Below are 64,601 nucleotides of genomic sequence, written 5' to 3' on the forward strand. Positions count from 1 at the left end.
AAGTATGTATTACATGCATTACTACTATGTTGTGTTTTTTTTCGCCATTATCTAATGTACTTTGTGTTTATATTTATATTGGGAGAGGACGTCTCTAATGTTGTTATAACTTGTGTCCAATCCCTTTTGCTACTTTTGCAAGTAAAATATGTTTAAACTAAAAGGTTATGCATATTGTTGTCAGTTATAAATAGATATACAATTAAGTTGAAATGATAGGACTTTTTTTTACTGGGAACTCACTTTAGTCCCATGACTGTATATATATATATATATATATAGGTAAATTTGTCCTAGATATTAACCTGTAAGTTTCTTCATTTATTTTTATATGCGTTTATGTCATCGTTAAACTTGACATTTGCATTTTTAACACACAAAATACCATTGAAATGCTGAAAGACACATTTATTATGTTTCAGTTACTATTATCCGATAAAGAAAATTACGATTATCAAAGAAGAAAAATACCATAGAGTTACGATTATCATACCGAATTTTTCAACGGCAATTTTCAAAGCGCTCAGACGATTCCAGTGCACCGTTACGATTCAAATATGATGTAATGGTATAGATAAACCTTGCAGCTGAGTAACTATTGACAAAAGCATGCTACATTTAAGAAAAATGAGTGTAAAGATTTTACCTATATCTACCGTCGCCATATTGGGATAATCGTAATTGCAGTTACTATTATCTCTTTAATACCAGTGAACTGTGCATATGATAAAAAAAAAATTGTTTATTTCGAAAGAAAAATGAAATCGACATTAAATCATTTACACCAAGCAGAGCATTGTTATTTTGTTCAATGTAACCAACGGAACAAAATTTTCAATCGACTGTTAGCATTGGAACACTTGACAGTATTACGTTATTCCACATATGAAATAGAAAATCCTTTTTTATATCGATAAGATATGAAAAATGAAATAATTTCCTTATTATTGATATTTCAAACTTCTCATGCTGTATATAAGAAACTAAAAGGAGATTTTCATCAATAAAAGTGAAAAATAATAAGTTTTAAAGGTTATGTTGCAAATTGTCATCAAACAAATTTAACAAGACAAATACAAACTTATTTCACTTTTTATTGGTATTTGGATCTGAAAATACAAAATGGTCACTATTATACATTAAATGTTTACAAAACTTTTTTGACATTCTAAGGCTTTTGTAAACTTTATTTAAAATTGAGAATGGAAATGGGGAATGTGTCAAAGCGACAACAACCCGACCATAGAGCAGACAACAGCCGAAGGCCACCAATGGGTCTTCAATGTAGCGAGAAACTCCCGTACCCGTAGGCGTCCTTCAGCTGGCCCCTTAAAAAATATGTATAATAGTACAGTGATAATGGACGTCATACTAAACTCCGAATTATACACAAGAAACTAAAATTAAAAATCATACAAGACTAACAAAGGCCAGAGGCTCCTGACTTGGGATAGGCGCAAAACTGCGGCGGGGTTAAACATGTTTATGAGATGTCAACCCTCCCCTATACCCCTAGCTAATGTAGAAAAGTAAACGCATAACAATACGCACATTAAAATTCAGTTCAAGAGAAATCCGAGTCCGATGCCAGAAGATGTAACAAAAGAAAAAAAAATAAAATGACAATAATACATAAATAACAACAGTCTACTAGCAGATTACTGACATGCCAGCTCCAGACCTCAATTAAACTGATTGAAAGATTATGTTCATCATATGAATATCAGGCATAATCCCTCCCGTTAGGGGTTTAGTGTCATACTTTCATAAAATATATGAGGAGAACATAACCCGTGTCATGCAAACAACTGTTTTTTTTAAATAAATGTGCTTAGTTCCGATGCAAAGACCCTATAAGTGAATCAATATTAAAACCAAAATATGCAATATTTAATGACCTGACAACAGTATCGTAACTATGTCCCTTCTTAATAAGTCTGTTTAAAGGTTTTGTAATCTTTTGAGGTGAATACTGACATTTTGTGCTTTGTAAATAATATTACCATGAAAGATTGGATGTGAAATACCTGAACGTATAAGATGTCTGCATGTTGAGTTATATTTACGAATTATTTCCTTATACCGGTGATAATATTTAGTAAATGTTTTGACTAGTTTGTGATATCGAAAACCCTGGTGTAATAATTTTTCAGTAATACATAAATTTCCCTCACTAAAATCTAAAACATTGATACATACAAGAGCAAATCGTACAAGTTGAGATATATAAACACCATAAGATGGTGACAAGGGAACGTCGCCATCTAAAAATGGATAATTAACGATAGGAAATGAAAAATCATCTCCTTTATCATAAATTTTTGTACTAAGCTTCCCGTTAAGGATAAAGATATCAAGATCGAGGAAAGGGCAGTGGTCATTGCTAGTATAAGCTTTATTTAAAGTAAGTGCAAAAGGATAAATTTCTTTAGTATACATACTGAAGTCGTCATTTTTGAGAGCCAATATATCATCCAAATATCTAAAAGTATTGATAAATTTTTGTATCAAGTGTTGTTTCGATGGGTCTTTGCTTATTTTAGTCATAAATTGTAACTCATAACAATACAAAAACAGGTCCGCAATAAGTGGTGCACAGTTAGTCCCCATTGTAATTCCAATAACTTGACGATATACGTAATCTCCAAAGCTAACAAAGATGTTATAAGTTTATTTAGTTTATTTAGTAATTAAATTTATGTATTAAAATATTTATCGAGTTGGATGATGGTCTATGAAAAAAGATATACTAATCAAAATTAATGATGCGTTGAAATCAGTTAGTTGGTACACCTACGTATATAGGCCGTCGACTTTATTCCATTAAATTCATTAAAATAACGATCCATATTAAAATATCACATTTATATCGACATTTTCAAAGTTGTTGTAAATTGATTGTTACATGATACTACAAGTTACAACACATTTGCGTTTCATGATATGTAAAATAACCTTCTTCCATATCATTTACTTTGACAAAAACAACACATTGCCACAGATGAAAAATTGTCATGAAAATGCTAGTCAGACATTTGGTTTTTCTCAAAGTTGCTTCAATATGTTTTGGAAACCTAAATGAAACGTATATTGCTCCATTGAAAGGCGACCTACAAAGAGCACCGTTAGTAGCTTTGGTAAACACCAGTGATATTAAACAAAATATATTGAAATCGTTCGAAACACAACTAAATGAAAAAGTGGATAATTTAGTCAAGCAGAAATTAAAGAATATTCATCATCGCATTCAGGAATTGGAAGAAAAATGGAAATCACTTGAGAAAGACAGTTTGACCGGAACAAAAAAAAACCCGGTAAATATGTTAAAACTCTCGAACTAACTTCTGTTTATGATAATATTTACAATAAAACACACATTATGATTGCTAACAATTTTCATGTTATTTTTATAGACAGAATTTAGTTATAAATCATTAAATATCTCTAGTTAATGAAATGTGCATGAGATAATTATTGGGGACTGATATAAGATGTATTTTTACGTTTTAACGTTTAATGCTATATGTGTACAGTTTTAATAAAATTCTACCTATTTTTCTTTAGTATTAATTAGAGGTGTAATAGTGCGGTGACAGAAGTGTAAATAATTAAACAGTCGTTTAGATTTCAAGTTTAATATCCCCAAATAACACACGGCTAAAAATGGTCTTAACATATCTTCCTTATTTTCTGCCCTGTCGTAAGAATTTCGTATGGTCAATTTTTTTTAAAAAATCGTGTGTATTACTAGTAGTGCATTGGAAAGTTTTCTAAAAATGAAAATTTTGATAAATTTACTTAATTTAATAATATGTCATTTTCCTTAGCTATCATCACATGTCAAAATAATCTTCAGTAAACTTTTTTCTTTTAATCTATAAAATTTACTAAATTTGGTAATTTATTATTGCAATTTCAGACAAAAACTTCAGTTTCTAAATCATATAGTAGTAGTAAAAACTATCCGATGATATTTTAAGCATATAGTACTTTATAAAACTAGTTACTGGTCAAAATTTTAGAACCTCAGTAATGAAAAGCCACGTGCCTTTCTATTTAAAGAACTAATTAAAATGAAACAAAACACCCGACTGACAACCCCGGGTAGTATATTACCCTGAGCGCGCTCCCACCACAAGCTTATCTAAAGTACAAATGTATTGCATAAGGGAGGGTCCACATTACTAGGGAGTGAAATTAAACCCTGGAAGCCCTACGGCTCATTCAGATAATACTCGTCATCCATCGCATCCCCTGAATGCTTGAATGAGGTTTGCATTCTTTATCATATAGCCGTCAGGCTCAGATCGCATCCCCTGGATGCTTGGATAAGGTTTACATTCTTTATCATATAGCCTTCAGGCTCAGATAGCATCCCCTTGATGCTTGGATGAGGTTTGCATTCTTTATCATATAGCCTTCATGCTATCTCGTGTTTAATTGGGAATATTTAAAGCCCAACAAATCATGCCATAAAGGTTATGGATAAAACATAATACCTTCAAAAATATTTATTAATTTAAAAGTAATTTATAACAACATCCAACGATGAAAACAGTAATCACATTAAAATTCAAATGTAAATGTTCAAACGTAAACTGGTATACTGCTACACCAAAACTGTCTCTATAATCCAACCATCAGAATTACATGGAATCCTAGAATCATCGTTGAATCCTTCAATCAATGTTACTCCGTTCACTGCAAATATATCTTATAATATTAATCCATGTTTGAGAAAACATCCGTAGAAAACGAACCCTGGGTATTTCTATTATAAAACTTGTAAAATGTTTTCGCATTAGACCAATTTGCGGTTGTTATATCCATCAATGAAACACCAGATGAAAATGCACACGAAGTAGATGTCCCTCTGTAAGATTGAGCTGAAAAAAGGAGATCAGAAATTGAAAAAAAGAGTGTCAAAATTGAAACTTTTCAAAATTTTCACAGATTTGTAAAGATGACCTTTGACCTCAAGTTTTAAAAGATGTGACCATGTTAGGTCCTCACGACAGACATATAATTATAGAACAAGGCTTTCTCTTTCGAATGATATATTATATAGGTGTGTGTTCGATGGGGCGATTAAATTAAAACAAATCTGCCTTCAGTCACCGCACTATAAAACATTACAAATCTGTCAAATTTCGGTTATTATGTTATTATTGTAATACCATTGTACCTTGCGGAGGGCTTTCATTCGAACATTAAACTAATGCTGGTTTTAGTTTTCTTAGTATATCTATTTTATAATATAGGATGTAACTTAAAAAAACGTATAAGAGCAATTAAAAAAAATCAAAATATATATTTTTTTCTTACCAACTTTTATAAAAGCGTAGTATATGCCTGTATCAGGTCATGGATATGACAGTTGTTATCCATTCGTCGATGTGTTTGGGATTTTCATTTTGCCTTTTGATAAGGGACTTTCTGTTTTGAATTTTCCTCGGAGTTCGGTATTTTTTGGTTATTTCACTTTTTCCTCAGACTTTAAAGAGATGTTCACAGTAAATTTAAGCTGTAATCACAAAAAAGTAGGGGCAAATATTGGTACGGAATCAGGGCTATGAACTAATTGAAACTATTGCCTTAGTTCTTTGGATTGAATGTAAAAAAAACTACAAAAGACACCTGAACCTAGTTGACACAACCGCTTTCGCTAATTTTTGATGGCCATGTGTTTTCAGTTATCTTGGCTAAAGAAGTTGTCAATATGTCTTTTCATAACTTGTGACTATGTTTTGGCATGCTAGTATTCCAAATGTATATATACGATATTGAATATAGGTAAACTACTGTTGCTTATATTTGTGTAAAATATAAAACGTTATTCGTGTTTTGTTTATGTTACAGTGATTACAGATTGCAGCGATCTTCCAAAAGATTTCCGAAGTGGTATCTATAGAATAAAACCAGACAAAGTAAAATCATTTGATGTTTATTGTGAAATGACAATAGACTATGGCCGTTGGACTGTATGTATGATTAGTACAATTGCTACTTCTCCAAGGGTATTAAATAACCTTAAACATGTTAAATACCAATAAGGGTCTCGCACAGTCGAAATGTAAAAAAAAACCCAACTTATACAAATTTAAAAACGGTCATCTTGTTTTTATTATGTGTCCTTAAAAAATGAACTAAGAAAAAAACTCACGGGAACTTTCTTGTATGTTCTTTGTTTGATCAAGTATACAAATGCCTCTTTTTATTGCCTTAAGACCTTCTTTCATGGAAAAGACGTCGCCTAGGTTGAAAAGGACATGACCTGCGCCTGCTTGAATAAACAGAGGTAGCGTCCAAAGTCAAAGGATTGTCTGGTCTTCTTTTCCTATGTATCAATTAGGTACCCAAAACTTGAGAAATATAATTCGAGAACAAATGGTTGCCATTCAAAGTGGTACATAACAAAGTGCTACCTAGATGTCCGAAAATTAAATAAAAAATAAATTTCAGAAGAACGTTGACAAATTGATGATTTTTGTGGGTTTTTATTTGCATCTACTGATCTTCATAAAAACTTCAAGATTAACTTTGTCTAAATGAATATGAACCATATCAACAAACGACAACTAGTGAACATCAGATTAATGACTTAGGACAGTTGCAAAACAAATGCAGCGGGTTTAAACGTTTTAATGTATATCTCTTTCATATTCATTTGTTATAATTTACTGTTTGCAATAGCATTAAGTGTTCTATATAATAAGGATGTTCTTATCCCGTGCATAAAAACAATGCCGTATTTGTCAAAACCTTTTCAACTTTTGATCTTCAGTGCTGTACAACTTTGTACCTTTTTCACGTTCGATCTTTTATATCTAGGCGTTATGCATTCAGGTTTAGTTTTCTGTAATTAGTTAATACTTCAGTTTCTTTGTGTATATCTCTTTCATATTCATTTGATAAAATTTACTGTTTGCAATAGCATGAATTGTTCTATATAATAAGAATGTTCTTATCCCGGGAATAAAAACAATGCCGTATTTGGCGAAACCTTTTCAACTTTTGATCTTCAGTGCTGTACAACTTTGTACTTTTTTCACTTTCGATCTTTTATATCTGGGCGTCACTGGTGAGTCTTGTGTGGACAAGGCGCGTTTTTGGCGTATTGAATTTTAAACCTGATGCTTTTTGTTATCTATTAATCATGTTTTTCTTTGTCTAATATGTTCTCCTATTTATTTGTATTGTAGTCCTGTAATATTATGTTGTCATTTCAATGTTATATTTAACTTTGCCATTAAAGTGCGAGGTTTGGCATGCCATAAAACCAGGTTCAACCCACCACTTTTATTCCCTTTAAAAGTGTCCTGTACCAAGTCAGGAAGATGGTCATTGTTATATTATTGTTCGTTTCTCTGTGTGTTGCATTTTAACGTTGAGTCGTTTGTGTTTTCTCTTATTTTTGAGATATTGAGATAAGACGTGGCACGGTACTTGTCTATCCCAAATTCATGTATTTGGTTTTCATGTTATATTTGTTATTCTCGTGGTGTTTTGTCTGATGCTTGGTCCGTTTCTGTGTGTGTTGCGTTTCGGTGTTGTGTCGTTGTTCTCCTCTTATATTTGATGCGTTTCGCTCGGTTTTGGTTTGTTACCCCGATTTTGTTTTTTGTCCATGGATTTATGAGTTTTGAACAGCGGTATACTACTGTTGCCTTTATTTAACAGGTACCCACCTTTACCCGTATCTGAAACAATAGTGTAACACCACAACATAGAATGACACACTATAAAGTATCAATTGAAATGGCTTAACTAAATCCAAAGACATATTAACACAAGTGAATATACACTGAACGAATGAATTTGATATATGGCACAATGTAAATACCAAATCAATGAATAATTAAAGGCAACCTGTATACGTTATGAGATGTTAAACAATTTTGAGGGGGAAAAAACCAAAAAGCGTGAACAAGAAGCCACCAAATAGCATTATGTAAACAGGTATACTTGTATCTTATAACCATGGATCATACATTAATTAGCGATTGTTTATATCTTTGAAAATTCGACAGGTTATACATAGGAGAAAGAATGGTATCTTGATTTCTATCTGGGATGGGCAAAATACAAAACAGGATTTGGTCAACTTGATCGAGAATTTTGGTTGGGTACGTAACGTCTTTTATAACATTTTTATCAATGCTTAGCGAGTATGCTATATCATGACGAATCCGTAGAGGTTATATTAGGCTGGCAAAAGATACCTTTGTTTTACTAGATGTCATTCAGTTTTAAAACGAAATATAGTATCGAACACACCTTGAAAAATAAGATTTGGTATGGATGCCAATGAGACAACTCTCCACAAGAGACCAAAATGACACAGAAATTAACAACTATAGGTTACTTATATTGTATTACTCTCCGGAATCTGAGACAAAATAATTGTCTTTCAACAGTTATTGAAAAACCATTTAAACGAGAAAACTAACGGTCCAATTTATATCAAAAATAGATCTTTTTAGCATATATTGTATTCTTATTTGCCATGACAGTTCCTTTCCAAAACTCGAATGTGCTTGTTGTAACTTTAAATGGCTCGAAGAACATGACCATGATTTAGTTCTTGGGAGCCATATTTTTATTCCCCTAAATTACTTTATTTTCTGTTAGCTCTAATGTAAGATCAGATGTATATACCAAAAGGGATAATGAAAATTTAATTTCAGGTAACGACAAAATTCACACTCTCACATCACAAGGGAAATATGAATTGAGAATAGACCTCTATGACTTTGACAACAATCAAGCTTATGCTAAATACCAACATTTATACATAGGCAATGACACGTCGAAGTACAAGATCAATGTTTACGGTTACAGTGGTACTGCTGGTAGGTACTTAATTTTTTATATAAAAAAAAGATTGCTGCAAAAAAGCAAAATTTTACCACTTTGCTCATGACATATGGATTGTAACGATTGCTAAATATTGGTATTAAAAACAATTATGAAAACATGGTTTAGTCAACTTTGCATTGAAGCATTAATTGATAGGATTTGTTTATCATGTAGTGACAAATATTCAATACATATTAAGGACGAAAATCAAAGTCTATAATAAATCTATCTATATCTAAAAGAGCAACAGAGTTTTGGGCTCAATCTCATTGAAATGAATATTTGTACCTACCAATCAAAATCCCTGTTTGCTAAATTCGTTGGCTTACTCACCATTTATATCTTAAGTTCATTCGCGGATTGAATACTTGCGTGATCCTGTCTGAAAAATCAGTCACCAAACCTAAATAAAACCGTTAATATAAGTTGTATAAAGTTTTATCTGCTATTAAAAAATGTGTATGCCCTTCCAACTGCTCCTCGTCTTGAACATGCAAGACATTTTTGCCACTGGACATTACGCAATCCAAAGACAATCAATCCTGTTTAGTGCTACATTTGTATCTCCCTATTTGAACATTTTATTGTTATCGTTCAATATTTTGAAAAAAAAATCAATAATAAAAAAACTACAAAAGTAATACATTTTTTTGACATTAAACAGTAGATTTGTATATACAAATTTAAAATTCTACAGATGAAGGGGGACGAAAGATACCAGAGGGACAGTCAAACGCATAGATTAAAAATAAACTGACAACGCCATGGCTAAAAATAAAAAGACAACAGACAAATAAAAGTACAGACGATACAACATAGAAAACTAAAGACTAAGTAACACGAACCCCACAAAAAACTGGAAGAGATCTCAGTTGCTGCGGAAGGGTTAGCAGATCCTGCTCCACGTGTGGCACCCGTCGTGTTGTTTATGTTATTACAAATCCGGCGAAAAATCAAATTGGTAGATGGGAAGGGTATTGTAGTTACGACATTAGGAACATATCCGATATCATAAAAGAAAATCTTTATTAAATCATTACTCAACGTAAAATGGGGAACATCCAAATCAATTCTAGGCGTCGAATACCAGTTTATCTAAAGCCTGCGAATCATCATAGAAGTTGCCTTTAGTGAATATTGATAGCCTTTCCATGTATTCCAAATTATACCGTTCCAAGTTCCAATTGGAGTCTTAATACAATAATCTCCATGGAGATTAGAACGCATACAACTCTTGTACCACCATGCACTAGGATGATATGTAGCACAGTTATGTTTAGAGTCATCGTTGTCCCGGTCTAGAGTTGTAAATCTTGCATCGTTACTGTAGTCGAGACTGTCGCCTGCTCGAAAAGAAAAGTATGAAAAATCAGTATGTCTGAAAAATTAGAGAAAGTGTTTTGTACGCATGAAATTATTTAATATGTTGTTTTCATTTTTTTGTAGAAACCGTAAAAATCCTCATTTGTTGACGTTTCCAGCCTCCCTACGAATGTTTGAATTGTTTTACATTGTCATTTCGGGGCCTTTTACAGCGGACTATGCGGTATGGGCTTTGCTTATTGTTAAAGGCCGTACGGTTGTTGCTAATTTCTGTGTCGTTTTGGTCTCTTGTGGAGAGTTGTCTCATTGTCAATCATACTATATCTTCTTTTTTATACTCATGAGATTCTCCGAATCCCAATGGCATTAATTTTAAAGTGCGTATCATTCAGCTTAGATATTGATTGTATTTCTTTGTTTTATTAAATCGATGCTATACAGTAAACAGTGATCAAAGAAATCTGACAAAACATAAAATGACAATTCCAGAAACCATCTTAAACATTGTGTTTATCGACATTGGCGAATAAGTAGACTGAAAACTTAACTTGGGCAACCTTTTGAAAGTGAAGAGAAATAACAACAACACATCTATAGTTTAACATAGTCCAATAGTCTAGAAGTTAGTCAGTCGCATCTTTCATTTTCATTTTTTATTCCAAAAATTTTGTCAAAGAGTGGGACACTTATTTGAACATTCTCTCTGAAAGCGGATTTTATAGTTATTTCGAACATTTTTTTATTTCAACGGGTGGTGTTTCTGAAGATTATTTTGTGCGGCCCAAAAATTATATATATGACAATTGCTTATTCATAAATGTAATCTGTTGTATTTCCGCACAATGTGTGTATATAGTGTCGTTATAATTGAACATTTTAATATGGGTTTCAAACGACTTATTTGCAGTATTTGAAACATATTACGGGATATTTTTACTACGTCGACGGATTCTTTGTTTTGAAAAGCAAGTTTTTTTTTAAATTGATACTGTTACTCATATCAGATCATGGAACTGTTTTTTTTTCAAACTAATAATGAGTCCACCAAGGACTTTTCTTTCAATGAAAATCATGGAAATTTTCCTTTAAACAAGTTTTAATGTATTTGATAACGATGTTAATCAGTTTTTATCATATTTTAAGGTTAGGCATATTAATATCAATGGCTAATAATGGCTTTTATCATCCATCGGCCTTTCAGACTACATAACATTTTTGAAATAGTATACATTATTGTTTAGGGGTCAAATGAGGCTGACAAAAATACTCCATCACCATGATCACGGTCAACAAAATCATAATGACACAACATAGAAAACTAAAGACTAAGCAACACGAACCCCACCAAAATATAGTTATGAATGATCATACGGCTGTGTTTGATCTACATACCTATATAAATAGCATCATTGATGTTTAGCATGTTAGGAAAGAATCAATATCGACGTCCGCGTTTTGTTTTTTTCGCTTTTGTTTTTCTAGATCAACATTAAACCCATCAACCTGTTCCCCGCATTTATTTAAACCTGGACCGATCGGGTTTTAAAATCTAATCATTAAAATTAGTTCGTTAATTGTACTTTTGCAAGGATATATAAAATGATGATTCCCAATGTGATTCAATATCAGTATTTTTATGAAATGCCATTGCGTTTTGGGAAAGTCGAATCGAAAATGCTAATACCATGAATACGAGGGTTGTCCGTAAAGTTTAAAAATCGTTTTTTTTAGTTTCCGGATCGTAGTAATGAAACCAGCTTTCGTTGGTTGTAATTATTCTGTCTAAAAATCGTAGGCCACCACGAGAAACTTTTTTAATAAATTGATTTGACAATTCCATTCTTTTTGTTAAATGTTCTGTTGCAAGAAGTCGCGGTACCCATCTAGCAAATACTCGAATCATATTTAAATCATTTGCTAACATGTGGTGCGCAGTAGTCTTAGAAATGTCAGCCGACTTCGCGAACTGTTAGTCGCCGGTCACTGTTATTAACGTTCAGAACTTCATCTTATATCGCATCTGATTTCCTGAAAGATGGCCTACCTTCCCGCTCATCGTCTTCCAAATTGCTTCTTCCGTCCCTAAACCTTTTGTGCCACTTGAATACCAATGAGCGACTAATTTCGCTATGTTGTTTCTCAGACTGTTTCAAGAACTTGTGTGTTTCTGTTGGCGTTTTTCCGAAGTCTAGACAAAACTTGATAATCGCCTGCTGCTCCACCTTTTTCGTAAATGTCTTTTTTGCAGTGATGCCGATTCTAGATTCAATTCTTCAAATCGATATTTCGCCATTTTGGAATTTTGACTATTGCCGACGATATATATATATCTTTATTGCAAAATTACACTCAAAAGGGTCAAGCAATACAAACAAACAATTATACATTTTAATACAATGCAATACAATGAAATACAATACAATATACATGTAATAGAACATATTTTAAGAGTTAAAATTATATATTTTTGCGGATTTTTAAACTAAAAGAAACAAAACTAAAAGAACACCAGCCTGAATGTTATGCGATATTTTAGCCGTGCTCCGGGTCCCTATTGCTTATATTTATATGAAGTAAGTGTTATTATTTTGCATTTAAAATTCGACAAATATTGATAAAACCAAACTAGTATATAGTTCAGGATTGCAAATATACAAAAAGAATTCACCTGAAATGCTATTTTTACGCAGAATGTAGCTGGTCAGCGAACTTTACGGACAACCATCGTATGTATACTAGTATTCGATTTAGGTTCGACTTTGAAATAGCTAATAGATATAAGAAGATGTGGTATTAGTGCCAATTTGACAACTCTCCATCCAAGTCACAATTTACAAAACATGTAAAAGTAAACCAATATAGGTCAAAGTACAGTCTCATCACAGAGCCATGGCTCACATCGAACAGCAAGCTATAAAGGGTCCCAAATAATTACTAGTGTAAAACCATTCAAACGGGAAAAAAACAATAATCTATATAAAAAGCTAGACTGTTTAACTTTTTATAGTGAAAAGTTTCCACATGCGCCGCGTATTGAAAAAAAAACCCAATAGATTACTCTGTAGACTAGTTTGAGTGAATGATGACTTTCGAACCGTAAAAGAATTGAAATGAATGGAAGGGTATAAGGGAAAACGAGGAGTTATCTAGTACAACTTTAGCTATTAATACCCCCTCTTTCCCCCAGCCCCGATCGCATCAAGAGCCAGTGGCGGATCCAGAAATTTTCATAAGTGGGGGCCCACTGACTGACCTAAGAGGGGGCCCGATCCAGTCACGCTTCAGTGATTCCCTATATAAGCAACCAAATGTTTTCCCCAAAAGGGGGGAGGGCCCCCCCCCCCCTTAATCCGCCTATGAGAGCGACTATATCTTCGTTTCAATTTACGTCCCATAGAGTTTAAGCACACCTGACTAATAATAAACTCACATTATTTTTTTTATAATTAGCGCGCGTTTTTGTAGGTAAGGAGATTCGGTTAAAAAAATGTTACCGGCATATTTCAATCTGTTGTGAAATATATGCGATAACAATGTTTACCGTTATGTACTTTATATCTTGTTATACTCAGAAAAGGAAATGAAACAACACTTCAAAATTCGACTGATCTTTTAAACTGATACAAAATGCATACAATCTTTTTCGAGGCGATATAAAACATAATGATGGTGTTTAAGCAATATGATAATTGCGTGTTAACGTTTACTGAAGAAAAATATTAACATTGATGTAAACAGTCATGTTTGTGTAACTGGCATACTAAATATTACAAATGTTCTACGTGAACTATAGAAATACTTTAAGATATAGATATGTCTTTAAATTTTTTTTTTGTATCAAAAATGAAAATTTTATAACTACAAGTAAATACAAAAATATGAACTCGGAAAATAGGTAAGTTGAGTACGATAAATAATTATTTTCCTTGCGTTTCAACATCCAATTTCCTCATGTTGTTTATAAAATCAATTCCTTATGAGATCACACACAAACTGATACTGTATAAAATCAAATAGATCGACACGAACGAACGGACGAACGAACGGGCGGACGAAAAAACGAATGCACGGACGAACGGACGCACAGACAAGAAAACATAATGTCCATAAAGGGGGTAAATAAATCTAATAATAACTGTTCAACTATAAACAATGAATTTAATTCAATCTTGCCATGTTTGACTTTTTTTACTTCAAAATTTGAGAAATATAAGAAACAGTTTTATACGTTTTCAATCGTTATATCGACTTTTTTATTTAACAAAACATAATTGAATAGAAACGACAAGCGACAGTACAATTTAAAAAGTTTTAACATTGAGTTGTTTAGCATCTGTTGTGCTTCAAGTTGTGTGCAATGGATGAACAATTAGAAAAGAACAATGGAGCTTCAAATAAGGCAACAAATACCTTAGTGTTTAAGAATACGTACACTAGTTTTCAAAGAAATCGCAAAGAAAGCCGGGACTTATGTAGAAGAAGAATGAAACATGAGTAAGTATGCTTCCGATTTTCGGACGACATTATTTGTATAAAAAGAATACTTTTAGTTTTAATATTTTCACAGAATAAAAAAAAAACATAAAACAAAAAATGGCATAAATGCAAGACGATAAGTCACTGTCCGGTATAAACAGTTATATGCTCCCCCCGTTTTCCCCCTAAAAAAGATGTACATGTATAATGTAGCACCCGGTGGTTACAGTAAAACAATTTAAAATTGTGAAATCTGTTGTTAATTTCAACATCAATTTTTATATGTTGAGTATACAAGATAAATAATTCTATAAATACCACACTGTAGAGATCAAGTTGAATACCACACTGTAGCCATCTAGTTGATCATAATAATGGAGATTTTGAGTTTAATTAACGTACCTTATTGGATTTTAACAATAAGTTTAATATGCCTGTCTCTGTATCTGTAAGTATTTTAGTAACTGTTGAACAGCTAAGCAGTAATATAAATTATTGCCAGGTGTAAAGGTCAAAATATTTATAGGCTAAATATATCCGATATAAGCATACCACCTCTATTATTTATTTGTATACGTGTTTGTATGCTTTTATAGATAAATATTGTTCAAGTGCTACATGTATAGCTATGTGGTTGAGTGTCCTTTTGAGAGCTGCTTTTGTTCGGGTGTACAACTCGCCACTTTTCCAACTCGTACTTTTGTAAACTCGCATACTATCTATATGTGTAGTTTTATATATGTGATAGTTGCATTGGCTTTGATTTATGTCTGAATTTCAAAAGCTGTGACATTCGTTTTGCATTATTTTGAAAAAAAATCATGTCGAATTTTAAGCCCGAAATTTCAATAAACCTAATTTCCAAGTGAGCAAAAGTAAATCTTGTTTTATTTTGAATTGAATAACACAAGAACTTTAGTATCGTTGTAAAAATAATAATTATAGTAATATAGTAATATTTGCAGTTACACAGTATGGCGACATGGTATTTGGAAACGTTTAGGAATTCCAGGACCCAAGCCATATCCATTTTTAGGACTGCTAAAACAGCTCCCGATAGATGTAAGACATTTATTGATTGACATAAAAGATATGGGTAAAAACTACAAATAACGAGACAGCAACATTATAGCACAATGAGCAAGCGATCGTTGTCAATAGCAATTAATTACACACTATTTTATAAGCAGTATAGATTATTCTCATGAAATACAGCGGTTTTCGTGAATAACAAGTAACAATTCAATTATTTTCATACGTTTGTTTTCTATTTTATAATAGGATGTATATATGTCGCCAACGGCACTCATTTCTCGAATTAATGGAGACATGGTTTTGAATTGAAAGTTTTATTTGCTGTTTTCGACAAAGCACTCGGAATGTAGGAAAAGATCTAAGTCTGGTCGGCCCAGAGTCAGAATTATGTGTCCAGGAAGGAAAACAGTTCTTACTGCGGACCTTATGACGTTAAAAATCACATTGTCGATCTTGTAGTATTACAGCCGATTTATATTTACATCACATTTATATGATCTCGTCCTGAAAATATATTTCATTTGCCACTATACCCTGGCCGTTTCATCGCCATATCAAAGAACTGCAATCATCCATTCCTCCAAGATCTTCAATCACAAAAATTGTTCTAATAGCACATGTAGCAAACAAACAAAAAAATGTGACGGGAATTAACGATCTAATTCATCATGTTCATATTTATGATTAAAAAGGTCACAACACAAAATTCCATGCACACAGAAATATGCTTGATTTCAGTAATATTGTGTAATATCGAAAATATTATTATTTCAATTGTTTATTTATTTTGCTATATGTTTTGACGTAAAATGACATTCGTGTACTGGATGCTCGTTTGTGGAATTTCTGTTAAAAAGATAAAAAGGATGAGGTTCCGATAAAACATGTTTAATCCCGTCATATTTTTGTTTTGTTTTTTTGTTATAAGAACAATTTTTGTGACATTTGCCTAATATATTCTCTTCTCACTTCAAGTTTGCGTAACAATTAGAAGATCTTAGAAAATTGCAAGACGATTGAAACGGAAGTTTAGAAAATGCTATGATAGTAATACTAATTTAAGAAATGCCAAACAGTCGTATAATATTGTCTCTTTAAAATTTGACCAAACATAATGATGTTAATTATATTTTGTTTACATCAGGGATTTGCAGCAACTGATTTTAACCTCATACAGAAATACGGAAAGGTTGTAGGGTAAGTACCGAGAACAGAAGTCGATTATAAAAAACACAAACAAGCATCGAAGGACGTTTACTTAAAGCTTTCTTCTCCTAAATTTCCGAATACAATAGTACAAGGTGCATTCGACATATATTTCGTCAATTTACGTGTTAGTAATATTAATTAATTGTGTGCTACATCAATATGTCAATGGTAGAGCAATCCATCGTATGAAAAGACATCTAGAGCTAAAAAAAAGTATAACTAGTCTGAATCATTTAGTCAAAGCCTAAATTAAAGGACATTAACTATAAATTGTTCACAAATCATGTAACGAATTATTTTGATTTTTTGGCATGCTCAATATACAATGTATATACTTACTACTCCTCAGTGAACTTTAATCTCTAAGCTTTGTCTATCATTAATCACTTATACAAGGACTTGCATTTTGAATTATTGCGGACACTGTTTGATTCCCAGTATACTATACAGCGTAGGGTTAGGCGATGTTGTTGCTTAGACTACATGTATATTTATACGTATATAGAGATACAGACCAGATTCCACCACTGCAACACGTGTGTTACCATATTTCTCTACTGAGACAGTTAAATTTTAATATTTAAGGTGGTTCCTAACATTTCAGGGAGAAAACTCTGTAAAAGCAGCTAAATGTTTTAATTACGTTGTGTTGCTAAGGGAATATTTAGCTCTCAATGATCAAAATTAGTGTTTGTCAAACTGCTATATAACCAGTGTAATTTTTCTGATAAACTGGTTGGTTCAATTTTTTTTATATTTATGTCAAAGAGTGGAAGACGAGTAAATACTTTGTCAAAATTTTATGAAAATTAATCAAGCCAAATCAATTTTAGTGAAGGTCTTGGGTACCACCTTAAATCGCGAATATTTTTCTCACATCGCTCAAGGAATTAGAATATATATAACACAAAAATTAGAGTTATATATAATACACATTAATAGATGAAAATAGTAAAAAATCGAGTTGTTTTAAACCCCGTGAAATATAGGTTGATACTTCAATTTCAATTTTGTTATGTTTATACCAGAACCTAAAAGAAATGCAATTATACAGAATAAAGCCAGCGTCATTTCTCTTAGTGTAATACTTGTTTATGAAAATGTTCTAATACTTGAAATATTGATCCTACATGTTTTATTAAAAGGGTTTACCAAGGCACCAGACCAACTCTACTGATTTCAGATCCAGATATAGTCCGAGATTTATTCATTAAGGACTTTTCAAACTTTACCAATCGTCCAGTAAGTATCGAGTTCACAATATTTTACAGTTCATAGTAACCTATCGATATCTTCCTTATATTGTTGCTTCTGTTAATGAGGCTCTTGTTTTGAGGAAAATAAAAAAACAAATGATTGTATACAACGCATTAGGTACTAGGGCAAACATGCAATACATGTGTTACGCATGTACCCGGAAATGCATGTGTACATGTGTGGCATGTTTGCTTGGACAGAATAAGTTATGGCAACTGTTTTTTCAGACTCTATATATACATCATTTTATGAACCTTGTCTTCTTGCAGACATGTAACAGTATATTGATCTAGTTTGATCGAACTTCTCATTAATCAGCCATAATAACATGCACATAGAATGAAATTCAAAACAGTGTGGCTGTGGCCATTGATTGACACATTAAATTCATGCATTGACTGGGACAATTTACGTGAACGTTTGTCTGTAACGACCACTGTTCACGACGTACCTACGATAAACATTTAAACTGTGGGGTCACCAAAGGTTTCTTAACGCCTTTAATTATAAAATAATTCGAAAAATTAATCAGGAATAACCTTTATGTTTTGATTTATATAATTGATATAAATCAAAACATCGTGTTATTTCTGATTAACTTTTCGAATTACTTTTTTAAGGTGTTGAGAACCTTTGGTGACCCCATAGTTTAAGTGTCGTTAAAAAGTACATTGTGAGCAGTGGTCGTTACATACAAACGTTCACCTAAATTGTCCCAGTCAATGGATGAATTTAATGTGTCAATCAATGGCCACAGCCACACTGTTTTGAATTTCATTCTACTTATCATGCAGGTCTAGCCTAGAACGGCTTTGTTCTTAAATATTCCCTTTAATTGTTTTTTTAATGTTCTAATGTTGCTGTTGGTTTATGCACATTCTTCTTATATATGTTCTTTTTTCGATTTAAATCATCAATATAACTTTAAAAGTTAACTCACTTGTAACTTTGATTACTCTGCTTTGTTGTAATGCAACGAAGAAGCATCCTTTCCATTTTTTAGATTTTCGTAGAAACTACTATTGGGTAAAAAGAGATTCATTAACTCATGTTTTAATTCAACAGCCTTTAAGGTCTGTAATTACAATTTAACAGCTTTTGTGGTCAGTACAATTGAACAGCCTTTACGGTCTGTAGATACAATTCAACAGCCTTTACGGTCTGTAGATACAATTCAAGAGGTTTACGGTCTGTAGTGTAGATACAATTCAACAACTTTTACGGTCTGCAAATACAATTTTAAAATTCGCTTTCACAATGTTTCGACCAATTGACTATTTGTGACGGTTTATAAAAAAATGATAAAGATTTAATTATTAAAACAAAACAAAACAATAATGTTTCAACAGAGTTACCATAAGTGTTAATTCCAGCATGAATATTTTAGGATGTTATAAAACCAGACAAATTTACCTCACACAGTATGACAGTGGCTAGGGATGACTACTGGAAATTCCTGAGGACTAAAATATCTCCAACATTTACAACAGGAAAACTGAGAAACGTAAGCTTAGCAAGGGGAATATATAATGTTAAATTATAAGCATGTGGGAATGCGAGTGATGCACAGCATCTTATTCTCATTGTGCATCAAGTTTAAATTGATATTAATTTCCTACAACGTATGATAGCCCCGAGCTGGAAGGCTGTGAATGAATTACATAGACCAAGGAAAAAGTGTCAGTAAAGCGTTCATTAAGAATTGTATATTACACACTTTATATACTAGCTAGATTAAAACTGGAAGCGGCAAAACTTACACATCTTATTAATCGTGCACTTAAATCAGGTCGTGACAGTCAAATATCTTGTTAAATCGAAACAAACAGAAGCACTTCCACCCAATCATATTAATATAGCATAAGATATTACAGATACGTTGACTCCATTATACATATGATTATCAACTGTAGCAAGATTGTCTTATTTGCTTCAAAGATTCCAACTTCTTATCGTTATACTCACCACACTATAATCGTTACAATAACTGCAGTGCTTTTCAACGCCGATTTTTTGTTTTAATGTTCTGTTTTTGTGAGGAATTTGCAAATAATCAGCGTTTATGATGTCAAAAATAAAAGGAATGCTTTTTTAAAACAGGTTTCAAAACTGTGTCATAAATCTTTGTCTTTGGTTTATTCTAGATGACACCACTAATCCAGCGGTGCTGTGGTGATTTGGTGGATAACATTAAAAAGCAATCTGAAGGGGATTCAGTTATTGACATGAAAGAGTAAGAGTGTTGAATTTGCCCATTGACCCCCATTTTTCTTTTTATAAATCTTTTACATGTATAATTATAAGCCATTTGTTAAAGTCTTTTATTTATTTTTATTTTCCTGCCAAAATTCCAATGGTTTACATCTCAGAAACCAGCACATTGACCCCTATATTTGTTTTGCTTTTTTGATTCCTCAATTAATCCCCTATCAATATAGACTAGTGTTATGAAAAGCTATTTATTTTGAAACTGAGGAGCAAACTCCCTTAAGTCCAGGGTTCAGAATGTTTTAGACAGTTTTCTGTAAAATTGTAGTTGCTCTTTTTTTTTGTATTTTACCGTAAGGTGCTTCTTTATCAAAATTCGAAAAGGACAAGTGTTGTAGCGTAAACTTGTATGCAACTTATGTCTTTTTTCTTGTCTCAACATTTTACTAGTAAATTGTTTTTTATTTTCCATTGACACTTTGATAATTTTGCCAACAAGTTAATTTTCTAAGTGAGTTAAATTAACAGAAAGTACTTTATGTGATCATTATTTGAAAAGTATAAATATAATAAAAATGTAGTATGAATGTCAATGAAGCATTTATCCACCAGATACCAAATGACGTTGATTTAAGCAACTCTTTGTCACCATACGGCATTCAACATTGACACGTTTCGTATAAAATTGGTTAAAATAAGTTGCATTCATCTGCTGTACCCCCATTTTTGATATTTCACCTATTATGTCTGTTTGTTTTGTTCACTCATTCTTGTCAATACAGTTGAATTGTGTGCGACTGTCATACAAGGTAGAGGTTTAGCTAGCTCACCATTAATCCACCTTTGTCTACATCCGAAAATGTCTGTATCATGTTAGGAATATGACAGAAGTTCTCCATTCGTTAAATGTGTTTCAGCTTTTGATTTTGCCAATTGAGTAGGGACGTAGGTATTTTTGTTACTTTACAGTCTGCAATGTAAATTTTGTATTTGTTACTGTTCTCCAATTGAAAGGGATTCATTCCGAACTCCCTTTTCTTAGAGTCATAAAAGATTTATGATTCCTGCACATATTTCAGGATAGCCAGTGGCTTTACAATGGACGTGATTTGTAGTACAGCATTTGGTATGCAGGTCAATTCACAAACAGAAAAAGACAACCAGTTTGTAAGTTATGCTAGAAGAGCAATGCGGACTCAAGTTAAAGCCATCTTTTTCCTGATATGTAGTAAGTAATTTAAACAATCCAAAAGCTTCAATCGTCTTTTCCATAAAATTCCAAATAAAACGAAAAAAGAAATAAAAAACCAAAAATGAAAAGGATACACACAAGTCAAAAGCTTATACATGTATCTTCTTTACCATTAAAACATCAAACGAAATCCCCCCAAAATAATAAAAATAAATACCTAAATCAAAATGATATACACAAGCTAAAATAAAAATATTCTGAGTGACTATTTTTTAATCAAAATCCTGATACAACCATCACAGATTTAGATGTATGAGTCTTACAATTTATTATTCAGGCAAATATTTTAACCGCCCTGTGTGACTATTTAGTCAATTATTTCAAAAGAGTAACTTATAGGTAATATATAAATACATATGTACTCCAAAACGTCATCATGTTATACAAGGAAGTGGTGAATTTAAATAACAATAGGTTTATTTCTAGAAAATGTTCATCAGAGCATGATGTACGTTTGATAGAGTCAGACTTAAAGTAACAATTCACACATACAAGAGGACAACAGACAAACAACAAAATAATCCACATTATTGTCCTTACTGATCTAACTGCTTATTTCATTTGCACTAGTGACTTTTCCATTTATGAAGAGCATTATGACGGCACTCTTTGAAACACCACAATTTGGTGGAACAGAACATTTCTTCAAGAAAGTGGTTTCTGATATTTTGAAAGACCGAAATAGTTCTAAAGTAAGTTAGCCCGTGTACAAATTGTTTGTATAAACTTACAATGTATATTGCTTATCATTACACTGAATGCTGTATTCTAAATTAGATAGGTATTTGTCATGCCCTCACCGTGAATAATGGGAGTAACGTTTTACCCATGGTCGTCTGCAAGTCCGTACGTCACAAAATTGGTTTCCATTCTCTCACTTTAGTTTGTCTCTATCAGATGTTATGAATCTAATAAACAATGATTTTACAAAAAAATACAGGTAATTGCGAATTTGGGGGCGTCACTTTTACCTTTCTAGAGTTAAACCCCTTAACAAATGGAAAAAAAAAGTGTAAATTTTCTGTTCCGTTCTCTGATTTAAGTTTGCCTTTACCAAATGTTACAAATCTTATATATACAATGCTTAATACCACAAAACACAAATAATTTTGAAATAAAGAGATGTTGTTTGATTGCCAATGAGACAACTAAGCACCAAAGTTCAAATGAATTTGATTAAGGCAATTATAGGTAACCGTATGGCCTTTAACAATGAAGAAACCAATACCGTCGACTACAATAGGCCCCGACATGAAAATATCAAACAATTCAAGTGAGAAAACTTACGACATAATTTGTTATAAAACAATTTACGAATTATTTTTATAACAAACATAAACCAATGACAACAACTGACCGACAGACTCCTGACTTGGGGGAAGGCACATAAATAATATGGCGGGGTTAAATGCACCCAAACCTTCCCTAATCTAAGACAGTGATTTGACATTACAACATATAACTCATCAGATGGATACAGATAGAAATGCATATAACAAAAGCATAGAGTTGACGTGGACGAGTACTTAAACATTCCAAAAACAAATAGACACTAAGTAATGATTTGAGAGTACTCAAAAATTATGACAGCCAACTACAGAATTTTCTGTTCTTTATCGTAAGTTTTACTAAACCAAATATTATGAAACTTATACACAATGCTAATCACAAAAAACTCTGAGATAAAGTACAAATGGGTAGCGTCACTTTTACCGTTCTTGTGTTATGTCCCTTTATCCTGTCATATGCAATAAAATTGAGACTAAAATGGGGAATGTGTCAAAGAAACAACAAACCAATGCACACATTTCCCATGATTTAACTGTTTCCCAAACTTTATGAAATATCAAGTATTTTGTATCGCAGTAATAGATTAATTACCTTAGCTGTTTTTGGAAATAAATGTCGGATATTTTTTTTATCCTCAATGGTCTTCAACTTCGTACATTATTAAGTGTTTTAAAATTTATTGATTCGAGCATCACTGATGAGTCTTTTGTAGACGATACGCGTGTCTTGCGTTTACTATTCGAAACCTGGCATCTTTAATAATTTAAATAAGGATATCTGGGTCTATATCACTGCTGATGGAGGTTAAATATGAAACATAGAAGAATAAAGTAAAATCACAAAAATGCTGAACTTAGAGGAAAATCAATTTGGAAAGTCCATAATCACATGGCAAAATCAAATAACAAAACGCATCAAAAACGAATGGACAAGAACTGTCATATTCCTGACTTGGTACAGGCATTTTTGAAATGTAGAAAATGGTGGATTAAACCTGGTTTTATAGCGCTAACCCTCTCATTTTGATGACAGTCTCATCAAATTCCGTTATATTTACATTGATGCGTTAACTAAACAGACACAATAAATAAAATAGTCAAAATATGGGTACATCCGTCATCAATAACATTTCTTGACGGAGATATGAGAAGTCCTAGTAAAATGTGTTTCAAAATATAGTAAGATTCAAATATTATTTTACAATTATAGATTCATCGAGATTTCATTCAAATTGTAACCGAAGATTCATCAACTAACGACAAGTCAGAAGATACCGAAGTACATCAAGGGTCATCTCGATTCCACAGCAGAGGTAGATGTATAACACTCTTGTTGAAACAAATTGCACCTTTGATAAACATTACAGTACGCTCCGACCATAATTGTCGGACAGCAAAATATTAAGTTACAACGAATTGATCAAAAGAACTACCAAACCATACAAAAAAATTACACATTCAACACTAATTAAATCAGTGAAAATTGTTTTTATTGGCATAGCAAGTGATTTTGTAATCAGTAAATAAAAACCACACTAAATATCATTGGTATACACATGTGTATTTCCCGGGTGCTACAATCTATCGTTAAATATATTTTGTCATTGCACAAGGCCATGTTTTTTCCCTGATTGCTGTCAATGTAATCGAAATTAAGGCGACTGTCATATTATGCTTTCTTTTGTTTTAGCGATCTATAACACCAGGTATAATCCATCATTTCCTACACAAGGACATGCCTGTACCAAGTCAGTTACTAAATGGCAAAATCAAATTTTCAAACACATCATACGAACGGAAAGCATCTGTTATATTACTGAGTTTATACGCACATTTCCTTATGTAAAAATTGAAAAGATATATATGTATGACTATACTGAATTTCCTGAAGTTGAAAAAGATTATTATATAACTGATCTATTAACGTTGTTTTCTATATTTTAATTATTTCAGCGTTAACAGAAGATGAGATAGCTGTCAATTCTTTGATATTTTTCTCCGCTGGATTCGACACAACATCCATATCGGTTTCATTTTCTGCCTACTGCCTAGCTAGGTACCCAGACTTACAGGACAAACTCATAGAAGAAATAGATAGGACTCTTGGAAAGGTACAAATGTTTAAAATCCCTATTCAACAAATATGATTTGTCTAATTTATCACTTTAATTTCATGTTTAAAGAATAAAGGTCGTTCACTGCCCCTGAATATTTGGAAATAAATTTCAGATTTCAGTTAGAAGCCTATTATCCGTGGCGTATATGATTTTGAATGTTGAAATAATATACGGCAGGTAATTTTAAAGTAAAAATTGCAAATACACGTAATTTAGACATGGTAGATGTTAGTTGCTTTATTTGTTCTATCTATTTATTATTCTTGCTGTTGAAACTTTAAATGTTTGATAATCATAGGTTAACATGTTAGTTTTTTGTCTTGATCTAAGAAACACTTTTTATAAGTTGCTAATCTGTGACCTCATATTATGATGAATTGACTTTCTTATTATTCATGGATCAGTCCGTACATGTACAAAGATTTTATTTTTTATTTGATTTTCCTGTCCCCCTTTTTTGAGAATGCCCAAATGTTCAGGTGTTGATGATTCTTCCTTTGTAGGAAATTCCAACACACGACATTGTAATGAAAATGGAATATCTGGACTTATTTGTGTCAGAGGTCCTGAGACTGTACGCACCATCAACTAGGTAAGGTGTCATGATTTATTTACTACTTTCAACTTGCAAAATATAACTGTTTGTTACTTCATGGATATATTAACTATTTAACATTTTGATATACTAACTAAACGAACTTTTATTAAATGTAAAAAGACAAATTCCTTAACAGAAAGATATATCTGAAACCTTACCTATGTACATATAATACGTGTTACTCACACATTATATTGTCTTTCTTTATATTTTGTTATAATAAAACACCCATGCAACCACGCATCCCATATTGCTGATAGGACCCGACACAAATATCAATTTCGTGTTTCGGTAGTTAAGCTTGGGATGGTCATTTTAAGATGCATTATTTGAATATAATCAAATATGAAAATTATTCATATTTATATTGATATATTTATATTTTAATTCTTCTTCAATATATCGAGTTATTATGACAGATCTACCATCATCAGGGGTCCAACTGTCAATTTAATGTTAAAGTCTTTAACTTTGATCTACTAAGCATATCTCCAATACTTTTATGTTTGCTATACGCAACTATTGGTGCTGTATTGAATATTTGTACACAGTCTTCGTCGAACTGTAATAAATGCCAGTGTTTCATTATACGTTTCTTTATTTTACGTATATATGGATTATATTTAGTTATTAAAACTAACGGAATACTTTGCTTCTCTTTAGATTTGTTTTGTTGTATTTTGTTATAATAAAACACCCATGCAACCACGCATCCCATATTGCTGATAGGACCCGACACAAATATCAATTTCGTGTTTCGGTAGTTAAGCTTGGGATGGTCATTTTAAGATGCATTATTTGAATATAATCAAATATGAAAATTATTCATATTTATATTGATATATTTATATTTTAATTCTTCTTCAATATATCGAGTTATTATGACAGATCTACCATCATCAGGGGTCCAACTGTCAATTTAATGTTAAAGTCTTTAACTTTGATCTACTAAGCATATCTCCAATACTTTTATGTTTGCTATACGCAACTATTGGTGCTGTATTGAATATTTGTACACAGTCTTCGTCGAACTGTAATAAATGCCAGTGTTTCATTATACGTTTCTTTATTTTACGTATATATGGATTATATTTAGTTATTAAAACTAACGGAATACTTTGCTTCTCTTTAGATTTGTTTTGTTGTAATAAATCAGTACGGTCAATTGATAAAGCATCAGTAATACTATCATCTATTTCAACGTTATCATAACCCCTATCTAATAATTTCACTTTGAAATTAGTTAGAATGTTTATTAATTTGTTATGGTCACTTGTATTTCTAATTTGCCGTATTGCTTCACCTTTAATAAATCCTCTGAATACATGCTGTGAGTGACAGCTATTTCTGTGCAGAAACAGATAAGAATTTGTTTCTTTAAAATGTATTTCGAGGTCAAGAATGCCATATGTTGTAAATCTTTGACCTTTAATTACATCAACATCCAAGAACGACATTTTATCGTTTTTGATTTCATAGGTGAACTTTAATAAGGGGTTATAATCATTTGCATTTTGTTATAATAAAACACCCATGCAACCACGCATCCCATATTGCTGATAGGACCCGACACAAATATCAATTTCGTGTTTCGGTAGTTAAGCTTGGGATGGTCATTTTAAGATGCATTATTTGAATATAATCAAATATGAAAATTATTCATATTTATATTGATATATTTATATTTTAATTCTTCTTCAATATATCGAGTTATTATGACAGATCTACCATCATCAGGGGTCCAACTGTCAATTTAATGTTAAAGTCTTTAACTTTGATCTACTAAGCATATCTCCAATACTTTTATGTTTGCTATACGCAACTATTGGTGCTGTATTGAATATTTGTACACAGTCTTCGTCGAACTGTAATAAATGCCAGTGTTTCATTATACGTTTCTTTATTTTACGTATATATGGAATGAACAAATGGTCAAAAATTAAGAGATGCACGATTAGGGAGAATTTATATTCTTCCAAAAATTCACCGCCTTGAAATAGAGACGTTTAAACAAATACAACATGATGGATTAAATGAATTAAATATAATTCCACCTGGCAGACCAATTATATCACAGTGTGGTTCTGTAACTGAACTTATAGGTCATTACGTTGACTATTTTCTTATACCAATAGTTCAAAATCAGTCCACATATATAAAAGATACTACATCGTTCATTAATATCATTGAGAAATTAAAACCTATGGCAAACAGCCTGTTAGTTTCGTATGATATAACACAGATGTTTACAAATCTACCTCAAGAAGCATTATTGCTTGCGGTTGAACGCGCCTATGACAGTTTTGACAAATCGAACTTCAAGGTCAATGCTCCGCCAGTCAATGTATTAATACATTTGTTGAGAATCATTTTAGAAAACAATGTATTTGAATTTGATGGGAAAATTTACAAACAAATAATAGGTACGGCAATTGGTGCAGTTCCTTCACCGGAAATCTGTGACATACTTATGTTTGAAATAATGAATGAAATTATTTCTGCATTTCAATATAAAGACAAAATATTCTATCATGGCAGATATAGAGACGATGGATTCATAATATATGATGGAACATCAGATGAAATTATAGATTTTTTTCGTCTAGCAAATGATTATAACCCCTTATTAAAGTTCACCTATGAAATCAAAAACGATAAAATGTCGTTCTTGGATGTTGATGTAATTAAAGGTCAAAGATTTACAACATATGGCATTCTTGACCTCGAAATACATTTTAAAGAAACAAATTCTTATCTGTTTCTGCACAGAAATAGCTGTCACTCACAGCATGTATTCAGAGGATTTATTAAAGGTGAAGCAATACGGCAAATTAGAAATACAAGTGACCATAACAAATTAATAAACATTCTAACTAATTTCAAAGTGAAATTATTAGATAGGGGTTATGATAACGTTGAAATAGATGATAGTATTACTGATGCTTTATCAATTGACCGTACTGATTTATTACAACAAAACAAATCTAAAGAGAAGCAAAGTATTCCGTTAGTTTTAATAACTAAATATAATCCATATATACGTAAAATAAAGAAACGTATAATGAAACACTGGCATTTATTACAGTTCGACGAAGACTGTGTACAAATATTCAATACAGCACCAATAGTTGCGTATAGCAAACATAAAAGTATTGGAGATATGCTTAGTAGATCAAAGTTAAAGACTTTAACATTAAATTGACAGTTGGACCCCTGATGATGGTAGATCTGTCATAATAACTCGATATATTGAAGAAGAATTAAAATATAAATATATCAATATAAATATGAATAATTTTCATATTTGATTATATTCAAATAATGCATCTTAAAATGACCATCCCAAGCTTAACTACCGAAACACGAAATTGATATTTGTGTCGGGTCCTATCAGCAATATGGGATGCGTGGTTGCATGGGTGTTTTATTATAACAAAATGCAAATGATTATAACCCCTTATTAAAGTTCACCTATGAAATCAAAAACGATAAAATGTCGTTCTTGGATGTTGATGTAATTAAAGGTCAAAGATTTACAACATATGGCATTCTTGACCTCGAAATACATTTTAAAGAAACAAATTCTTATCTGTTTCTGCACAGAAATAGCTGTCACTCACAGCATGTATTCAGAGGATTTATTAAAGGTGAAGCAATACGGCAAATTAGAAATACAAGTGACCATAACAAATTAATAAACATTCTAACTAATTTCAAAGTGAAATTATTAGATAGGGGTTATGATAACGTTGAAATAGATGATAGTATTACTGATGCTTTATCAATTGACCGTACTGATTTATTACAACAAAACAAATCTAAAGAGAAGCAAAGTATTCCGTTAGTTTTAATAACTAAATATAATCCATATATACGTAAAATAAAGAAACGTATAATGAAACACTGGCATTTATTACAGTTCGACGAAGACTGTGTACAAATATTCAATACAGCACCAATAGTTGCGTATAGCAAACATAAAAGTATTGGAGATATGCTTAGTAGATCAAAGTTAAAGACTTTAACATTAAATTGACAGTTGGACCCCTGATGATGGTAGATCTGTCATAATAACTCGATATATTGAAGAAGAATTAAAATATAAATATATCAATATAAATATGAATAATTTTCATATTTGATTATATTCAAATAATGCATCTTAAAATGACCATTCCAAGCTTAACTACCGAAACACGAAATTGATATTTGTGTCGGGTCCTATCAGCAATATGGGATGCGTGGTTGCATGGGTGTTTTATTATAACAAAATAGTATCCCGGTATGCAGAATTTTTAAATTCTATGCGTATGGATGCTTTGAACTTTACTTTGAAACTGATTATTTTATTAGTTAGAGGCTTGGGATACCTGATGAGGAAAAGCCTTGGTAGTTAAACCTTAACCGAAACACCTTAAAAAACAACAAATATTTATGATAAAATATTGAATTGAACAAAATAGATTATGAAATAAAGTCAAATACTAAGAATATGTATTGGTATATATAGGATTGGTTCTGGACTCGTTATATCTCATCCAATGAATTTGCTAGAAAATTACGATGTCGGTATATGTTCAGTCAAGAAAAAACTGACCTTCATCCATTTCGTAGCAATACAGGATATAAACCTGCCTCTACGTGCCATACGTTGGAAAATTATATAGAGTTAACCAAGCTTGAATTGTCTTTTCTACCAATAGAAAGAAATGTAAAAAACAATCTTACTAAGGGCGAAAGAATAGCGCTACGCAATTTGAAAAATGATGAAACAATAGTAATAAAAAAGGCAGATAAAAACTCAAATTGTGTTATTTTAGACAAGCTAGACTATATAACAGAAGTCACAAGACAACTAAATACTCAACATTACTGCCAATTAGATTCATTTAACATGGCAGAACTGAAAATCCAAGTCATTGAGTATGTTAAATCATTATACGATCAAGGCATAATCGACAAAATATCATTTAGATTTTTAACAAATGGTCAAAAATTAAGAGATGCACGATTAGGGAGAATTTATATTCTTCCAAAAATTCACCGCCTTGAAATAGAGACGTTTAAACAAATACAACATGATGGATTAAATGAATTAAATATAATTCCACCTGGCAGACCAATTATATCACAGTGTGGTTCTGTAACTGAACTTATAGGTCATTACGTTGACTATTTTCTTATACCAATAGTTCAAAATCAGTCCACATATATAAAAGATACTACATCGTTCATTAATATCATTGAGAAATTAAAACCTATGGCAAACAGCCTGTTAGTTTCGTATGATATAACACAGATGTTTACAAATCTACCTCAAGAAGCATTATTGCTTGCGGTTGAACGCGCCTATGACAGTTTTGACAAATCGAACTTCAAGGTCAATGCTCCGCCAGTCAATGTATTAATACATTTGTTGAGAATCATTTTAGAAAACAATGTATTTGAATTTGATGGGAAAATTTACAAACAAATAATAGGTACGGCAATTGGTGCAGTTCCTTCACCGGAAATCTGTGACATACTTATGTTTGAAATAATGAATGAAATTATTTCTGCATTTCAATATAAAGACAAAATATTCTATCATGGCAGATATAGAGACGATGGATTCATAATATATGATGGAACATCAGATGAAATTATAGATTTTTTTCGTCTAGCAAATGATTATAACCCCTTATTAAAGTTCACCTATGAAATCAAAAACGATAAAATGTCGTTCTTGGATGTTGATGTAATTAAAGGTCAAAGATTTACAACATATGGCATTCTTGACCTCGAAATACATTTTAAAGAAACAAATTCTTATCTGTTTCTGCACAGAAATAGCTGTCACTCACAGCATGTATTCAGAGGATTTATTAAAGGTGAAGCAATACGGCAAATTAGAAATACAAGTGACCATAACAAATTAATAAACATTCTAACTAATTTCAAAGTGAAATTATTAGATAGGGGTTATGATAACGTTGAAATAGATGATAGTATTACTGATGCTTTATCAATTGACCGTACTGATTTATTACAACAAAACAAATCTAAAGAGAAGCAAAGTATTCCGTTAGTTTTAATAACTAAATATAATCCATATATACGTAAAATAAAGAAACGTATAATGAAACACTGGCATTTATTACAGTTCGACGAAGACTGTGTACAAATATTCAATACAGCACCAATAGTTGCGTATAGCAAACATAAAAGTATTGGAGATATGCTTAGTAGATCAAAGTTAAAGACTTTAACATTAAATTGACAGTTGGACCCCTGATGATGGTAGATCTGTCATAATAACTCGATATATTGAAGAAGAATTAAAATATAAATATATCAATATAAATATGAATAATTTTCATATTTGATTATATTCAAATAATGCATCTTAAAATGACCATCCCAAGCTTAACTACCGAAACACGAAATTGATATTTGTGTCGGGTCCTATCAGCAATATGGGATGCGTGGTTGCATGGGTGTTTTATTATAACAAAAAAAAAAAATTTGAATACATTTTTGCTATTTTACATAATTGAAGATGATTTGATTTTTAAAGAACATTTAAGATTGAAGTTTCTACAATTTAGCGACTGGTTTCTTAGTGAAAAATCAAAATTTCAATTTTGAAATACTTTCGAAATTAATTATTTGTTGAAATTAAATAACTGAGCTAATTTTTACTATGATAAAGAATGTATATTTCAACTCGGTAATTGAAACATGCCAAACATCACTGCGTTAGATTTGTAATTGTGTCCATTTCTTTGATGCCAATTCGGGATATGACTGTTAAAGTAACCATAATTTGTATATATTGTACATAATTATATACGTTTACGTGGGTAGTTAGTAATTATTTGTGTATGCTTGTGAGTATGATGTTATTACCAATAAATTTGTTTTCACCGCTTTGTGTGCATATTATCTCTGTATCGTTGTAACGTATAGTTTATAAGAAAAAAAAATATTTATTTGATTTCTTTTTTTAAAATTAATAGATCTAATTATAGTGCAAAGTTGTTATACGACTTCTTCTAATATCATCAAATATGGCGTTCTTTCACAGAACAATACAATTGTTTTTGCATTACATTAGTTTGTTCTGGTTTCCATCGTAAAGGTTTTTCAGAGAGGCAAGAGAGGATGTGTCCATCAACGGTTGGTTAATTCCAAAAGACGCTGATGTAACAGTTTGTGTTTATGCGTTACACAGAGATCCTGAATACTGGCCTGATCCAGATACATTTGACCCCGAAAGGTGAATATGTTTTATATGATGTATAAAATACTCTTTTATCTGTAAAGGAGCACACACATTTTAATGTAAAATTTAACAACATTTGCTTATAATCATTGTCATTTAAGACTGTTTTATCTTCTTTTTTTTTAATGGCATACATGTACATAGCATGCATTCCCTTTCATATAACATTTACAGTGTCCTCTTCCTCGTGTAAAAGAGGATCGAAAGATAACAGAGGGACATTCAAACTTATAGATTCGAAATAACTGGCTAAAAAGAAAAGCACAAATTATAGTACATAAGACGCACCATAGAAAACTAAAGTCTAAGCAATACGAACCCTACAAAACACTTGGGTGAACCCAGGTGCACTGGGTGGGTTAGCAGATCCTGCTCCACATGTTGCACCCGTCATGTTGCTCATGTTATTACAAAACTGGCAAAAAGTCAAATTCGGTAGGTCACATTCGTGGTTACGGAACGGGACTGTAGTTGCAACAAAGGGAATATATCTGATATCACCTGTGAAACGGATATCCCATAACGGTCAACCTAGTCGTGATGGCGTTCGTAAAATTTACGAAGGTATGCTTTCAACTTCACCCTTTTTGAATATCGTATCAATTGTGAGATATTTACTCTGAATGCAGGCACTTTGAAATGTTGCTACATAGAAATGAAAAGTTCACAATTGGGAAGATGAAATCCTCTATTTTTTCGTAAGATTTGTTTTCATCTGAATCTCATTCGTGTAAGATGAAAATATGCGTTTAGAAATACATAAATATCTGCTTTATTTTGTGTGTTACTACACGTTAAGTTCTGAATTGTATGGTTATAGAACTATACATCATAACAAACAGTAATGTCAAATGAAAAAAAAATAATAAAAATAGATTTGAAACATGTTAGTTATTTTTTACAACTTCACAAACAAGGGAAAAAAAACCCGCAGTAAGCATTTTATTTAATATCTACCTAGACTTACTTTTATAGAGTTTTTTCAATCCTGAGATAATATAAAACGGATCATTTGTTGAAAACAGATTAATAAAAAGAGAAAGAAAAAACATGAATCAACCCGATATTGCAAATCCAAATCTGTAGAAAAATGCTGACACCATCACATCATCCTTTGCAAAAAAAACTACTTGCGAACGCGTTGTTTAAGACAACTGGCAATACCCAGCAAGATCAAATAGATTTCTCTATTGACAAAACCCCATCTAAACACTCATGTATGAAGTTCGTAGTACTAGTATTATAAATGTAACTCAATTCTGTCTATATTTTGAACTTCGTCCTTTATTTGACCTTTTAACTTTTTTGATTCGAGCCTCACTGTTGAGTCTTTTGTAGACAAAACGCGCGTCTGTCGCAAATGCAACAGTTCAATCATGGTTTCTATAATGAGTGTATTTCAAACTTACTTGCAATAATGTAATGTGATATTAATAATTGATGGTGTATATGAAGGTTTACAGAAGAAAACAAGGCAAAGCGGCATCCTTATGCCTACCTACCGTTTGGTATTGGACCACGTATTTGTGTAGGAATGAGACTGGCCTTGCTTGAAACAAAGATGGCAATTGTTTATATGTTACAAAACTTCAAGTTTGTGACTTGCGATGAAACAGAGGTATAATACATTTACAACGAGGTTTTGACCTATATATATAATTATAGCATTTAGGAAAGTTTCGTTTTTTGTTCAGTAGATCATTTGCGAGTCATGTTTTGTCATCCAAACAGGAACCTCGTCAATAAAAATTAAAATGATAAAAAAACGAACCCCGAGGAAAATTCAAAACGAAAAGTCCGTAGTCAAAGATCAAACACATCAAACGAATTGATAACAACTGTCTATTTATGACTTGGTACAGGCATTTTCTTATGAAGAACATAGTTGATTACACCTGGTTTTATATTAAGCTTAACCTTTCAGTTGTATGATTGACTGGAATGAATTTTTAAAATGATTGTTCAGAAATTAATGCCCCCCCCCCCAATTAGCAGATTTCTTTTTGAAATATTTATGACATATGGAAAATATATTTATTTTTTCAGTTTTGTTTTCTGGAGATTTTCTTACGTTTATTATGTGAGTGATTTTAAGAGTTGATTAATCTTTTCAATACATTATTGCACATATGTACTCACTTACCTGAACAAAATTAACATATCATACTATATTTTAGATTCCTGTTATTTTTGAGAAAGGATTCCTTCTAAGGGCTGAGAACGGAATAAAACTAAAAGTTACACAACGTTAGTTTTTCTACTAGACTCGCACGGAAAAAGAAAGAGCTATCGATATCACTTTGTCAGCTAGTATTAGAATTCGGAGGATTAGCTAAATGAAAGTTATGATGGTTCTGTAATATGATAATTAAATGAATACACACCATCAAAAATTTTCATTTTTTCTTTTTTTAATACATTATGCTATAAGTGATGAAATATTAGGACACACGATTTTTTATCACTGGACGCACCTATAATTGCTACATATACTTTGTTTGGTCAAGGATGTAGTAAAGTCAGGTTTAGATTTTTTGTCAAATATTCGGACTCCTTGTTGTTTTCCTACGAAACATGTTAAAATATTATGCCCCATAACACTAAGTTTTCTATTCATTTAAGACTTCAATAGCTCAGAAAAGTTCCCTTTCCAACATTTTAAGCAGATTCTAGATTTCTTTCTTTCGATTTGTGACCTAAATAATACCAATTCAAATATAAGGTAAAAGTCTGAGTCAGCCTGTCCTTCCAACCATTTAATTTCTTTTATTATCGAGAAAAGGAGCTCGATAATCTACCAATTTTTAACTCAGAATTTAGTTCCTTATCTAATGCTATTATGACTTATAATTTATCAATTTTGAATACCAGATTTAAAAAAAAAAATCTCCTAAGTACATTCTTATATGGTATATTTCTATCGACATATATGTTTATACATATGTACAAAAATATGGATAGATACTTCAGTCTTGTTTACAAAAACAAATATGGATAGATACTTTATTCTCTAAAATAAAAGACAATTTGAAAGATACAGAGAAATAAACAGAATACATAAATAAACTGAAAACTTTCACCTGATAACAACTGTACCATGTGTACAACATTAAATCATTGTTGTGTTTGTAATTATGTGAAATTTCCATATTACAGTAAAACAATGAAAACAACACGTTTAATAATTTATTGCGTCCGAAGCGCTGTTCTGGATATACCTTCATCAGGAAAGTTCAAAGCCAAACATTTAAAATCCGAAGATGTATAAGTACCGAAACCGTTGAAGAGCTATATGTCAAAAATACCTAAAATAAATAGCCAAATCCATCTAAAGCCAACTTTGCCTGAGGGAGTTGAAACCTTAGTTTCGTAATAATTTCAAAATTTATTAACAGACAATTATTTACAGTAAAGTTCTCGTTCTATACGTTTGCGTATAATGTTAATTTAAAGGCACCCAATGACATTAGTGGTATTCATTTTACTACATCGGATGCGCATTTTGACAATTAATGTCTTTTCAGTGATTCTTTTTTATTGCAGAACACGTAGTTAAATGTTAAAGCTACCTTTTCATTCTTACTTATTAGTTTCCGTATAAAGTCTGCCTCAAATGAATAATGGAACTGGGCAGCAAGAATAGAAACATTATTAGTTGCGGACGAAATACTGACTGCCTGTTGAAAAACCAGGCAACCACACATAATAAATAATATGTTGTCAATGAAACAAAAAAACAGCATCTTTATAGTTTCAATTTGGTGAACGTTTTGTTTAAATCAGAGCGGTATTTAGAATATGACATTTCCCCTTCTTCAATATTACATCGGTCATATTTCTTTATGAAATAATTTTTGACTAATTCTTTCAACATGTCTTACAGTTTAGATGGACGTATTTCTTTGTAATTTGTAACGCACACGTTTATTCTCTTCAACGTGCAGTAAAATGGGATATAATACTAGTATGTGAAGGCTGAGATTTTTTTTGTTGCATAAGAACACCCACAAACAGCCGAGAAAATGGGAAATAGAAGAGAGTCTTGAAGTGATTTACAACCATAGAAAAAAGACGTAAAGGGGAAAAAAAGAGAAAAATAGACAAATAAGATAAAGAATAGAGAATAATGGAATGTTTAAATATACAGAAAGGAAATAATGAGCAAAAATAGATGAAGAAAATATAAAAAAAAGAATTCAACAATAAAAGAAACGAAGGACCCCCTATTAAGAACCTCATAAATGATATCATCTAAATTTACACAATAGTTGTAAAAGTAAACAATTTGTGTATCGTCTAAGACGAAAGTCTCTGAAAGCAAGACATCGGATTGTTTTTCTTGCGATCAAAACGGCTCCAGCTCCGGCGTCAACAGTTGTTAAGTTTTTTTTACCTGTTTAAGCTAGTTTGATGGGAAGTAATTGTCATAGATGATTGCTATTTACTATGAAGATGCATTACTCTCAGTACATATCATTTGACGATTGTTTTAGGCACTGTCCCCTAGAACATGGCCTATTGACCTTGAATTAATAAACATTTTTCAATGTTAAGTTTTCTGCTTACGTTTGTATGATATGATCGACTTCTGATAGATCAAGGATATTTTGTATAGGGGAGCATTGTTATCAGTGCATCTCGTTTTGTCGACCATTGCAAGCCCCTCCATGTGATCATAGTTAAGTTACTGAACTAATAAGCAATGTTGCTGTCCATCATATTGTCTTTTTCTCTCAACTATATGCCGATGGGGGAGACATATCTATATGTCAACAGTTTATAAAGAACATTTTGCTTATAATTTAATATGTATGTTTCTTAAGACGTTAAATATGATTTTATTGAATAAATTTATAAACACTTAATAAAATGTATTATGTATAATCTCTTTCAAATTTTTTCACTAATTATTATGCATAATCCCTGATAATTGTAGTACTTATATATAATCACTAAAATTACCAGTGATTAAACATAATCCCTGAAAATTCATGGTTTCTACATAATCCTTTATTATACACATTTACTGTAAAACATACATGTCCAAGATAATAAGTTATTAAAATTACGTCTTACATTAATATTTATCTAGTAGTTGGATTATTATCTATTGGGAAAGAATTATTGTCTAAATTTAATTATAAATTGAAATCAGTTAATTTGCTTTCCTGTATAGGTCATGAACCTTATTTTATTATTTTTGTTTAAATTACGATCCATATTATGACAAATTGAAATCGACATTTTCATCATGTTTTTAAACATCTGTAACAGTATCGTTTGATCGTGATACTACAAATTACAGCAAAGGAGTAGGTTCAGTAAGACCCCTTTTTGGCCCCAAAATATAGCAGTTTTACAAAATTGTTAAAATGTAAACCTTTAGCTATTTATTGGACAGTAGAATGCTTCTGCTACATAAATATGGGCTGTTTTTGACAATACAATGCACATATATCCCGTACTAGCACCATTAAGTCATGCTAAATTACTGAAATCCTCATAATTCTAGCATTTTAGTTAAATTTTAGACGGTTTTCGTGTAAAACGAAAGTGGCCGCATTCGTGTTCATCCTTAATATTGAAATGTAAGTTGTATTTTATGATAATACATAACATATATAAAGGTTGAGGATGAACACGGATGCGGCCACTTTCATTTTTACCAAAAACCATCTGAAAAGTTACATTTTTCGGCATATTGGGTAGATTTTTCATATTTGAGCTTGAATCGGATCGTTTTTAATGACTAAATCTGTTAAAATCTTTCACATAAACTAATTAATTCAAATAAAATAGACACTTAAGTGTTTAAAAAGTGGTCAAAATCTTTCGTCAGATGAACCTGAAATTTGAGGCCAAAATCGGTCCTTACCGGACCTACTCCTTTCCGTTTCATATTACAATAAAGTACCTACTTCAATATCATCTTCCTTAACAAATACAACATACTGTCATTGATGAAAAAAGCTTAAACAAAATGCTAGTCAGACATTTAATTGTTCTCACAATCAGTTCGGCATGTTTAGGAAACCCAGATGACACATATATTGCACCATTGATAGACGACCCACAAAGAGCACCGTTAGTAGCTTTGCTAAACACTAGTGATATCAGTCAAAATATATTGAAATCGTTTGGGAAACAACTGAATGAAAAAGTTGATAAGTTAATTAAGCAGAAATTTGGAGACATTCAACATCGTTTACAGGAATTGGAAGGAAAATGTAAAACACTTGAAACAGACTGTTCGACCGGAATAAAAAAAAGTAAAGGTAAAACATCATTGTTAATTAGATTTTCTATTTCCCTCCAGTTTCTATGATACAATCTTATATTTCAATGATGAAACATGCTATCCTAATACTGACCTTATACAAATAATTCCTGAAGTGAAATATTAAGGCTTTTTAACTTCAGAAGATATCTTAGTCGAATTCCTATTGAGTTGAGGTTTTTTCTCTCTCTAGAATTAGTCAGAAATGTAGAATCATATCATCTCTAGATATTTTGCAATTATTTAAGCATTTTTGTATGTTTAGTTTGAGTGGACATATGTGAACAAAACTTGATTGATTGAAAGCAAACCTTCCGACTCTCTGAATTAAGTTTGAAAGACTAAATATATTTTTTTCCATTGCTTGCATTGACTGCACTGAAATTCTCTACATTTTTTTCAAGCCATTTTGATTATCTTAATTTTCGTTTAGATGCACACGTTTTGAAAATATTTTAGATATAAGAGATTGTAGCGATCTTCCGAAGGACTCCCGAAGTGGTATCTACAGGATTAAACCAGACCAATCAGACGAATTTGATGTGTATTGCGAGATGACAATTGATCATGGCGGTTGGACTGTATGTATAATAGATATAAACTCGTGATATTATTCGAGCCAACAAGTTCATCGATGTTATAAAACCTGTCTGTTGTACAGAAAGCAAATTCCTAAACATTTCATTTTCATCTCCCCCTAGATCGTAGTATTTAGCATTTCCCTTTCTGTTGCCGAGATGTACATATGATGGAGAGTTGTCTCATTGGCAATCATACCACATCTTCTAATATCTACAAATAAAAACACTGCCGAACAGAGGCGATTAACAGCAGTAGAAATGAATTTTAAGTATCGTAAAATGATTCCCTATTATTTCGTGTATATGATGACATTAATAAGGTAAAGCATGCATCGTACATGCATATCAAGTTCTGATTAAACCTTATGCAAATTAATGTTTTCATTTTATTCTCGGAGGGTATTAAAAAATCTATACATATTTTTGATATAAACAAAACAAACATCGTATCATTCGGAATAGTGAAAATAGATTTTTTTGCTGACTTGGAAAATAATCAATGTATCGGATATATCCACAGATTATTGTAGAATTTTCCCAGACTCAGTGAATAAAACTGGCCGTTGGTTTCATTAGGTAGCAAGGTTGTGACTGGGGCTTTTGTGATCAGCGGTATTATATTAAAGGATCTAATGTGGATTTGTTTAGGTTAAGAAGTTTATCCCTAATTACATTTTGAAATTTTATACTCAATTCAAAATATTCAATCAGGTGTAAAACCCCCTCCAAATTCCCTAACTTAACTTTTGTTCTCTCCATACCAGAATTCGCATGAGGCTCTACTGGTTAAAAAGGGAAATAAAATCTAATTTTCCATTCTTGATATGAGGCAGTAATCAGATATCTTAGACATTTTTGTTTAAACAATTCAAACAATTTTATGACTGACACTTTCTTGAAAATTTGGAAATTTAAAAGACGGAAGTAGAATTGAAATGACAAATGGTCAAAGGAATATATATCTCCATGATCTGTGACGTAGATATATGAAGGTGATAATGAACTGAGGTTATCGATGAAATAAGGACGGTTTTTAGAATAAATTGATCGGCTCACCATTTTGTCCGTTCTATGTATTTTGGTGTTTGTTTATGTTGCACTTCAGTGTTTCTGTTTATCCTCATTTTTCCTCTTGTGTTTGGTGTGTTCACCTTAGTTTTATTTTGAAACAAAGATTTGTTTTTATCTAAATTGATTTATGACTTTTGAATAACTGTATATTACTGCCTTTATTTATGAGGAAATATAAATTTTGTATAGAAGGTTCAGATCAAATACTCTTACTAATATTCGATCTGCTCAAAATAAGTATTTCCCATTTGGTTCTGACCATGCAAAAATGTGGTCATATAAAACAAATATTGAATCAAACAGTCCGATTTTCAAATATAAATTTTTTAAGAAAATTTACGAAGGTTCTCTTAATGTAAAAACCGTGATAATAGGTAAATATATTACAAAACTCAAATGTCCCCTTGTATAATCATCCACCAGAAAGTTTCATAATTTCCTTTTAAAAAACCCAGCCCAAATTGAATCTATTTGAAACATGACAAGAAATTTGCATGCATGGTTACATTTTTAACTTCTTAATTTTATTGCGATCAAAAAGGCATGACAGCAGAGAAAATTCCAGACTCTAAAAGTTATATTGAATTGGTATATTCTGTGATGAGATTAACATTTATATGTTTTTTACATTGTCTAAAATTTGCAATTTTTCAAAGGACAATAAATTCATAAATATGATATATATATCAGATAATTAACAAACAGATGTATATATGTTAGAATAAACATTAGAAATGTCATCAGGTTATACAGAGAAGAGAGAGTGGTGATCTTGATTTCTATCTAGGATGGGCAAAATACAAAACAGGATTTGGTCAACTTAATCGTGAATTTTGGTTGGGTACGTATGTTTTGGTGAGAAATATTTTTACCTTGTGGTTTATCAATCAACATGAAATAATCAGTAATAAATAGCGTAGAACATCAAGTGAATAGAACAAATTAGTTTTATTTTAAGACATTTAATTTTAAAACGAAGTTTGTAAACGTATTCACTTTTTTTGCATAAACTACTGGTATTGAATAGTTAGCATCAAAAGTACGTTATATTACAATCATTTTTGTTTGAAATTTAAATTTTCTAAGTTTCTAAGATATTTGATAAATTTTGATGTTAAGGTATAAGCTTACAATCCTTGAGAGGCGTTTATTTTCATCTCAACTTAAGGCAGTGTTTAATTACAATTTTATCACTCAGCGTTTTTTTTAAAAGTCATTGATTAACAGATGTTATTCCGCGGTGAACACTAGTGGGGTAAGAACTTCTGTCCCTGTCAGGAATTGATAATTCGTAACAACTATATATGCAGTTATTTAAAGGTTTGAAATGAATTAAAATTATCAATAAAAAAACATTGTGTATCATGCTAACGAAAATACGGAAATATAGTATTACCACATCTATGTTTAACATCTCTTTTTTTACGGAAAAAAATAATATTGTCATTTTAGTATGTTTTGATCATATTTATTGTACTACCTTGTAATCAACAAAACGTTTTTAATCATTTGATGTGCGAAATTAATAAAACAAGACGATGATACATCTATACCTTTAAATGACCGTGACCGTTTACCTTATGTGCAAACTGATAGAATAATGATGACATGTACTTAACCGGAAATTGTATTTGTCATATTGATGCTGAACCAGAAGACGATGTGTGACCTACTATTGATTATTAGCTGGATAATTGACGTTGAGCGTCATATAATTGAATTTAATATCCATTCAATAAGCACATATATTCGTGCACGCCACTGATATACCATTTGAATTCAGATAAAGACATTGTCATCGGCGGTCGGATCCAATCCCTCATACCAAAAAGTATATACAAATTTGTCAAAATTGAACTTATTCCCACCCATTTACCATGCCCAGTTCAATATAGTTTTTCCTTCACAGTATATATACTGATCAGCACCCGAATGTTAATATACATATACCTTTCCATTGTATGCATTATATTATTGTTCGACCATAAGTTTCACCCTCATGCATATCATTAGTTATTTAAAAATATCCCTACCCTAAAACATAAATATTCTTAATTGTAAGGACATATTTTTATAGTATACACTATATTTAGTCCCTTGGTGTTACTGTCCGCCCATTTGTATTTAATATTTCACACTGACTTTTCTGACCCCTACTCCTAAACCATAGATTTTCTGAACTGCTTTGGCTAACTCTTTCCTTTGTAGGTTTCGCCCTCTCAACATTCTTAAATTGTAAAAGAATGATATCCTAACATATTCATTGTATATGTTCTTCTATGTTATTAAGTTCTTTTTAAAACTAGAATATGTTTGTTGTACGTTTCAGTTTCTCGATAGACTTCATATAGATGGCGGTAGACAACTTATTTTTTCCATTAGAATACGTTTCTTTTTTCTTGGCTCTTATCTAACGCCAGATGCGTATACCAAAATTAAAAACTAAAGTTTTATTCCAGGAAATGACAAGATTCACATTCTCACATCACAAGGGAGATATGAATTGAGAATAGACCTCCATGACTTTGACAACAATCAAGCTTATGCCAAATACCAACATTTCTACATCGGCAATGAAACGTCAAAGTACAAAATCAGTGTTTACGGTTACAGTGGGAGCGCATGTAGGTATACTAAGCTTTTATGTCAAGCGAGAAGGAGATCTCTTGTTCAAAATCTTTCAAAAAATTTACCCGTTTGTTCACGACATAAAAAATACAATGACTACAAAATAAACCAAATATAGTTTTAAAATGTGTACATGTTTCAGTCTAATTTGTGTTGATGAATTGATTGATTGTGTTTGATTATATATCATCACTGTTTCAATAGAGCTTTGCAAACTGCGAAAATCTATGATAATTCAAGCCGTCTGATAAGCGTTCCATAATTGAAAGATCGATGTGAGGCTCGATCAAAACGATTCCATTTCTTTAAGTCCATCATTTGTTGGTAAAATGTACACAAAATATAAACAAACATTAATCTTGCATGATTTAGTGCCATATCGCAAAACAATTAATTAATAAGATGAACTATTAATGTCTATATGGGATACCGAATTGACACAACGTTGTCTCCCAATGCAGTCCTATATTTGTTTTAAATGCTTCAATAGTTTTTGAAGCAATTTAATGAATTGTTAGCTTATTCTAATAATTTATCGGGATTCAGACATTAATTCATTTACATATGATCACATGCTAAACTGTGATTTGAACATAAAAAAACGAATTTCAATATATGTGCCATAACAATAACCAAGCTTATAAATATGTCATGGAATCTGTTTAAACGGAATATCTTGCCTTAGTTTAACATCACTAACTGTACAGATTCATTTTCTAAAATTAATCCGTGATTAGGACTTATCATTCATTGTAAATTGACAGTAACGAATGCTATAAGTCTGAATTTCAATGTGTGATTATAACTTTAAAAATTCATCAGCACAAGTTGAATCCGTTTTCACGCATGAAGTCGATCTATAAAATGAATTAAATTTGTTATCAATAATTGCAAAAACCTGTGATGAATAATATACCTCAGTTCCGTAGAAAAATATTAAATTATAGGGTTATTGCTTGAATATTGGGGAAATTTTCCCGAGTAGAATTTTATATTGCACGAGCTTGCGAGTGCAATATATGTTCTACGAGAGACAATATTCCACAATATTCATGCAATAACCCTTTTATTGTATAGCAATATAATATTTGAAAGTAAAATTGGTTTAAACTAAGATTTTGTCGTTGATGACGTCATAAATTTCGAAGATTTATTGCAATACAAGTGCAAGATTAGTATTTATTGCACTCTTACTTTTGGTTACTTTCTGTGGGAAATATTATATTGCTATGCAATAAACATGAAAAAACGAGTTATAAAGATTTCAAGATATTCTCCATGATCAACTTCATTGTGTCACTGGCCTTTGTACCAAAATGTTAATTATTTATTCTACATCTTCGAGGAGAAAAAAACCTCATAAAGTAAATAGACGGGATAGTTTTAAAAGGTCCTTCACCGTATTTCGAACACGACGGGACAATTTAATACTTGACTCGTCATGCCATTAGAATGCATGTAAATTGCTTGAGAACAATAAAAACATCCAGAAAGAGAAATTTTACATCACAAGACAAAATCACATTATAAGCAAAGGCACACAACGTTCTCGGCTATACTACAAAACATTTACGACCATACAACATAAATGTACATAACATGTCCCTCCTTCTAAAAAAGAAACAAAATGTGTCAACAAAACTTTGCATTAGTAATTGGTAACAATAGTTAACCGATGTTAAACTTGAACTCGAATATCACATTGAACATCTCACAAACCAAGAGAGAATCGCACGAACTCCAAATCCGGAGGACAGAACACATTAATATATGAATTGTTAATGTGAATACATAAATTATTTCAAACTTTCCATTTCGCACAGCTGACGACCTCGACTACCATAACAATGGAAGATTTACAACTCTAGACAGGGATAATGATGATGCTAAAGATAACTGTGCTCGACGTCATCCTGGTGCATGGTGGTACAAGAATTGTATGCATTCTAATCTCAACGGACATTACTATATCAAGACTCCCGTTGGACGTTGGAATGGAATTATTTGGTATCATTGGAAAGGAGAAAACCATTCCTTAAAGGCAACAGCTATGATGATTCGTAGGCTGTAGTCAACTAAAATTCGACATCTAGTACAGACTCAGATTTTCAACATTTTTACATTAAAAATGATTTAATAAAGATTTTTGAAATTATTTGTAGAAAACCTTTCATTATTGAATGCATCAATTATGGTGAATTTTTCATCAACGTGTATTGTTCAACGAACGGTATAATTCTTTATTAGTCGGTGAGCTTTCTCCAACACTGAAAAAAAAAGGTTTTGACTTTTTTTTTAATCTTTTAATAACGGTATTTATGAGTCATGTGTCTTTCCTTTACTGAGTATTATTAAAATTGAGAATGAAATTATTGTATGTTCCTGTTAAACTAGAACGCTTTGTTGAACGAATCGTCGAGATTGAATTTGAGATTGATTAGAACTCAAGATAACTTTACTCAAAGTATGTTGGATTTCCGAAATACCATTATAATACATACGTCGCTTTGCAAATTGCAGGTTTTTAGAAATCTAGATTTAATTATACACTCAGAGATGTGAATATCAATGGATGTTTTAATTTACCTCCACTTTGTCGGTTCGGTGCGTTCAAATTAAATTGAAACATAAGTTATTATCAAAGGTACCAGGATTATAATTTAGTACGCCAGACGCGCGTTTCGTTTTCACAAGACTCTTCAATGACGCTCATATCAAAATATTTATAAAGCCAAACAAGTACAAAGTTGAGGAGCATTAAGGATCCAAAATTCCAAAATGTAGTGCCAAATACGGCTAAGGTAATCTATGCCTTGGATAAGAACATCCTTAGTTTTTCGAAAAAAATCAAAGTTTTGTAAACAGGAAATTTACTAAAATGACCACATAATTGATATTCATGTCAACACCGAAGTGTTGACTACTGGGCTGGTGATACCCTCGGGGACGAAACGTCTACCAGCAGTGGCATCGACCTAGTGGTGTAGGTAGTTATCAAAGGTACCAGGATTATAATTTAGTACGCCAGACGCGCGTTTCGTCTACATAAGACTAATCAATGACGCTCATATCAAAATATTTATAAAGCCAAACAAGTACAAAGTTAAAGAGCATTGAGGATCCAAAATTCCAAAAAGTTGTTCCAAATAATGCTAAGGTAATCTATAACTGGGATTAGAAAATCCTTAGTTTTTTGGGAAAAAAAATCAAAGTTTTGTAAACAGGAAATTTATAACACATATACAGAACCAACAGTTTTTCTTATTCTAATACATCTAATTTTGAACATAACATTAAGCTTAAGATGATATTGTTTAAAGTGTGCTACAAATAAAAACTATTGCATTACAACAGGGTTTTTGGGTTGGTGTTGTTTCTTTCATTCAATTGCATTATAAGCACATTCATAGTTTCAAGCATGTTAATCTGGAGGCTAAATTCTGAGTTACGACATGTCTATTGAAGATATGAACATAAATAGAAAACAAAAACAAGTTTTGTTTTGTTAAGATTTATTTTATCGAACTAGATTTAACAGATAAAACAACTTCACTTAAGTCAGACTTAGATTTAAACTTACATCTTGAAAGTGAAGGTCATTTGAAAACAACACTTTACAATCAAAAAGATGATATCGGGTTCACAAATGTGAATATATATTTCTATGATGCGACATTACAGTATCATCTTCACATGAACACAACTGAGAATGGAATTGGAGAATGTTTCAAAGTGAAGCCACTTTGTCAAAGAGCAGAAAAGTCAGCAATTTGTCCTCAACATAGCGACAAAACCCGCACCCGGAGCTTGGCTTAACCTGACCCCTAAACAAATGTGTGTACTAGTTAACTCTTAACTCTGAAACATATATATATTTAGATTAATAAAAAAAACACATAAGACAAACAAAGGCTAATTGCTCCTGACTAAGGACGTGCGCAAAAAAAACAGCGGGGTTAAATATGTTTTAAGCGGTCTCAACCCTTCCCTTTACCACTAACCAATTTGTAACAAACAAGCACAAAACAATACGTACAATAAACCTCAGTTGAAAAGAAGTCGGAGTCCAAAATCAAAATATGTAACAAAAGAAACTACTAAATTACAATGATACACAAATTAACAAAATACTACTAGCGTACACTGGCATGCCAACTCCAGAACTCATTTAAACAGATGAAGATTCTATCTTCATCCTTTAAAAAAAAAATCTCCCAAAGTAGTGGGAGATATTATGGATATAATTGTGCAAATCGTGATACAAGCATGAAATTTGGTATAAAGGTTGAATAAATGATACTAAAAAAAAATCCGCTGCTGGCCAGGAAAAAAAATCATTTTTTCAAGATGGCCACCACACATTTCGGAAATGGCGTCATTACAAATTGACAATAATTCGTTAATCCTTTAAAAGGTGTGTTATATGTAAAATCAAATGTTAGATTTGATAAAAAGTAAATGACAGTTCCTAAATTACGACTAGACAATACATTAATGAAACTAAAGGTGACTTCCGGTTTCAAAATGCCGGCAAAAAGGTCAAAAATTTCAATACTTTCAAGCAACTTCACAAGGGATGTAAATCCTTGAAAGATGTGTTATAGATATAATCCAATATAAGTTATGATAAAACGTTAAAAAAAATTTATAAGTACGACAAAACAACACATAAATGAAGAAAAATAGTGACTTCCGGTTTCAAAATGGCGGTAAAAACGTTAGAAAATATTTTTATAATTTCCATCAACTTAATAAGTGTTAACACTCTTGGTTAAGTTTAAATGCCTATATTGGTTAAAAAGAGAGGTTGCTAATTTTATAATTATTTGATAGTTGCCTTCTACAACAACCTGTACAAGGAAGGCTAGAACGGTAGCATCTACAGTTACCAACACAGCTGGATTTTCGCCTCCGCATTTCAAAATTTTCTGACACGAGGATGCAACGGCAGTCAAAGAAGTCCATTTTGGTTTCCAACAGTCATTGATTCTTTTTTCATCCAACCCCAGTGTGCATGACTTGGAACACGTCCCTGTCGAATACATGAATCATGCTGAGCCCAAACAACTCCTCGCTGATATACTTCTCTTTTGATGTGCTCTGGAAAAGAACCTCTTGTAGGCGGAATTGCATCACAATGCCACTGCTTCCTGGCAAACAATTCACATCGTGCCTCGCTTCACACTTAAGCCTATAAAAACATCCTTTACATCTGGAAAACCTTCCATTGTTAGCCAAGCTGACCTTTTGCCTTTCTCATGACAATTCGACAGAGTGCCACATCCACTAAATGCATGGACGAAAGGAAGAGCAGCTACACAAGGACCAAACGCATTTGATATGTCACGTGCAGGAAGCCATCAAAAGTCTTTATTTCTTACATAACCTATCCACAATTTGTTCTACCTTCTTTTGCGATTGCTGAAATTCCTGATACTATTACATCTGTGTCAGCACTACCTAAAATTACATTTTACAACACTTTTCATAATCATGCCGAACATGGACAAACATTCGTGTATCTGCTTTTTCATGATTACAAGGGATAGATAGGAAGTATCTTTATTGAAAATGCAAAGAATATTTTCACCATGAGTAACATACACATTTTTATTAGTCTCTCATGTCTTTTAAGAAGCAATTTTGTCAGCAAGAAACTTGAACAATTTCGTTTTGTTGTCATCTTCACAGAGAAAACTACTCCATACCCTTGGTGTTCTACCAGAACCAACACCTTTCCATCTGGCACAAGAACCTTGCCTTTGTCTTGTCACAGCCTTTACATTATTCATTTAGTAAACATCAAATACAATGTTTACTTTTGTATACTTATCGATGCAAGATTTTATATAAGGCAGTATGACATCATTAGCATAATCATCAAATATTTTTGTCTAACTTTGTGGACTGGAATTAACCATTGCTGCCCCACCAACGATAAATGCGTCCGAATTTGGATCAGCAAATCGCAGAATGTTTCAAGTAAACCCATTTGCAGCGATTTAATACCACTATTTCAAGTGACATCCTGAGATAAAGACGGAGGAGCAGTTTGGTTTCTATGGATAAAGAAATATTCCAAGTAGAACTGTATACTGTGACAAGAAATGTAAAGTCTAGAAAAGATATCGCAATCACTTTTAAGGTTCTTTAGCTTTGTTTTTGACAAAGATGTTTCCAGTTTTATTTTGCGGCCAAATAGGAAGTTGTTCTTTTTTATTTGGTTATAAAAAGCAGGTTCTCCTTCGTTTTGCATTTGCTTAAAAAAATCTTCGTATTGTTTGGACCAATATCTTGGAGTTTATTTACATATCTTACCTGTTTCCAAATCATCAATTTCCTAAATGGAGTTTTTTTTTTACAAATCTGACGACTCTTCTAAAAATGAATTTCCAACTCGTTCATCACTATTTGCCAAGCCTTTAAACATTTGTTTAAGCTGTTTAAAGAAATCTTTTTTGTGTTCTCGTAGAGTCTTCATTATGTCGTTCGTCTGTTTTAGAATGACCCAAACCACTAGATCTTTCAAATTAATCTTCTAGTATACGGACTCATGGTCCAGTTACCATCAATTTGTCTAAAAGGGATCTTCGGTTTATCCTATGGCACCAATATCGCCCTTCACAATTGCATTATTCTGTTTTTATGCCTGATCAATTGTGTTACAAGAAAGAAATTTGCTTGTCTTACGTGAAATTATCATTTTCAAATTCCATTGCCACCTGTGGGTGATGTTCGGGAAGGAAAGTCATATCTCGGAGATGAGTCGGTAACGATCGAGCATAATTTACACGATCATAGCAATAAGCTATCATGCTTTATATGGACTGTTTGAAAAGTACGAAATCTCACTCATGAAATGAGTCTAATACCAAAATCTGAAGAAATTCTTAATTTATAATTGAAAGTCAGGAATTAAACTGTGGTCGAGATGACTCCATTTCCTTACACCAGTCTTTTAAATCATTGATCGTCACAGAGTCATGGCATAATTATATATTCTGAGTTTAGCTTTCATAATCTGAAATTAACAATTTTTAAGCAAAATACATCAGTTGTCTGATGCGCCTGTCTAGTCCTAGGTACATTTGAACATACATAAAAAGAATCTGTCGTTTTTGGTGTTGCAATATTGGCTTCAGTAAGACAACATGTCTATCCCCTATCACGCAATATATCACCCAGAGTTTTATAACAAGTCATTTCAATGTGCAATCCACCAAACATGACGATACGCTCATATTTTCCTTACAAATCAGTCCATTCCCACTGAATTTGCTTAGGCATTTCCAAAAGTCTGCAGTTACATTTGATGTTTCTCCGGATTAACCACATTTCGCCTTAACCTTAATACCTGAGAATTGCCTGGTAGTGCATACAAATCGCTCTTGATGTCTATAATTAGTTTGCACATGCGCAAAAGTGTAAAACACATGTGTATCATTACCTTGAAAAATGTTATTAAACCAATTCATAATATCATTAGAAATCCAAAAACACTAAATATATAGTAAATGTTTTTGAAAAAAATTTGTTACATTTTCGCGCATGCGCAAATACTGGATATGTCAAATATTCATTTTTAATAAATATGTGATGTAAGAGAAGTAGCCACCAAACCTGGTAATTGTTTTTTACTAAAAGAAGTTCAAAGAAAAGTTTTCCAGAAAAATCAGTATTTTCAAACTAAAGAAAACAGCCATTTTAGAAAATGGCCGTGGCCATCTTGAAATTATTTTTTTTAATGGCCAGCAGTTATTTCTTACAAAGTATATAATAATGATGGTTTGTGGTAGTTTTCATGCTTGTATCATCATTTGCACAATTCCCTCGATTTTGCTTGCTATTGTCTTCCACTAAAGCTAGTTTTTCAGTAATAACAACAATTTCAATCGGTCAAAATTCAATGATTCAAGGGGTTACAGTTAAAATGCATAAATAAAGACCATTTGTAGTACGGTTTCGATCACATTTTATAGAGCAAATTATTCGACTTTTTAATAAATTGAATGAGTACAGGGTCTGATAGAGAAGTGCATTCTAACATCCCTACCTCATACAAATATCTAATAATCTACTTTAGTTTATGGTGAATAATTTTATTCTACAGAATATTTGTTTCACAGATAATGACGGGTATGAATCATTGGTTGTGATTGCAATCTTACCCTCTTTCTTCTGAGTAAAACATTCTTTTTTTAAATTTATCACCGGCTACGGCTGTGTACTTACATAAACAACTAGACTGACACCGGGTTTGTACTTACTTGAGTACATCAATGGGTGACACATGTTGCGACCTTTCATGAGCACATAAATTCCTTCCGGTATTGTCGGGTTTATGTTGCTCAGTCCTCATTTTCTTATGTTGTGTTTTGTGTGATATTGTTTGGCTTTTTGTTGTTTTTTGTATGCCATGTGATTGTCAATATGTTTTTGTCTTATGATTTCAAATGACCACAATTTGCTATTTTTCGCCCTCTTTTACATAGACAATAATATTGTATTGACTTGATATATCGTTGATATGTCAAGTCAATACACTATTATTGTTTTTATACTGCAATCTAGTCCTACTAAAATCGAAATCATTCACGCAAGCCATTTATGTTGTATCATTTTTACAAGGCCTGGGTCGACGAGCAGTGTGATATGTATTGATTTTGTCCCTGACGAACGTTTCAGTCGATGTGAAATTCAAATATAAAGGCCAAGGCTATGCGAAAGCTTCAAATAAATGTATGGTTTGCTTATTTTTTCTTAATTAACATACATTCAAGGTACAGTTAGTACGTACTTACGATTGATTTTTATGCGGGTCTTTAAATGGTGAAATAACAAAGAAACCAAGTTCAGAGGAAAATTCAAAGCAGAAAGTACCTAATCAAATGACAAAATTAAAAGCTCAAACTCATCATACGAATGGATAACAACTGATATATGCCTGACTTTGTCAAAACATTTTCTTAGATTACATCTCAGTTGTATGTTAGTCGCGTAAAATTCAAGTATAGAGACAACGATGTGTAAAAATAAAAACACAAAGAGGTAAACAGTTTGATGTTTAATATTCTTGATATTTTTTCATGATAATCCTTTTTTGATTATTTGAGTATGCTGTCCTGAAAAATGAACATTAGTACCTCATTTCCCCCACCTTATTCCGTCCGGTGAAGCACCCAAAACGGTATATTTGGATTGATAACAACCTACTTCCTCCACCACCTGTATATACGAATATTACAATAAGTATATGTTCAATCGTTGACAAATAATAGTTTTTTTCTAAATGAAAAATACTAATTGACTTTAACGATCAAACTATAACAGTATAATTATTTAGCTGACCAATAAATAATACTATTATTTTAATAGAGATACGAGATATATATATACAGAACATATGTAAAGGATTTTCTATTTATTTTCATTAATAATATCGATCCAGAAGAACAAAATAATACATTAGTATGTGTATCTAATACGGGCACTCCTGAACTATTCTAAGATATAGTTTAGGACAGGTGAGGTCACAAATACACGTGCATGTATCTGTGACGTATATAGAATCATCCAATCAGCATACAAGATCTTGCAATCACGTGGAAGCGATTAGATAGAAATATTTGACTGATAAAATACACATACTTATCTATCACACAGTGCATGATCTACGTTAACGCTATAACATAGGGAGTAGGGACTTATGTGTCCTGTTTTTTTTTAAAAAAACACAGTAATAATCATCTCTCAAATAGAAATGATAATACAACTTATTCTCAAATAGAATAACAACATATAATTAATAATCTCTCAAATAGATTTCTATTAATAAAATAGCAAAAATTAAGTAATCTCTCAAATAAAGATGGCTTTATGTTTTTGTGAAAAAACCCCAGTAATAATCATCTCTCAAAAAGAGATTGATAATACAACTTATTTGTGAAAAGAACATATAATAATCTCTCAAATAGAGACCGCTATTAATAGAATAGCAAAAATAAAGTAATCTCTCAAATAGAGACTGCTTTATAACTAAATTGTTCTCAAATAGAATAGCAAAAAAAGATATTTATTCTCTCAAATAAAGTATTAAAAGCATTGAGAAAATGTGTTACATACAAAAGGACATAATATTCTAAAAACGTATTTAACGAATTCAAAAGAGGAAAAAGATACATAAACAGACGAAATAAATAAAGAGATAAAAATACTACGAACAATAAACTGATTGAAGAGCTTATAAATAAAAAAAAGAGGACACAATACAAACTAACAGAAAGAAAAAAAAGATAAAAAAACGATTGTATAAACAGGTGTCGTATCCCCATACATGCCATAAGAGAAATCAAATTGGAACTATTCTACGTTTCGTCCCCGAGGGTATCACCAGCCCAGTAGTCAACACTTCGGTGTTGACATGAATATCAATAATGTGGTCATTTTTACAAATTTCCTGTTAACAAAACTTTGAATTTTTCGAAAACTAAGGATTTTCTTATCCCAGGCATAGATTACCTTAGCCGTATTTGGCACAACTTTTTGGAATTTTGGATCCTCAATGCTCTTCAACTTTTTACTTGTTTGGCTTAATAATTTAGTTTGATATGAGCGTCACTGATGAGTCTTATGTAGACGAAACGCGCGTCTGGCGTACTAAATTATAATCCTGGTACCTTTGATAACTATCTACATGACCGTAACCGAAACACCTTTTTTTAATATACACACAAGAATTAAACTACAAACATGCAATTGTGTGAATTTCTAGAAAAATATGGAAATAAATGCAGAAGAATGTATTCCATAACCGGAAATATTTATCATACACTGAGTTCACCAGCTCTTTAATTATGCACATAGGAAATTGATTTAAAAACGAAGGATTATGATAAGATATACGGGATTGGTCCTGGACCCGATTGATTTTAACATAATTTTTTATACGCAATTCAAACTATTGAATCAAGTGTAAAATCCCCTCCAACTTTCCTAACTTAATCTTTTTTCTCTCCATACCAGAATACGCACGAGGCTCTACTAGTTTAAAAGGAAAAAGTCGTCTTATTTTCCATTCTTGATATGAGGCAGTGATCAGATACCATAGCTATCATTTTTTTTTAAACAATTTAAACAATTGTATGACTGACAATTTCTTGAATATTTGGAAATTCAAAAGATGGAAGTAGAACTGCCATGGAAAATGATCAAAAGAATAATCTTAATGCTCATTGACGTAGACATATGAAGGTGATAATAAAATGAGGTTATCGATGACATAAGGACGGTTTTAGAATAAATTGATTGGCTCTCCATATTGTTCGTTTCTATGTATGTTGGTGTTTGTTTTTGTTGCACTTCAGCGTTTTGTTTATCCTTATTTTCCCTCTTATGTTTGATGTGTTCACCTTAGTTTTATTTTGTAACCCGGATTTGTTTTTATCTTAATTGATTTATGACTTTTGAACAACGGTATACTACTGTTGCCTTTATTTATAAGGCCATAGGAATATTATTTAGAATGTTCATTTCAAATATTCTTACTAATGTTTGATCTGCTCAAAATACATATTCTGCTTTTGGTCTGACCATGCAAAAATGTGGTGATATAAAAACATTATTGAATCAAATAGTCAAGCTTTCAAATATATATTTTAAGAAAATTTACAAAGGTTCTCTAAATGTAAAAACAGTAATAATAGGAAACTCTATTACAAAACTCAGAATTCTCCGTGGATAATCATCCACCAGAAAGTTTCATAATTTTCACTGTAAAAAACCCAGCCCAAAATTAATCTATTTAAACTCGACAAGAAATTAGCATGCATGGTCACATTTTGAACTCCTTAATTTTATTGCGATCAAAAAGGCATGCAACAGAGAATACTGTGAAAGTTATATTGTATTGGTAATTTATGTGATGAGATAAACATTGATATATATAAACATTGTCTAAAATTTGCAATTTTTCATAGGACAATAAATGCATATTTATGATACATATATGATATATTTAACAAACAGATGTTTGAACTTTGAATAAACATTAGGCATTTTCATCAGGTTATACAGAGAAGAGAGAGTGGTGATCTTGATTTCTATCTAGGATGGGCAAAATACAAGAAAGGATTTGGTCAACTTAATCGTGAATTTTGGTTAGGTAAGTATGTGTTGGTGAGAAATATTTTTACCTTGTGGTTTAGCAATCATCATGAAATAATCAAAGATAAATAGCGTAGCACATCAAATGAATAGAACAACTTGTTTTATTTTAGGACATTTAATTTTAAAACGAAGTTTGTAAACTTATTCACCTTTTGTTTTATAAATTACTGGCATTGAATAGTTTAAGCATCAAAAGTACGGTACATTACAAAACGTTTTGTTTGCAATTTAAATTTCGATAACTGCCTTTTGCACAGTAGTACTACATGTATTTGGTTCAAATATATTTAAGATGTTCATTCATCTCAACTTGAGGTAGTTTTTTTTTAACTTACAACTCATCGTTTTCTTTTGATGTCATTGATAAACAGTTGTTATTCAGCGGTTAACACTAGTGGGGTATGAACTTCTGTCACTTCCAGGCAATGATAATTCATGAAAACTAGGTATGCTGTTATATAAAGGTTTTAAATGAATTTAAAATTATAAATTAAAAACATAATGTATCATGCTGACGGAAATGGTGAAATATAGTATTTCCACTTCCCTTTATTATGTCTCTTTTCCAACGGAAAAAAGTTATTTGTTTTTTAGTATGTTTTAATTATATTTATAGTACTACTTTGTAATGCACAAAACGTTTTTGAATCTTTTGATATGCGAAATTAATATGTAAAACAAGACAATATGCTACTTAACATCTATACCTTCAATTGACCTTGAACGTTTACCTTATGTACAAACTAATAGAATAATGTAGACATTTACATGTTCGGAAATTGTATTTACCATATTGATGCTGAACCAGAAGACGATATGTGACCTTCTACTGAGTATTAGCTGGATAATTGACGTTGAGCGTCAAATAATAGAATTCAATATGCATTCAATAGGCACATATATTCGTGCACGCCATTAAAATACCATTTGTATTCAGATAAATACATTGTCATTGGGGGTCAGATCCAATCCCTCGTATCCAAAAAGTATACAAAAATTTGTCAAAATTGAACTCATTCCCACCCATTTACCATGCCTAGTTCAACATAGTTTTTCCTTTATGGTATATATACTGATCAGCACCCGAATAATAATATACATATACCTTACCATTGTATGCATTATATCATTGTTCGGACATTGATAGTTTACCGTAAGTTTCGCCCACATACATATCATTGGTTATCTAAAAATATCCCTACCCTAAACCATAAATATTCTTAATTGTAAGGACATAACTTTATAGTATACACTATATTTAGTCCCTTGGTGTAACTGTCCGCCCATAAATATTTAATATTTCACATCAACTTTTCTGACCCCTACTCCTAAACCATAGATTTTCTTAACTGCTTTGGCTAACTCTTTCCTTTGTAGGTTTTGCCCTCTCCATAAACTAGAATATGTTTGTCGTGCGTTTCAGTTTCTCGATAGACTTCATATAGATGGCGGTAGACAACTTAGTTTTTCCACTAAATAAGTTTCTTTTTTGTTGGCTCATATCTAATGCCAGATGCGTATATCAGAATTAATAACTAAAGTTTTATTCCAGGAAATGACAAGATGCACATTCTGACATCGCAAGGGAGATATGAATTGAGAATAGACCTCCATGACTTTGACAACAATGAAGCTTATGCTAAATACCAACATTTCTACATCGGCAATGAAACGTCAAAGTACAAAATCAATGTTTACGGTTACAGTGGGAGCGCAAGTAGGTATACTAAGCTTTTATGTCAAGCGAGGAGGAGATCTCTTTCAAAAAATTTACCCGTTTGTTCACGACATAAAAAATACAATTATTACAAAATATACCAAATATAATTTAAAATTCTTTTAGTCCATCATATGTTGGTAAAATGTACAAAAACTATAAAGAAACATCAATCGTGCATGATTTAGTGCCATATCGCACAACAATTAATTGATAAGCTTCAGCTCAGTAGTCAGTGCTTCGACCCAGCAAGCACACAACGTTGATTTAACATTGAATCAATGTTTATTTTCTATGTTGAATCAATGTTGAATTATTATTAGATTTTGCAAATTTGTATCAACGTTGAAATCCTATGTTGAATCAACGTTGATGTTCAACATTGAATCTATATAGAATAATGGTTGCTTCAACATTGTTTCAACCAATAGCTTAATTTGAATTCAGGGTGAATACAATACTAGTATTCAACACGGAATCAAAATTGGTTAGTGGTTGTGTTCAACTGTGTTTCCACCTAAACTAATATGTTTCATTCATCTTGTATTTTCTGTGTCTTGCAGTCCTTAATTTTATACTGTAGTAATAGTCAAGCTATTGTCTTCTCAAGGCGCTCAACATGCAAAATACCATATCAATATTCTGCCTCAGGGAACCTGATCCAATCACTGCTCTATTAGACCCAAGTTTGAAAAATAATCTCAAAACAAAATTGATTAACTTAAAATAAAGTCATTGTATTTATATTTGACGTGGTGTGGGCTTTAGCTCATTGTTGAAGACTCCATGGTGATCCAAAGATATATAAATAATATTCTTTGGTTGATGGTTATCTTTTTAACAATAGGTACAACAATACAAAGTGTTTGGGTGCACAAAACTTTGAATACAATGTAAATGCCATTAACTGCCAATTTAAATACTATCAGTAATGTTCAACAATAAAACTGAGTGACCACATTCGTGTGGTGAGCATGGTGAGAGCATGGCTTGACCATGATGATGATAAAAACCAATCAACTGAATAACAAATATGTGTGTTGAGGGATTTCCTACGAACCATAATTTAACCACCAAGATTGTTTTAACTTTTTACAATATGCTTATAAGTTATAACAACACAAATTTTCATCCACGAGAAACATTGATTTCAAAAGCGCATAACCCTTAATACACAAATTTTGCTCAATGTCTATTTGAAATATCTGACTGATCAACAAAGTTTGCTGTTAGGACACTTCCTACCCCATGTATTCTAATGGCCAGCCACTGATTATAGAGAAATATTCAATATGATAAAATTAAAATAAATTTATTTATTAATAGTGAAACTTCAGCTTCTTTTTTCTCACACTTTGTCTTTTTCAGTTTTAGAAAGTTCATTGTTTTGTCCGACACTTGAATTGCTGTTCCATGATTCCACCTAGATCTTCATGATGACATCTACAAAATCAAAAGTTGTAACATTGTCAAGTTTAATTCTGTTCAACACATTTAACTATTAAAATAACTTCATAATGATATTACTTTAAAGTATAAATCAAAAGCATAACGTCTCAACTACATTTCCTTTTAGATAGACTAGAAGGTATAATCTGCAAGAAAATCCTAAATACTAAATCAAAACTAGATCGCAATTAACATCCTTGGAACATATAATAAAAGAAAGGCCCTAAAAGAAATTTTAATCGCATAAATATATATAGCTTATGACCTTTCCATCCACAAGTTGTAAACAAGCCCCCCTTTTCCGATGATGCGATTAAAATTTCTTTTTACTTATGATTCAATCACATGATTTCAAAAAGTCAATGATAAAAATTCATGATACGTTGCAAGATATCTTGGGAATGGTAACATGCTACCCTGATCCTAAGGTCAATCCTTAGATTGTCCTAAGCTAAGGCTAAAATCCCCCTTTTTTACGTGTAAAATTTCAACTTTTCAGTACTGTTTCATAACAACATGATATGCTCACATTTCTAAAATACGATAACTTAATCACAACAATTAATATAAATACTTACGATAAAAATGTAAAAGCTGTATACAGGAACGATATTGATAAAAACTCTGCAGAAATCACTTGTTGTCTCGTTAGCGGATATTCAAACTTTGGCAACAAAAACAACTGCGCATGCGCATATAAATCTGAATAGTCTCAAAATAGAAATGTTACAATGCCGCGAAAATTTAAATCGTTATTTAAATAGATCTATCCGATGTTTATATTACAAGTTGTCAATCATTGTTTATGTACTGAAGTATACGTCTTTCTCTTTGAATTGATAACAACAATAGAAAAAAGAAAGAAATGAAAACAAGATATTTGACATCAAGGAAAAAGGAGGAGGGATCTTTTAAGGGGAAGGGGTTATTCACAATTATTTAATTTTATATTCACTGTATGATCCTGTATACACGCTGGTGCTATTACTAGTCTAACGTTTTGCCAAAATTTGGGGTGAGGTGAAATGTTGGAATTTTCTATTATTTCAATATTTGGTGTGCGAAATTCATGATTAATCAGTAATGCTTATATATACACTGTGATTGGTAAAGGTGTTATTCTATAATCACTACAACAATTAGTGATAAATCTACTAAATATTTTATTTAATGTGAATATCGTTGTCAATTTAAAAATAACTGTGATGTGTCCAATACTTCTTTTTTGACAATTCTGGTATCCACAACTACTGGGTTTAATATATTGTTTAGCCAACGTTGATTCATTGTTGGTATTTCAACACAATGTTAATTCAACGTTGAAACAATACACTAATTTCAACGTTGCATTGTCAAAGTTGAATCAATGTTGAATATTTGTTGATCAATGTATAACCGAAAATCAACAAAAATTCAACGTTGATTCAACAAAGTGTGCCCGCAGGTTCGGTACTGACCTGATTTAACAAACTTTACTAAAATTGTCCGTTAATAAATTTTGAAATTAATATGAAACTAAAGTTTCAACTCCCTCAGGCAAAGTTGGCTTTAGATGTATTTGGCTATTTGTTTTAGGTATTTTTGACATATAGCTCTTCAACGATTTTCGGTACTTATCTATCTTCGGATTTCAAATGTTTGGCTTTGAGCGTTCCTGGTGAAGGTAAATCCAGAAAAAGTGCTTCGGACGCAAGAAATTATTAAACGTGTTGTTTTCAATTTTTTTTTTTATAAAAGTGCCATGGAATCTGTTTAAACGGAATATCTTGCTTTAATTTAACATAACTAACTGCACAGATTCATTTTCTAAAATTAATCCGTGATTAGGACTTATCATTCATTGTAAATTGACAGTAACGAATGCTATATGTCTGAATTTGAATTTGTGATTAAATCTTTAAAAGTTCATCAGCACAAGTTGAATCCGTTTTCACGAATGAAGTCGATCTATAAAATGATTTGAATTGGTTATCAATAATTGCAAAAACCTGTCCGTAGAAAAATATTATATAACTAGTTATAAAGATTTCAAAATATTCAAATATTCTCCATGATCAACTTCAGTATGCCACTGGCCCAGAATCTTAACTATTTATCCTACATCTTCGAGGAGAAAAACCACTCATAAAATAAATAGACGGGATAGTTTTAAAGGTCCTCCTCGTATTTCTAACACGACGAGATATTTTCTAATACTTAACACGTCATGCCATTTGAACACATGTAAATTGCTTGAGAACAACAAAAACATCCAGAAAGAGAAATTTTACATCACAAGACAAAATTACATTATAAGCAAAGGCATACAAATCTCTCGACTATACTGCAAAACACTTACGACCATACAACATACATGAACATAACATGTTCCCCTTTGTAAAAAAGTAACAAAATGTGTCAACAAAACTTTGCATAAGTTATTGTTAAAGATAGTTAACCGATGTTAAACTTTAACTCGAATATTAAATTGTATATCTCACAAACCAAGAGTGAATCGCATAAACTCCAAATCCGGAAGACAGAAACCATTAACACATGGATTGTTAAAGTGACTACATGAATTATTTTCCCTTTGTTATCTTTTGCACATATCATTTTGAGGGTTGTTGAAGATAGAATTCACGTAAGTCATATATTTATTGGAAATATTAAGCTTTATCTTACAGAGGTAAAATAGAACTCCACACACATGCCTTACTTATCATCATTTCAGTTTCTGGAATCACCGTATTTTGTCCTATTAGAATCGAAATAATTTTAGCAATTCAGTTACATGTATCATGTTTACATGGTCTGGTCCGTGTTTCAGTGTTTTTTCGTTGATTTTATTACTCGCGTACGCTTCCGGATAGGCCCTGGCTATGTTAAAATTTCGAACAAAGGAATTAATTCTTAATATATACATTGACATAATTCAGTATGTCCATACTTACGATTCGGTTTTGTGGGTATTTAATTCTGATTTAACGTAAAAGAAAATGAATAATATAGGTTGAAAGATTGTTTTAAATTGAGTACATTGGTTTAAAATTGTAGTAAAAACTGTAGTTGATAAAAGAGGGACGAAAGATACCAAAGGGACAGTCAAACTCATAAATCGAAAATAAACTGACAACGCCTGGCTAAAACTGAAAGAAAACAAACAGACAAACAATAGAACACATGACACAACATAGAAAACTAAAGAATAAACTAAAGAATGTGTGTGGCGTTCTATAACAATTTCTTGTATTTCATTGTCTATTTCTTAGATTATAATCAATGTATATCTTATAAATTCTACACATATACATAGAATCTAAAGTAATAGAAACTTTAAATGATGGAAAAGTATTTCATTGTCTATTTCTTAGATTATAATCAATGTATATCTTATAAATTCTACACATATACATAGAATCTAAAGTAATAGAATCGAAAATTGAGAAATGATAAATGTTAATAAACTGAAAACCCTAACAACCGACCATCTACCGACCATCTACAAAACGGCTTCATAAGACGGAACCTTAAAGATTGCACTAAACCGGTTAAAGCAGCTGCATATTCAACAATAGTATGACTGTCAGATGAATATGCATGCACGGTATGGGACCAAAAAAAAACAGAATAAAATAAAGGCAATCATATAAGTGGAGAAAAGAGCAGCAATAGTTTTAAACAACAACTACACAGACCGCACACATAGCTGTGTAACAAATATGGTAAAATATGGAAAAGTAGGAAAGCAATGTAGACCGCAGGAAACTAAATAGGCTATCTCTTGTGGAGAGTTGTCTCATTGGCAATTATACCATATCTTCTTTTTTTTTATATATGCATGCTGTTTAAAATACGTAAAAAAAAGTGTCCGATTATCAACTAAACAGCTTCCGTGTAACATCCGTTAATGTATTGTTTTTCTATATTTCTAATGGAGGCAAAGTCGTGCAAATTATAGTGAACTTCTTCATAAAAATCTAAACTGAAGGTAAAATGGACAATATGACATATCATCAAAATAGCAGTAACTAATTCTACATAAACAGAAATATGTTTATGATAAAATAATTGTACATTGTTACCTTTATTATGGAAAGTAAATATATACCAATCAAAATGAACTAATAAAAAGGGAAATCTGAAGTACGAAGACTCACCCAAAAATAATTATTTCTGCCACCCTTTAAAGAGTTAGGGTCAATATGCCGAGGATTTTTTTCACAGAAGGGCCAATTTCAAAAAGTGCCAACATAATTAAATTTACTATAAAAACAAAAAATAAAAATGCTTTTTGATCAATATCTCGATTTACATTTAGTATGATATGTTTGATCAATAATTAATTTAAACCTCAAAAAGGATGAAAGTCCAAAATCCGGATTTTCGGGTGTTTTGATGTGGAAAAAACAGGGAATCCCCCAGAAGGACATTTCAAACCAAAAAAAAGTTTTTTTTACTGTTGTTATTTATACTACTTTTTCCTTCAAAAATGAAATTGGTTTAGTGTGTCCTAATTACATAAAAAACAACTTTTTAAAGAAAAAAATTGTAACATCGATAAATTGTACCGATATAGCTTCTTAATAAGGGTCATGATGATAAGCATCGCCGTAGCTCCACCAGTAGAGCACAGAACTACTAATAAATTATGGTTTTGAAGAAAGGGTTCGAACCTCGCTCAGAATAATTGTTTTTTTTTGTGTTGTTATATTAAATTTTAAAGTTTCTATCATATTTTTTCCGATGTTTGCTTAATTCATAGAGTCATTCTGGTTCATTTTGACTATTTAGTTTACTAGTATATAATTTTACATGTATCAAAGAAAAAGTAATGTATCGCTTATTGTGTGCAATCCTATGACTGTCCATACTCTTGAATTACCTTCTATTCATGTGTTTACATTTATTACATATATCCAAAGGACAACAGCAGTCAAACTGATGTAGATGTCTGTACATAACCAATAACACGAGAATTAATTCTATAGAAATGAAGCCTAGGTTCATGTTGCGGTTTTAATATACACATAACTTAAAATAAGGCCATTGTAAACAAGTTTCATAACAACAAAAAAATAATTTTCGAAACCTTTTTTGAACATGGTATTATATGTAACAAATGCAGTGAACAACAATTTTGTCGCCAAATCACAAACTGTATAGATACTAGTACTGAAATTTTTACCACCGTCCCTACACCGGTACCTAACTCATCAGAAAAATAAAACAACATAACAGAACAAATCAGTTACACTAGTCTACAAATCTTGATTGTAGGTAAAACATCAAGAAGCTGTTGCATCTGTATCACAACGAAGGGCTGATTTGTTAAAATGACTGAAAAGGCAATATAACATGTGTTAGTAACACAGGGTGATATATGACCAACTGATGTAAGATGTTCTCCCGTTAAAATATAAACATGTATTATCTTATCTTATCTTATAGACAATAAAATCTTAAAAGACCAGGACAAATACAGATATACATATTAAGAATGAGAAAATCACGATTTAAATACGTTCGATATTATATGGCTCCTTGACAAGTTACATGGTATGGCACCTTGCATAAAGGATGTTAATAATAATATAAAATCAATATTAAAAAATCAATAGTCATGGCCTTGTTTTTGTAGGAATACCTGTTCAAGGTATGAAAATAGATGATGTGACGTATTTTCATGTACTATAATTAGCATCTATTGGGCTATTTAAAACATGGTTTACCTATCTTATCGAATGAAACAAATTGCCGGCAAATCGGCTCTACCTCTTTAAAAAAACAACAATATGATTATAAATGGATGTCGGTTTTATTCATTTTTTCGTTTTTCATTTACAA

At 31.6% G+C, this 64,601-nt stretch overlaps 2 protein-coding genes across 2 annotated transcripts; both read left to right on the top strand.

The window, feature by feature from the left end:
- The first annotated feature begins 14,945 nt into the window (after nt 1-14,945).
- On the top strand, nt 14,946-35,280 carry LOC139523611 (lithocholate 6-beta-hydroxylase-like). The gene is made up of 14 exons (XM_071317757.1): nt 14,946-15,106; nt 15,624-15,720; nt 16,838-16,890; nt 18,048-18,144; nt 19,547-19,663; nt 20,304-20,392; nt 21,447-21,595; nt 22,190-22,311; nt 24,119-24,221; nt 24,862-25,019; nt 25,529-25,617; nt 32,744-32,881; nt 34,343-34,505; nt 35,065-35,280. Exons 1-14 carry the CDS (start codon nt 15,033-15,035, stop codon nt 35,137-35,139), a joined length of 1,524 nt encoding a protein of 507 aa, XP_071173858.1. The 5' UTR covers nt 14,946-15,032; the 3' UTR covers nt 35,140-35,280.
- A 3,528-nt stretch (nt 35,281-38,808) lies between these two features.
- LOC139523615 (fibrinogen-like protein A) lies at nt 38,809-45,599 on the top strand. Its single transcript, XM_071317766.1, has 5 exons — nt 38,809-39,162; nt 39,624-39,745; nt 41,561-41,657; nt 43,276-43,440; nt 45,268-45,599. Exons 1-5 carry the CDS (start codon nt 38,868-38,870, stop codon nt 45,513-45,515), a joined length of 927 nt encoding a protein of 308 aa, XP_071173867.1. The 5' UTR covers nt 38,809-38,867; the 3' UTR covers nt 45,516-45,599.
- The last annotated feature ends 19,002 nt before the right edge of the window (nt 45,600-64,601 follow it).

This window comes from Mytilus edulis, chromosome 5 (assembly GCF_963676685.1).
Source record: "Mytilus edulis chromosome 5, xbMytEdul2.2, whole genome shotgun sequence".
Taxonomy (NCBI): Eukaryota; Metazoa; Mollusca; class Bivalvia; order Mytilida; family Mytilidae; genus Mytilus; species Mytilus edulis.

Bases quoted from the DNA above. Each gene is read 5' to 3' on its own strand.
- LOC139523611 (XM_071317757.1), top strand. From the start codon at position 15,033: ATGGAGATTTTGAGTTTAATTAACGTACCTTATTGGATTTTAACAATA. The intron at 15,107-15,623 runs GTAAGTATTTTA...TAATATTTGCAG, and splicing joins ATATGCCTGTCTCTGTATCT to TTACACAGTATGGCGACATG. The intron at 18,145-19,546 runs GTAAGTATCGAG...TGAATATTTTAG, and splicing joins CAAACTTTACCAATCGTCCA to GATGTTATAAAACCAGACAA.
- LOC139523615 (XM_071317766.1), top strand. From the start codon at position 38,868: ATGCTAGTCAGACATTTAATTGTTCTCACAATCAGTTCGGCATGTTTA. The intron at 39,163-39,623 runs GTAAAACATCAT...AAAATATTTTAG, and splicing joins CGGAATAAAAAAAAGTAAAG to ATATAAGAGATTGTAGCGAT. The intron at 41,658-43,275 runs GTACGTATGTTT...GTTTTATTCCAG, and splicing joins TAATCGTGAATTTTGGTTGG to GAAATGACAAGATTCACATT.